Source organism: Haemorhous mexicanus, chromosome 2 (assembly GCF_027477595.1).
Source record: "Haemorhous mexicanus isolate bHaeMex1 chromosome 2, bHaeMex1.pri, whole genome shotgun sequence".
Classification (NCBI taxonomy): domain Eukaryota; kingdom Metazoa; phylum Chordata; class Aves; order Passeriformes; family Fringillidae; genus Haemorhous; species Haemorhous mexicanus.
The window spans coordinates 55571117-55632064 of record NC_082342.1 but is presented as its reverse complement, the minus strand read 5'-3'; the positions used below and the strand labels follow the sequence as shown (position 1 = coordinate 55632064).

Below are 60948 nucleotides of genomic sequence, written 5' to 3'. Positions count from 1 at the left end.
CACTAGAAAGTGCCTTTGGTCAAACAACATGCCTTGTTCTGAATTCTCAGTAGATCTAAGCAATTATAAATCTGTCAGCACAATCTTCTTTACTTTCAAAATTAACTACAATGTTTTGTAATAAATTTCTAAAACTTTTATCAAGAGGTTTTTTTTTCCCTGGAGGTTTTTCTTTGTGTAGCATTGTGCTGCAGGGTCCCTTTTCAATGTACACATTTATCTGGGCATGGTCCTTCCCGATCCTCCCTGGGCCACCAGCCCGTGCAAGAGCAGAAGAAGAGGGACAATATGGCAATGTGGCAGGGAATCTGTGTACTCAATACCCTTTCTGGGGCAGGATGGGACCACAGGATCTCACTTCACCCACTGTGAAGCTCAGACCTGCCCCTCACTTGACATCACCAGGACTGACAGTCTCTTACAACAAACACCATGGAATCTGGACCACCTGGGTCTAACAGAATTGTCTGGCAGATCTAACTCAGCCTTTAACTTGCTGTTAGGAGCTTAGGGTTGCCCTTTTCCCCTGCAGGCACTTGTTGTCATAATGATGGCTGAAATGGCAAATTTAGACATTTCTTCAAGAATATAACATAGGACCATAATCTGAAATAGAGTATTTGCGAGGTTCTCAAGTATAGAAAAGTTAGTGAAGGAAAATTATTCCTGCAGAAATACAGTGGCATGTTCACTCAGAAGTTAACGTCTGAATAAAACCAACCTCAAAGCATGAATGGAAGCCGAAAACCATGGAGCAGATTCTGTTTTAAGGAAATTACTGAAAATGTGCATTACTCGTTTTTCAGACTTCTTACTGCAGAAACTGGGCACACTCCTATGGGTTTTCTAGCAATGTTACAACACCATGCAAAATTAAATGTGAGGAATAGAGGCATTTCTCATTGAAAAGCCCTCTCTGGACATGTAAAGAACAGTTTTTGAAGAGCATCCAGGGAGCAGGAGCAGGATTTTCCCTGAATGAACTACACAGGGAATCTCCATCATAAATGCATCCTTTACACCAATTTCTTACCTGTCAGCAACTGCTGAGCCCAAGCTAAAGAAAAAGCCACACAAATGATTTATGGGTTTTGGCTAATATTCTAAAACAAATGACAAACTGATCCCTATGCTGAAGGAGCAGTGAGGGCACAATTCATTAACTAGAAGCTTAGTCTCCATCTTATATTTAACCAATAATACTCTGTAACAAACAAACAAAAAGAGAGATGTAACTGTACTCTGGGACCAGGTCCATATGACCAGATCAGTATTCAGTGTTAGAAGTACAGCTTCATAAGTAAATATGTGTGGTAAAAATGCCCTGAAAGACACCTAGACATGTTTATTGAGGATAGAAGTATTTGAATAGAGTAATTTTTTGTCCCCTTAAATAGTAGAATGTCTTACCTAGAAAAATCTGTGGGCAAAAATAAATATGTCAGCATAGCTGGCATAAAATGCTCAATTTTTAACAATTCAATCATATAGCCTTTTGCTTTAGAAATAGACATTTTGGCAAAAAATATAAATATACAAGGAAAAATTCTTTGTTTGTAAAAAGCTATATATTAGATTATACGTTTAAAATGTTTAATTTTCTGCTTCTGATTTTTTTTAACTGAAACTGTTTCAAGATATTTATTGTATTAAAACTGCGTCTTTTGGTGTAGTCACTCTGCTGCTGTCTAGAAAGGACAGAAGGTGAAGTGAAACTATGCCAAGGAGCCAGTCCAATTTTCAGAAGGCACCTGGAGATCCTATAAACATTGATATCCTACCAGCCACCAGCCCTTTTAAGACTTTCAGAGGGTGATCAGCTCCCACTGATCTAAACCAAAGAAAACAGAAGTGAAAAATAACTCAACTCACCTGGTCCTTGATGTCACCTGCATGGTGACTGTCATGATTACCCGAATGGGCTTACCTGCCCTTGGAGGGGAATTCACAGGAGGTTGATGCTGCTTTTATCTGCAAAGCACAGTGCTGGGAGGAGCTGGGAGAACACCTGTGTCTGGCACCAGGAAAGTGACCTTGGCCAAGCCCCTTTTGTTCAGTTTGGGTGGTGTGAGCGAGCCAGGAGCTTTGTGGAGCAGAGGTGCGAGCACAGGGCTGTGTCCCGCTGGCACATCAAACTGCCCGGCATCACTGAGGTGTGAAGCAGCTTGAGGGCTGCTCCCGGCAAGAGCAAGCCCACTTTTCTTGGAGAGAAAACAAAAAAGGGCTCCTTCAGGCTACTTTTGCGCCCTGCATTCGGGGCATGTAATTGTCTGCTGTAGCCACAGAGTGGGGCCCTTGTCTTTGGGAGCCTGCGGAGGGCAGGGGAGGCGGAAAGGTCACTGAGCCGGGAGCAGCCGGGCTGGAACTCACTGCGTCTCCTTGGACAGCCGAAGCAGATGCAGCGCAAACAGGACTAGCAAGAAGAATGGGAGATACATGGAGCTCGTACATAATCTTCCCACGCAGGTGTCCTTGCTAGGGATCTCACCGAAAAATAAAAAACGCTGAAGGGAAAAAGATTAAGTACAGCAGGACATGATGCTCCTTGGGAATTTCTGCCTTGCTGGAGTACCAGTTATACAGTGAGAGGAAGGCAAACACACTGCACAGAAGGGGACTAACCCTTGTTCCCAGGGTAAAAGACTTTTGTTGGAAATCCAGACAAGACTTTCAGCTTACAGAGACAATCCTTTCAGGTGAGCTTGCAGAGAAGGGCTGAACACTGAAAATAATTTCAGTGGAATAAACTCTACACAGAGCTGAAGAGTTGCTAAGTGAAAAGCATGGTGTTGTTTCAGGATGGGAATAATGTGGTAATCTTCAGGGAGACAAATATAATGGGTTAACTTGACAGTAGGGCTTAAGGTGACAGTGCAAGAGTGTTTTAGATATAGAGGCTGCTACAGCTTTCAGCAGGTACTCTGATTAAATATGCTTGAATGGGCCATATTTGGTGAACTAAAGCCAAATAATTTTTCTGTGTTTTCCAAACTCCTTCAGTTCTTTCTTCACCTGTATTTTATTCTTTTTTTTTTTTTTTTTCTATAGATTTCCAGGTATACTTTTCAACTACCTGATGCCATGCAGTCTTGGAATCATATCTTAACAAAGTTAATGGCAGTGTTTGAGTTAGAGGGCTCAGTAATAACCGAAAACAGCTCAGGGAAAAAGCTGACTGTGAAATGTGAACCCACACCACAAAAAGGCAGTGGAGAAGCTGGAAAAGTATTTGGCTGCAGGGAGGAGGGGGAGCTGAGCAGCTCTTCAGCAACAAATTATTGAACTAATTACCTCCCATTAAAGATACTGCTTACTCAGCTCCAGGGATGAGAAAACATATCAGGAGGAGGCAGCAAGCCAGAAGACTCTGAGTTTTGCTGCCTGAGGATTGTTTGATCCAGTCCTCTTGCCCAAAGCAGGGTCAGTTGCAAGCAGGTCAACACGAGAAAGTACTGCAGCCTCTCTGGACAAGCTGTGCCTGTGTTTGATTGCCCCCTCAATAATCCATTTTCTTGTGGAATTTCATGTGTTTCAGTTTGGCCTCTTGTTCTGTTGTGGGCACCTGTGTTTCAGTTTGGCCTCTTGTTCTGTTGTGGGCACCACTGGGAAGGCCCAGACTCCCTCTTTTTCCTTCTTCTCATAAGGTATTTATATACATTGATGAGATCCTTCAGAGCCTTCCATAGACTAAACAGTCTCAGCTCTCTCAGCCTCTCCTCCTGTGGGAGATGCTCCAATCCCTTAATCATCTCAGCAGCCCTGAGCTGGGCTCAGTGTGGTATCTCCACATCTCTCTCTCTTCAACTGGGAACGCAGAACTGGACACAGCAAAAAATATCCCTGTAACTCTAGTTGGAACAGAATAGTAGAATATTTACAGCTGGAGGGTATATACAGTGATCATCATACCTGTCTGACCACCCCGGGGCTGACCAAAAGCTAAAGTGTATTAAAAACAGCATTGTCCAAGTGCTTTTTAAACACTGACAGGCTTGGGGTATCCACCACCTCTCTAGGAAGCCTGTTCCAGTGTTCTCAGGTTAACTTGGATTCTCAGGTGGATTTCTTCTTCCTCTTTTCTTTTTTTCTTGAAGAACTGGTACTTAGCAATCCCCAAAAATGCCATTGTGCTTTTCGCCTGTGGCTTCTCCTGATGGTATTTTGTTGGAACCAACTTGTTTCTACTGAAATCTGTCCTGAAGAGAACAGATGCAACTCAGCTGAAATTGTGATGACTATACAGTCCTGTATGTCACTGCTGACTGGAAAAAAAGTTAATAGCATCTAGTAAATTACAAAGCAAAATAAAATGTGTGGTTTCAATTATCTTTGCTATTTTCTGCAGCTGGAAAAATACTTTCTGTTCTGGGGAAGTTTGACAACAGCTCACTGAAGACAGCCGATGGGGCTTCAACAGTTTGTATTTTAATATTAAATGTCTCTATATCTGCAAGTATAAACACACTGCTGGGAGCAAACACCCATCTTGACCTGTGGTCTCATCTCTGGTTTTGATTAAATTCCTCCATTTGCAGCAAAGGAAGCAACAAATTTACAACTTTGTCAGTAAGGGAAGATAGTCAAACAGTTGCTCTGTCTTGATTTACAGCTCATTTATTTCTATCTGCCAGTGAACATACAAATACAGTCTGTAACAGGTTTGGGATTTCAAAGAGCTTTCAGAAGAGAAGTAATGTTTCCTGATCCCTTTTAAACAACTACCTCTTTTTTCAAGGCCAGTTGTCAAATACAGTGAAAAGTGACATACAGAAAACTTTTGTCTAGATGAATAGAATATTCCAAGCTGTAAATATATCCATCAAACCAGTTTGGCTCAGAGAATCTGCAGGTTTACATTCTTTATTAGTCAGCAAGTTCTTTGGCCTCTGTAAGGAACTAACCACCACCATAAGTCATTACCACTTACCATACTGCATGTCTACTTTTAAAATCTGAAAACACCAACTCCAGCATCATCTGTATTGTTTGGCAACAGCAGCTACATTTCTAATGATTATATTTACACCAGACTTTCCAAATTTGTATTTTAAAACCTGTGTAGTTAATGACAGACTCTGTCTTGTTTACAAATGCATGGACAGCTTGGCAAGAGGTATAAATGTGTTTGGGAAGTGTTCCCTAACCCCTCGGCCTGCTGGGCAGCAGTGCCACACGAGGGGAGGGCAGCTGCTCCTACTGAGATAATCCCATCCCCCAGAGTCCCCCAGTGACAATGCCATACCTTTCTTAGGTCTCTCCAGTGACTTGCATCCAGCCACGAGAACAAAATTTGCATGGGCTTGGGTGGCAGGACGGAGCTCTGGTCACACAGTGCAGTAAGCACAAGGCAATTGCACCAGTCTGGTGTTGTAGTTCTAATCACACTTGGCACTTCAAATCATAAATTTGAATGTCTGGCTTGATTTAAAGCCCAGCTGACCATAGGATCCAGTTCACAAAGCTGCTCATTATTTTACTGCAGAAATGGAGTGGCATTGTTACACTTCGAGCAGGAGAAATGATAACCCAGAAAATGACATGCAAAGAGGACTGAGATTGTGAATCCATTTCTTTTCCCCTCTCACTGGCCTTCCCTTATTTTGATGGGGAAAAGTGGCAGAGCCACTGCCATTCATCCTGCCCATCCCTTCCTGCCCTCTGCAGGTACACCTTGCACTACCTGCAGGTCAGAGCTCAGGTCTTCCTGGACATTGTGCAGATCCCTGTGTGCCCCCCTCCACCCAATGCAGATTTCTGAAATCACAGGACAAAGGCTGGCCCAGAAAGCCCTCACAAGTACAAGCAATTTCTGTCCCTGCTGGCCCTGCTCACGTGAGTACAGTCATGTTTCTAAAGGACACTTTAGGAGCTCTTCACTTGCTTCCTGTATTTGGTAGATGCAGGTCTTTCACAAGAAACCACTACTTGGTCCTGGTATCCCGTAAGAATAAGCTGCAGTATCGGTGAAGAATGAAAAGGAGTTGTGTGGTATTTACGATTCAGCAGCAAAAGCTGCCCCCTGGAGGAACATGTTATTAGGCAAATAAGATAATGAGATGCAATGGGGTCCAAAAATACCTCCACACATTCAACCGTGAGCATCGTTATTGTAGTCGCTTTACTAAGTTAACCAAAGAGACTCAAAAACTGAAATACAGACTTTATACAGAACGAGTTAGGAGTACAAATAAACAAAAGCAACATTCTTCAAGAATTAGTTCTGTTTTATAAACATCAATAAACACTGAAAAATATGTGAAAACTAAAAAGAAAAAAAAGGAAACAATATCAACAACTTTAAATTGTCTCAGTATTTATCATTTAAGCAGTTTTTTTGTACTTTCGCAATAGGGATTTCATCCAGAAGTCCTTATATAATTAAAAAAGGAAAATAAAAACAGTCAGCATATTGCAGACACAAGACCAGGGAAGGGGTCACAATTAAAGCAGAAAAATGACACATTCAGTTAGAAGTGTATTACCATTTGGCAGGAATACTCTTAATGAACACTGCCTATGCGTGAGAAAGAGACAGCATCACTATTACAGGCAAGAAATGATGATCAGGTATCATTCATTATCCATTGTCCAAAATTAAAATTAGTTCAAGGGGAAATGAAAACTAGAAAAGGAGAGGGGAAAAAAAATAAGGAAACTTTTAAAAACACCTCTTGATAATAGTCTTCTAAGGCAAATGTTACATGCACTACCTCCCCAAGAAGCTAAACAAAGCTCTTCCATTCCCCATGTGTTTCCTTTCATTTGTTTTCATGAAGAAAGGTTTGAGAGAGCAGAGCGCTGGGAAGAAATACTGCAAACCTCTAAATTAGTAAATGAACTTCCAGCATCACTATTGTACTCAGGGTAGGAGGAACTGGAAGAAATTATGTTTTTCAGCCTCTGAAGTGCAATGATCAGTAGCAAAAGGAGAAAAGCTAAGAGACTAAGGAATATAGAAACATAGACATAGACGTTGGATAAACGGCCAGGCGATGAATCCACTGAAGTTGAAAGGGATGTGGGATACAGCTCCAGAAAAGTCCCATTTTCCATGTTTCCCACAAATCCAGATGAAGGGTCGGGTTCTGACATTACTGAGTTTGTGTTTTAAAAATCACAACAGATCTTGTATTCGAAGGCAGCTTTAGTGGCATAAAAAGGGTTTATTTTAAGCGAACATTTTCCCATCACAACGGTGAGATGACAAGTCAGCCAGTGAATGAATTTATCCTTTACTGCTCAAACCAGGACAATTTAAGATTTTATCCTTCAGAACTGCAAGGGGGAAAAAAAAAAAGAAGCAAGGTTAATTTAGTAGCAGATAATGTGCACCTGATATAATTTAGGTCTTAAGAGTTACATTTCTTAGCTTGAAGATGCAATTCTTAAAGAATTAACTAGCAATTATCTTTATATCTCAATTTTCCAAAATGCAGGGATGAGGAGAAATCCTACTGAATCCTAATGGATTGACTCTTCCCAACCATGAGCTGGGAACAGCAGAACAAAATTGTTCTGCAGAACAGCACAATCAAAATTGTTCTTTACATGGGACAGAGGTACTGGAATCCAATTTATCTTGTGATAAAAAACCTAGTCAAGTAATGAAACTCCCTCTCAAGACTTCAGCTCCTCAACCTAGATAAGCAAAGTCACTAAACATCACAGCTGACAATGAATCCATTAGATACTTACTCCACAGTGTCTTGCCAGGAGTACCTAGAATTAAAAAATCTGCCAGACTTGCTTTCTTGCTGTATTTATGAAATGTTTTGAATGGTTTCAAACATCAAAATGTACTTTGCTGTAATTCTGCCATGGAGATCTCAATGGCAGGCATGTTTCAGTGGAGTGATGCAGTTTCTGACCCCAACAAGGAAAATCCCAAGGAATTTTGGGCAGCCCTGCCAGCCTAGCAAGCATGAAAGGACTATCTAAGGGCTATGGACAAGAGGTTACATACCAGATGTTGTTTTATTGTTTATTTATTGTGTTTGCTGCTTTATAGTGGAGCTTTTGGTGGTCTTAATCAAGCATACCAACAGCCTGCAAGATATGCAGGAGTACTGCATTTGCAAATACCAGATAAAAAGATTCTTACCAGAGTGGTATATAACTCACAGTGATGCATAAAATATACTAAACTAAAACCATTTTCTCACCCTAATAGTATTTAGCCCCATAGGAAACCGTATTTGTTGTACCTCCTGAAATAAGTCACAACAGACTGAGCAAAGAGAGATCCTAATGAGATTATACTCCTTTTGAACTGTCTTTAATGTGGTGATATAAAATTAACTAATGGAACAATATGTGTTCATTTCATGTTCTGGAAATAGTTAAGTGTGTTATAGCTAACTTATCCTTTTTAAAAGATAGGCTTTGATATAGAAGATATTTATTCTTAATTACGTGTCATAATGAAAATTAGATCCATAATTAATTTAATTGCTCTATAATAACTTAAGGAATTACTTCACATGAATTCTTTAACATGGCAGAAGTTGAAAGCCTTTAATTTTTTCTCAAATTTGAAATCTACTACATTCTGCTTTTACTGCTAGCACTTGACCCTGGTACAAGGAATAACTTTGGCTTTTTTGAGGACTTTTTTTGAAGATAGTGGAAAATTTAGAGTATTAAATAGGACTAATCAGAATCTCAGTTAAACAGAGATGTGTTTTGCTAAATCAGAGCTTTTATAGGTCTTACAACATCACCCAGGCTATTTTTATATGAGTACTTTGTAGTGATGTAAACTCTGATTCCAAATGAAGCTATGAGTAGTTTTATTCAGTGCACCACAGCCACCACTTCAGCTCAGGTTCTTGTTTCTACTGGGAGAGGAAGGTAAGTGCCATGAACTGTCTGTCTGTCTCTCTGACCCTGATCCTTCTGAAGAAATAACCCCCAGAGAGTCAGATATCAGCTTCACTTTCTTGTTGGTAATTAGGTTTTTTTTTTTTTTTTTTGTTTTTTTTTTTTTTTTGCAATTCTGAAAGCTATACAACAACATCATAAGATTTAGCCCATACCTAGTCCCCAAAAATGATTTGGAATTTTGCCACTGACATCAAAGCATAATGGCAAAGCTGGTAAACTGCAATAAGCCTGTTGTCTTTCTGAGAGCTGTAAACTGACCCAGGAAATGAACAATGGAGGCAAAGTTTTCACATTCTGTAGTGGTCCCTGCTTTTCCCTCATCTGTTTTTGGAAAGTTGAGTTGGTTTAAGGCAAAGCATGAACTGCAAATATTGTTCCTGAATGACTGCAGATGGAGAACTCTATCTGACAGGAGGCATCTTTCCAATTAACCACTTTTGAAAACTGCTGGGACAGCAGAACTGGCACCCGTCTGCAGGGGACTCAGGTTTTGTGGTGTAGCTGCGTTGTGTTGTGTTAGGTTGTTCTGTTCCCCTCTCAGTTTGTATGTTGGATTGTCCTGTTTCCTCCCCTTAGTTGCAATGGTTCGAGCCTGGTTCACTCTGCCCTCCTCCCCACTGCCTGTCATCCCTGCTCGCCCCCCGCCAGCCTTATATATCCTTCCTTCGATCCCTCCCTGGTGCCCTGTCTGTCACTTGGCACTCCCTCCCTTCCCTCTAGAAACTTCTAGCTGGAGCGTCGAGTGATTGGATCAGGGACCAGAATCCCTCCCTCGATGTATTCCGTTGGTCTGTCCCTAATTTCAATCCCCTGCTTCCCGCTCCCCTCTGGTTTCCCATTCGTCCAGAGGTGGTTTCCTCCCCTGTTTCCCCTGCCCTCTTAAAAGCTGCTGCATTTTTGGGATCGGGGCTCCAAGCGGGAAAATTTATTAGAGGTGCTAAAGCCTGATTATACCCTCGGCTGGAGTCAGCTCTCTTTCTTTCTCTTGGCTGTTGCTGCGAGCCCCGTCCGATGCAGGGAGCTGCCTTCACAATAGCGTGGGGCTGTATCCCTGGGCGCTGTCTCGGGTGAGACCCGAGAGTGCCTCTGCTGCAAGCAGTGTGCTTGGTTGCTTGCCGGGCGAAAGGGGGAGGACAAGCCTCCCCCCGACAGCTTGCTGCTTCATAGCTGGATCTGGATTAGTTTGTCAGAGGCACCTCTGCAATGCCAGGACAGGGCTGTGTGACTTGAGGAGGCTCCCCTTGTCCTCCAGCGCAGCCTCACTGCTGAAAGCCCCAGATTATACTCTGCCTTTCTGACTATGGCTGAGTTCTCTTGCTGCTATTGCTCCTTTGATACACAGCCTTGCTGCTCCAATGGACAATGTGTCTAGAAGATAATACACCTTTCAGTAAGGTCCAAGAAAGCACAGACTCTACCTCCACACTACTCTGGTTTTAGATGTACAAGAGAGCCAAACCTTGTTCTGCCATTCAATTATGGTCCTCAATTATGAGCATTGGCACAAAAGGAAAAGCTCTCCTAGATACATGGTGTCATTTGTACATCCTGGCTTTTCAAACAGAGCCACTATATTTAGCTATATTCTCCCAGCTGTGCATTGTTTTTTTCATTCATGTCCTTGGTATAAATACCTCTCACAGGTGAGGACAATCACTCTTACTCCAGGGGTAGGCCAACTTGGCAGATACTGTAGGCAGGCTCAGTTGGCGTTTTTAAATATTTCTTTTTATCCTGTGGTAAGCAGGAGATGGGCAAGGTGGCATTCACTAGAAGGGCAAACTGAGCAAGTGAGGGATCAGGCAAGGCATCACTGTGTATCACTGTGCAGGTACCAGCAGTTCCATGCCTGAGCAGCCATGCCAAAGCTAGCCACTATTCCATATCTGATGGGACCTGCTAGAAAATCCATTTTGTAAGGAAATGCAAATGTGGTCAGGAGCAGAGGCCTCACGATTAGCATATGCCCTGAGAGCCAAATTATATGTAACATACGTAATTTAATCTTTAGCATTGCTAAGACAGTAGCCATCTCCCAGTTCAGACCAAAGTGAATATTAAATGAGACTGCAACACTTTGTAGGATGGCATGAACAGAGCTTTTTCATGCTTCCAATGTTGTAAATTTTCTTTACTGCCTGTATTGTATTTCTTTATATATCTTGATGCAACAACTCTACTTCTCCAGGCTCAGACAGATAAAATTTAATGGCCTGCACTCACATTACTGAAACCCTAAAAACTGAGGAACAGGCAGCAAAAATAGGTCTGGTAGACTCAATTTCTTGTGAGTTTATCAGCCACAGAAAAGCACTTCATTTTCTTGGCTCTTCCTGTATTTTTGTGACTACAAGCTGAGAAACATCTCGGTTGTTTCAGTGTCTTCAAAGCATTTAAGCAGAGAGACAAACTGACATCAAAGAAAATCAACGTTTGTGTATTACATAAACTAACACTTTTGTCACAATTTCCTACGAACTGTTTCTTTACAGGTAGAAGATATCCTAGAAAGCCCTTATGGTAAACATCTTCTTACAGATGAGATCCTTATTTGCCTTTAGCATAGTTACAACAGAGAGGTCCCTCATGTGGCCAAACTTCAATATGCTCTAACAGGGCAGGAAGAGCAGGAGGAAGATTGTACAGGTTCCCAGTGATATGGTGATGCCAGTTCTAAGATTTACTCATCCCTAAAGATGTGTTGCTCCTCCCCAAGTTCTGCTATCACAGTGATTCATCATAAAAGCTGGCAGCAAGTCTTCACTAGACTGATATATGTAAGAAGGCCAGGGAGCTCCTGGTTTAATTCTTTCATCTTCCCACTCTTGTTTTCTACATTTATCTCCTTCCTAGGTTACCAATATTTCCCTTCCAGCAAACATGTAACACAAAATATTTAATGCCAATAAAAATATGTTTGCATGCTCATACTAAAGGGCCGAATGAATTTTACATCCCAGGAGCCCTTCAGCCTTGAAAGGCAATATGCTCTAGACTGGAAAAGTGTAGCAGTTTAACATCATGCAACTAAATAAGACAGTAGCTCTAGACAGGATAAAAGATGTGAGCAACATTTTATTCCTTTGAAAATGTAGGTAGGAAAGCCAAAGAATGACTTCTAGCTTGCAGTTTAACAAGAATGTGATCCTTAATGCTTCTTCTCGGATATATGCCTTTGGCAATTAAAGACCACAAGTAAGTAGGATGCTTCCTTTTTCCATTACAGATGGACCTTCCAGGAGCAGAGAATCCCTTTTTTCCACTCTGCCTGGGAAACAGGATCAATTGCCAACTGACTCAATAAAATAGAGCACAGAAGGAAAAGAAAAACTATTTCCTGCCACAAGCAAAGTTTTCCTTTTAATTTATTGTCTAATTTCATTTTTTATTATGATTTAATATGATTTAAATTTATGTCTTTGAAAATCTAAGAAGGCAAATGCCCAGATGGCTTGGTTGCAGGTTAAAATCAAGTTATATTTTGTTTGGGGGTTTGTGTGGGGCTGTAAAAAGGAAACCCTCTGAGCCATAAGGACACTTAGATTAATTTAGATAGGCTCCAATGATTCTCTAACTTACATTTCCCATGGATCTGCAGATTATAGAGTCATTTATATCAATGTAAATCAAAAACATTGTGACCTGGGATCAGACCCAGAACCCGTGAGTTTAATCTGGTTTTTAAAAGTAAAAGAAAAATAAGCAAGGAGAAAGAATAAAATACTTACAAGCAGGAAGAAGATATGGAAAAAGAAACTAAATGTCCAATGCAGAGGATGTGGTTGGTGATCACGCCCAAGTCTAAAGGGACTGCATGCTGAGAAAAGCCCCTATAAAAAAGCAAATAAAAGTGGAAGAGTTTAGTAATAACTATAATAATAATAAAATAAATGAAGGACGAGTGCTGAATTTTGACTGCTCTACTGGCAGAAATTTCAGGGAAAAAAGCCCAATCAACTGGAATCCTGGCTTGTGCTTTATTCCTGCTATCAACATCCTTCTGCTGCCCAGTTACAGCACGGCATGTACAGCATCAAAGCCATGATCCTGAACTCTGCTTTACACCTTTGATAACACCTTACTCTTGTTCTGCAGTGTGCTCCAGGACCAGACAGGCATTTGTCCTCTGGCACATTTTTAAGCACTAGAGCACTGTATCTGCTCTCCAATTCATTTCACATTATACCCTGAAGACTCCTGCCAGGAATCAGGTCTTTTGGATTACACACTATTATTTATTCATCCTCTTTATTTCTGACTATCTGCAGTTTAAATTTTCACATACTTGAAATATCCAAACTGAATATGTTATGTGCACAAGAATAGCTAGAAGAATTTTGTGTGCTACATGCATTCAATGGCTAAAATTAAAACATAGCCCCTGAATTGTTTTTAATAAAGTAAATGAAATTTCTTGTGTATGAAGAAATGATAGAGATTAAAGCAAAAGAGGGCCACTCTCAAACAGATTTTCCCCTCTGGGAGACAAAAGACACTTTCACAATCATTGTACATCTTAGAGCTCTGCCCCTTCAGCACATTTGGTTTGACTGTGTTAGAGAAGCAGATCTCTGGGGATGGATGTTGATGCATTGTTGTGCGGCTTTCATCCCTTCAGTCACTGAATCATTTCTGGTTTAAGCCTCTCCAAGTTCAATAAAGAAAATTGTCTAGTGCAGCTGTTAAAAGACAGTATTGTTGAAATCCAAATGTTTTGATAACACTGACTATACTAATGTTCCGTGAAAGGCAGTCAGACAGCTTCCTGACCATCTCTTTGTGAAGGAGAGGTAGGAGGCTGTAGGTGAGCCCCAAAGTCAGCTGCCCCAGAGATAGACCCAGCATATGCACTGGATGTGAGGGTGTGCACCTGTGTCACCTCACCCAGAACTGCTTCTGAGGCTGAGGCAGGTGTGGTACAGGATGGAGAGGGGTACAGCAGCCTCTGTATGAATTTTCTCAGGCAAATACGCCTCACACGGCCAAGAGCTCTACCCTATGCCCCTCAGTTTTGTCTGCTTGTAGCGGAGATCCTTTTCCTCCTCTTTCTTTCTTTCCCGGGGGATAGAGGAATAGATCTCTGCAACAGGGCTGTATCTTCAACCAAAGCAAATAAAAAGTATTTTGCTCATTTTTCTTGGGAGAGTCTGTTAGTCCATCTCCCCGCAGATTCACAGAGCACTGCTTTAGCCCACTCAGCCCCGCATTCAATACAACAGTGCCACAATCTCCAGCAAGGCAAGGGGACCAGAGCCTACCCAGTCTTGGGCTGATTAAACACGAAGTGAAAAACACAAGCGATCCTCGATCCTCGAGGCTTCCTAAGTGCAGGCATTCATATTCAAATGGCAAGTGTGCACAGTGAGGTGGGGAGGGCAGAACTTTTAATTATCTCTGAAGAACAGATAAATACTTGGACCAGAACATCAACAAGCTTATCTTCAGAAGACCCCTGGCCATACACAGTTGTATCCCACAGTCCTTCATCCTCTTGCAGTACTCTAATGCCCCTCACAGCTATTTTTACTATTTCAGCTGTAATAGTAGCCTATAGAAGGATTTGGCCCAAGCAGTGCATTCATTTTCTGTGCCAGTAAGATATGCAAGGAGTAGGGATCTATCTGTTCCCTGTAACTCTCAGGATGTGGAGAGGGGTAATGACTCTCACTGCTGTGCCTCTGAGAACTTAGATAGAGAAATGGGGCCCTACTGGTCTAGCATCCTATGAGAGCATCACCCAAAGGATACAGCCACCAAGGGAATCAGTCTCCTTCCTGTGCTGGTTTGTTAAAAAATATTTATTTCTCTTTTGAAAATTTCCTGTGGAAAAATACGGGTTGCTGAAAAAACCCACACAAAACTCAACAGCCTACTCTTTGCTGACCATAGTGATGGGTCATATTTGATTTCTTGGGGTCCAGTCCCAAATTTATTCCCCTTATTGCCATTCTGAATAACTTTTGTTGCCACTCTCAGCCAAATTCAACCCAGGCAGAAACCTCAAACAGATTTGAGCCCCTGAAGTTTAATGACAGTGGGTGATCAGGAAGAGAAGGCATGAAGGTTCACATAGCCATTTGGTTGCCCATAACAGCTTTAAATCGTAGTAATTGACTTCTACAGTCAAAAACAGCCACTAAGGTGTCACTGTCAAAGTGACAGATCCCAGCTGGAAAAGAGGTCCAGGGCAAGGTTAGCCAGGGAAGAGGAGAAACCAGCAGGTTTCAGGAATCCTTAACCTCTGCATTTTGTGTAATGACTTGTTTGATTTCTTGCAACATATGATTTGGAAGTTTTGTTTGAACCAAAAACTTAGTGTAGTGTGGAATGGCTGCTTAATGAGAAACGAAATTCCATTAAAACCTATTTTCCTCAGTGGAACAAGTATATGAAAGTATTTCAACTGCTTCTGCCTTGTTGCCTTCTTCCATGGTTGAGTTTCCCATTCCTGCTACCCCTTCCTTCCAAAGGCTGTGTGGAGCATCCCACCAACTGATAAGCCTCTCAGGAGACTCCATCCAGAATACACCTGTGTGGCATAGCAGTAACACAGTTAATCTCAGAACAAACTAAAGTTAATTAAGCTTTGCCACTTCACTCTTTACATGGGCTCCCAATAACCACCTCTTTTATTTGACACAGGCAGAGCAGCACTGGACTCCGCAACTGAGACCAAGTGGCCAGTGCAGTGGAGGGCTGTGCACTGTCTTCACCCTTCCTGAAGCCACCACACTTCTCATGGGGCAGTGCTTCAGCTCCTGCACATTGTTTATTCAGACCAAAACCAGATATATCATACCAAATATATCTTACCAGATAAAATACAAGCTCCAGGGCAAGCAGTCCTTGTTATCTAAGCTTGCTTTCATTTTCCAGTCACACTCATGTGTGAAACCAAAACCTTGCAGCGCTTAGACCCTCAGGTTCACCTCCGGGTAGAAGGGGAAAACCTCTCCAAAGTATCATACCCATCACCCTAATCTACAAGGAATGCAGTTTTAGGACAATGTGTGGCTAAATCTGGGACTGAATGGACTTAAGCTCTCTATTGTCTCTGCCAGTGCTGCAGCACATCCTCCTGCCCGATGCCGATGCCGTGGCTGCAGGCACGAGCGTACCTGAGAGCCCTCATCTCCCACACTCCATGTGGTCACATCCACTCCTGTCTCAGGAGAATTCTGGGCAGACTGCAGCAAGGAGCTCTGCTGAACAGTAACTGCCCTTTAACTTTGCTAGTCAATGGGGTTATTGGTCCTTAACTAGCAAAGATGTGACTCAGGAAGTAGAGTCCAGAATGATAGGAAAACACCTTTCTATTGCAAAATTCAGCTGATATGCTGATTTCCATATATTTTATAAAAACAACAGGTATAAATCACACATTTTTATAAATTACAAATTTTATAAATCCGTATCACACCCAAAAATGTCAAGCAGATTTCATTGCAGCCTTCTTAGGAACTTTGTCACAATATAAAGCTAGGACACAATTTTTTACACTGTGTGTAAAATGATGCATTAACAGATATTTCTGTTAATGCATCATTTTCAGATTTTTTTTTTTTTCCTCTCCAAAAAAGTGCAGGTTCAGTATCAACTACACTTAAATGTCTGTACACTTAAATGTCAAGGGAGTTTTAGGCACAAATGTGCTATCACAGTAACTCCATTCACTGTAACTCTGCTTCCTAACTTGGGTACCTTATGCTTTACTAAGAAAAGTAAGAAAACACCCTTCTCTTTTGATTCTCTGTTTCCCCTCACTGTAACAGAAGATCCCTATCCTCACCATTCCTTATTTTACCGACACAGGCTGCATGCATACCCTCCCCTGATGAAGAAGCCATGGCATATTTGTGTGCCTAATATTCACATATAGTCCCTGTTTGCAAAACAGCCTGCAACGACTCAGGCAAAGCGACAACACGATTGCAAAGGGAGCTGCAGTGATGAGCCACGCTGTGCTGTGCAAACATAAGGGGGCAGGGTTGCACCTGAAATGCCAAAAAAGAGCAAGTGAGGATAATGTAGGCTACGGAAGGAGAGTTTCTGCTGGTGCTAGATAGAGTGATCTGTTCAACAACTGCCTCTCAGATGTCCTAGCTTTAGAGGACACTGTCGTGCTCCAGTCCAGAGCAAGTGTAATTACAGTGGCAAGGATGATGACAGACCGGGTGAGGGCTCGTCTTAGCATCTCACCAAACAGCTGCTGAAGGCATCAAACCAAAGCAAATGTGCTGGGACATTTCAAGGAAATTAAAGGAATGATGGACAAAGTGCCTATATGAAGTTACAAGTAAGCACAAGGTGGAGCTGGGAGAAATGCAGAGATGATTGCTTGAGGGAGAAAGATGCTGAGAGCACAGGCTGATCAAAGCCTGGGGGTACATCCTGGGAAAACAGGAGACTTGGTACCTCATGTACAGGGCGACTGTCAAGGACACTTGAAGCCTCAGACTTCCATGTCAGATGCAGGGGGAAAGAGGGAGCAGCAGAAGGACTGACAAAGAGAGGAGATGCAGACAAGGTGGCAGGCTAAGAGGTGGGTTTTGCAGCAGCGCCATGGATCGACTCTGTCGTAACAGGATTTCCTCTGCGCAAGCCAGGAAAAGGAGGCAACCGCAGTCATGAAGACATAGGAGGAGGACTGCTTGCAAAAGAGTTCAGGAGGTAGAGGTGAAAATATACTGACTTTTTAGTATTTAGATTACAAGTCTCAGACCTGTAAGAAACATCAGATTTTTCAGCAACTTCTAAATGTACTCTTGTTGAGATAATTCCTCTTCTGCTTCTGTGTAGATAGGGTGCAAGAAGGAAAGGCTCTGTTGCTTCCTGCCTCTGATGGGGAATTTACAGAATACAATTTACAATTTGCACTGCACCAGTAAAACCCAATTATGAACAAAGACACTTGGCAGAGGCGAGTTATCCCAGTTCAGCCTATTACATCTGAAAAGGTTAGCAAAATGCCCACGACAACAACTTCCTATGCCAAATAAATTCACATATGTACATACATGGTGATAGTACTAGGTTAGACATGGATGCTGAAGTAGCCCAAGACCCCTTCTCCAGCAGTTCCCAGTCCTGCAGCATATATCCTGTTGACAGCAAAGCAGACGTACTGGATATAGCAAGTAGCAGCCTGCAGACAGGCCAGCCTGTGTAGCAGAGCTCAGGAAAGCTGGGGAAACATGAGGGAGGCAGGGGAGACATGCCTGCCTTTTCTTTCCCCACCTTGGGTGATAGGGGTGACCCAGACTGAGGAAGAGGTGGGAAAGGAAGGCAGCTAGTACACAGCTACAACCAGCAACCATCCCTAAGGGGAACAACCCCTTCTAGGCATAACAGTAGAGAGAAGGCAGCTGGTGGTTTCAGGTTGCGTTTTGTTTCGGTCTGTTCAGGCACAGGAAAGTTAGAGTGGGTTCAAAATGACTGTAAAAAGCAAAATCATAAGGAAACAGACACTACATTCCAGCTGGATCCCTTGTCATAATAAAACTGCCAGCACTATATGCATCTTATATAGTCCAGATTTTATACATTTTTCCTATTCATCTTTCTCCCATTCTGCTATAATTAGCTGAGAATTAATTAAATAATAGCTACTATGCATTCCTAATTGTCTTTGCTTATAGAAATGTTAATCAGCATGGCAAATTGTCAGCCCTTTACCACTATTTTCACAATCTTCCTCTAACCGTTTAGCATTTGCAAGGCTATGAAGAGTTTGCGTCACTTGATTTCTGTTCCAAACTTTATTGCATCTAGCAAGATGATGTTGAAATAGCCTGCAGCTTTCAGGCAGCCATAAAATGCTTGCAAAGGGCATATTTTGTGCATCCATCCTGTGTTTTTTCACATGCTGTGCTGTCTAAGCTCAGCTATTCTCCCACTACATTGGATACGCATGTTACAATTTATTTGCAGAGGGAGCAATGCTTTCCCCGTCATCTTTCTGCAAGCATTGTGGAAGAGCACACGGGTGGCAGCCTGTGCTTACGCCCGCTGAACCAAGAATTTGCTTGCACAGTGATGACCCAGTGGTCTGCGCTATCACACCCCTGGGCTGCAGCATCTTTCAGCAAAAGAAACCAGCCCGTGCCTCCCTTCTCTCCGCATCCCTCCTTCCAGAAGCTGTGCAGCCCCGTGCTGTCACGATGCTCCCCGAGAGCGTTCCCCTTTTTTGCCTCCGCCGAAAGCAATTTCTCCAAACCCAAGAAGCGTTCGTTCAATTCAAGCACTCGCCAACCCGCGAAGTGAGTTAGGTTAAATACAGGTTCTTTCCAAAAGACGTTTGTGAACGATCAAGAGCAGGCCACAAAACACATACCTCGGCTAAACGCTTGTGAAAATCAAATGCCCTTGGTTACAGCACAGGACAGGAAAACCGCTAAAGATGCTCCCTCGGAGCAGCAGCACGGGCGAGGCGCGGCGGGAGCTGTTCCGGGGCGCACAGCAGCTTCCCAAACCCGCCGGGGACCCGCCGGGACCCTCCTCAGCCGGCGCGGCACCGCTCGGCGCCGGACAACGGGAGCGAGTGGCCCCGGCGCTGCGGGAACGTGCGAGCAACAGCGCTCGGCCGCCGGGCAGCCGTGCTCGCCGAGGCTCCGCCGGCAGCGAGAGCACGAACAACGCGCGCCGGGTGAGGGCAGAGGCAGGGAAAAACACCCCACACCCGGAGTGTCGACCTCCCTCGAAAAGCAGACGGCTGACGCCGCCGGGATGCTCCGGCTCTGGATGCTCCGGCTCAGGCGCAGCTGGCAGCGCGGCCCCTTCCCGCCCGCAGCCGCCCCGCTGGGGCAGCTCCGCTCCTCGCTCCTCTCTCCCCGCTCCCCTGCGCGGCTCCAGCCCCCGCCCGGCTCCCGCTGCCGTCCCGCGCGGCCGCGGAGGCGGCGCCACCCCCGGCCCGCCCCTCGCCCGTTCCCGCCGCCCCCCGCCCCGCTGCCCCAGCGCCCGGACGGGGCGGGCTGTGCCGGGGCAGGGGCTGGGGCCGGCTGTGCGAGAGCCCGGGCGAGCCGCTGCGCTCAGCTGGAAGTGGGGCGAGCCCCTCACCTCACCGGTGTTAGGGGATGGAAGGCACCGGGCATCGTACAAACCCGCATCGACACATGGCTCTTACCGTCACGGGGCTGTCGCTCAGCATACATCCCTGAAACGAGCCGGGGCTGATCCTTTAAAAAAAAAAAAAAATTCCATATTAAGTCCGTATTCCACCGGGCAGAGCGGTCTGTGGGAAATGAGAGATCCTTCGGAGCAGAGCGTCTGCAGAGGGGGTCAGATCGTGACACCATAACGGGAACTGGACCTAGCGACGGAGTGGGTTAGAAAAGAGGTTTCCTGGAAAGTGAAAACTTGCAGATGACTTTTGAAAATTCTGCCAGGCTTTCGGCTGGCTGCTGAGACCTTCAGGGGTACTTTGACATCATGTACACGGGAGTGAATTAATAGTTGTGCTAAGATCAACTGATATAATAAGGTAGTGTAAATGAGAACAAAACCCGACTTCCCTAGTTCATTTGGAGAATTACTTACCTACAGATATCACATGCTCTGGAATGAAATATTGAGAAAGTGTTGGCTGGATCAGACACATTTCCTTCCATGGACACTGAGGAAGGAAAGGTTCATCTGGCTTCTGGTACACTTGTCTCATCCACGCTTTTTTTGGCCAAATGACTTTACTGTGGGTTAGATATCAGTAATGATGAGCACTGTGAAGAGCAGATGCACCCTCTGCAGCTCAGTCTTGTGTCTGGCTAATGTCCATGTGCAGTTCTGAAAGGATGTTGGAAAAGGTTGTTCTTCATTTTAAATTGCTCTTAGGGAGACGTGCAGTTCATAATGTGCTGTGGAGGCACTTCTGTGAGATGTGCTTTCTTTGATACAGTCTACACAGTTTCAGTAGAAGAGTAACTTGGAATGTCATGAAACAGTTTTTGGAGGAACAAGACATATGAATAGATAGGAAAAAGACAAAACCTAAAGGAAAAATAATTCCCAAGTATGAGCCTTATTTCTCCTTGATAATACCCAGAGAATGCAGTGGCATATAAGAGACGGGTTTGACTCTCAAATGGCAAAAAATGCTCCATATTTCACCTATGAAAAAGTAAATCAATGTTTTTGTGGGCTTTTGTGGTTTTTTGTGGGGTGGTTTGTTGTTTAGTTTTGGCTTTTCAGAATGGAAAGTCACATGCATGGCATATGAACAAAAAAAAGAATACTGTATCAGTTTGTGCTATGATATTCCTAACCTGGAAGCAAACCACTGGCTCACTTCAACTTGCAGCCACTGCAGAAAAGGGCACATTTGACAATGAACTTGCTGATTGCATTAATTTCTGTGGAAATAGCAAACAAAGCCTGTTGGAACTGTGGGGAAAGAAATGTTGTAGACACCTATTGCAGTACTGGCAATGGTTAGATTAGAGGTAGATAATCCTGCTGGAACCATTTAAAACAATGTAGAGAATTTGCTATATCCTTTTTTATTTGTATACTCAGACTAGAGGTAGAGACTTTCTGGTACAAGCCCTGTGTCTGGGATGTCACTGGATATAAACAGAGACAGATGGTGCATTGAAGTTCTCAACATTGATTTTGCATATAGATAAGTTCCCAGGTACAAAATTCTAAGGAGATAAGAGAACCAAAAGTGGTAAAGCAAAATCTTTGAATCTTGAAAATAAAAAAGAAGTCAATGGAAGGGTTTCTGTTAAAGCTCATTTATTCCAGCAGTGGAACTGCAACCTGGGACAGGCAGAAAGAATTTTCCCAAGGTCAAGCAGGAGGATGAATTGAAGGAAAGGCAAATGCAACAGAGCTGAAGTGGCTGCTAAGACAGACATGCCGTTGCTAGGACTGGCCAGAAAAAACCCCAGTGCTTTCTAAAGGAAACAAACTATGATTGCTTGGGCTTGTATTACTTTTGTGGATTTTTGCTCAAAGCCTAATCCACTGAAGAATGAAAAAATTCTCAAGTGCTTCCTACTGATGAATGTTCTTACCCCAGAGCATCAGGCATAGTCACTAGTAATCCTTGGCTTTGGAAGAAACTGAGAAGTCAGATACAGATCTATCCACTGTGTCTCACAATTTCAACACATGCTATGTAGGCTAGGTCATATCATCCTAGCATGTTCAGGTACAAAAAATACGAGTACTTAGGCCACAAGTGAGAATTATTTTTTGCAGCTGTACTCTGATTTTTCATTCTTTTCCTGGATAAAGCACCTCTCAAGGGGAGGTGAACAGCACTGCTAGAAGAGGTTATGATTTGTTCAGCAGAGGAGAGAGAACAGGGCAGAAAGAGGAACGGGGCAGAAAGGCTTTTGTGCTTTTTGGAGGTCACTGCTGTTTCTGTAAGTTTTTTATCCTGGGCTACGTCACTGATGTCCTGCCACTTTTTGTGGCTTGTTAATTTGCTGTGAGCTGCTCAGCGACTTTGGGTAAAGCTGCACCAGAGGAGTTGTCAGTGAGATCAGGCCTCTCTCACCAAGGCTGGTGTCTGCATCGGGACCTCATGCAGAGGCCATGGCAGCAGGAAGCACCATGGCTCCAAAGTAATTAAGTTGCTCTTTTATTGCTCTTCCTCCTTCATGCTCTCTATGCAAACAACACAGTGTGAGTTGGCCCTTCCTCAGGACAGTGTCTTTCATGCAAAATGTGTTTCAAAATGTTTTGCAATTATAAAATATGCCAAGAGTATTAAACAGAGAAATGGGAAGACAGATATTTTCAGAGAAGGTTTGAAAGAAAGATGACAGTAAAGAAGAAAAAAATGCATGGTGAGCATTAAAAAAAAAGTAACAAATAGAGCATTTTCTTTTCTTTTCTTTTCTTTTCTTTTCTTTTCTTTTCTTTTCTTTTCTTTTCTTTTCTTTTCTTTTCTTTTCTTTTCTTTTCTTTTCTTTTCTTTTCTTTTCTTTTCTTTTCTTTTCATGCATTTGCAGTCAGATAGGTACTGACTTTTCTTTGGAGTCAGAGCAACAGGTTGAGGGTCTGGAAGGGTCTGGTTGCCTCTGAGGTTCTGGAAAGAGCACATCAAGGAGATGTAGCTTGACTGATGCTTAGTGTGATTGGACCTCCAGAGCTCAGTGTCATTCCTGCTGCTACTAGGCTGTCTATGAGACAGCATGGCTTTAGTGGATAGTTTTTAATAGCTTTTCTTAGAATACAGAAAAATATGAAAAATTAAATGTTATTATTGTTATTATGACTGATTTGATGGTTCTTGATATTATTTCCTGTTCCTTTTCAGAGTCATTAGGTGGTGGAATAAGCAAACATTGACTTTAAAAACTTCCAGAGGGAGTTCTTATTCATCCAAGTTTGAGTACAGGAATTAGGTGTACATAACCTTCTCTGGTGGCCTTAAAGCAATTTCTCTTCCTCATTTTGACTATCTCAGGAACTTAGGAACTTCCTCAGAAAGGTCTTCTTCATTGCACTCGCAAGATACAGGAACATAGCAGTTAAATGAACTAAATCTCATCCAAGTAAATCAGATCCTCATCTGCTCAGCTGAGCTCTCCACTTTAAACATTTACATCTAGAGAATGCAGCTCTACTGAGACCCAGGTTAAAAATAAAACCTTCTGCTATTTGGACAACCAGTGAATACTGTCTCTCCCCTCATTCTTTACCAAGATCCCAGGAGAAGGCAGTGAATAATAAAGCCTTTCTGAACCTGACATGTCCTCTTAGTGCCTGGATTTGTACTCAGCTTGTAGTGCTGCCTTGAGCACCTGTTTTGTCTTATACTTCTTTGTGAACATGGTGGCTGAAAGTTAATGAGTTTTGAGGGTAACATTTTCCAATACTGAAAAGGCTTTGGCACTATAATTTGCATAAACATTACTATTTAATAATGGCCAACACAGAAAATAGGAGACATCTTTGAGGACTTATTGAGACAATATTTGACTTCTAATTCCTCCATCACATAAAAGCTACTTGTTAATGTAAGGACACGCTAAATGAATTCTAAAGCTCAATTAACTCCATCATTAGATGTTTTTAAAATACTGTTAGACCACTATTAGACTTAGAATTCTCCAGATACCTCTGGTCTTTTTAATTACCTGGAGTCATTATAAAGAGCAGTCACTGGAGTTCATTCATTCTCTCCATGCTTCCTACTAATCCACTTAAAAACTTTGCCATGGAGCAATCTCAGGAGAGGCTATCTTTAATGAGACCCCTATGGAATAATGGGCTATTCATTTCCCTAAATGTCACTTGGATCATATTAATAGATTCACATTCTAGTAAGAGGACAAGTGCCTCATACACTGCTTATCTGTGATATAAAACCTTGGCATGGATGAGCTCTGTCTGTTAGTTGACAGCATTTGTCATAGAATCTTTTTAATTTTTATAAGCTGGCTCTTTGTTTAGGACATATCTGCAGTGATAATGTCCAAGGTCAATTGGACATTAAGACGGATAATGTCCAAGGTCAATTGGTGGTGTCTTCTCATGTCTAGGGACTGCTGCTTCTTCTGGGAATCAGGATTCGTTAACAGCCAACAGCAAATCCTGTATGGAGCCAGATGAGAAAGTTGCACTTGATTTTTAAAGGCAATGAAATTCATATATAACTTATGATGAGTAAATAGTTCTGCAAGTATTGCAACTGCAGAAGTTTTCTTGGAGATTTGTGTCTTGTGGCTAATGACTTCTTGTCTTCTCAAAGACACAAACTCCACTTGAAGTTTTGCTAGGCAGAGCAGTTATAAGGTGGCATGTATGTATATGTAGTTTCTCTGATGGTCTGTCTCACTGTGAGAAGGACCAAGATGTTTCTTGCCCTAAGTTCATAAGGTCTAATTACCCTATTTCAATAAATTAATTCTGGTTTATTTACGTGTTGGTAACATCAGATTATACCTATTAAGCAGGGGCATCTTGCCCACAGATACCATCCATGACATTTTAGATGTCATAGGGTACCAGAGACATTGTGGAGTGCTGGTAGATATGAGCAGGGCCTATAGGAAGCATTCAGATTTCTTACTTGGTAACTGGGATGCAGGCAGGATGCAGGCAGTATGCCCTAGGGCATCTCAAATGGCACTGAGCTGAGCCCCAGTTCTTCAGTATCTGTATTGGAATATTGGGCACTCATCTCCAAATGTAGACATATAATTAAGTATTTTAAGGAAAATCCAACCAGCCAACTCCCACCCTTTTTTTATTTTTTAAATATATAGATACACTTTATTTTATTACTTAAGTGGGGGGGGGGGGGGGGCAGTGACATCTGGAAGGGCTTTTCTGTTCACACAAGTCTCACTGTGGAGCCAGAAAAGCTTTAGGTGCCAAGCCAGGATTTCCAGATTCTAGTGTTGTTCTGTGTGTTTGCCACAGCCCACAAGCTCTCCCAAAAGCACATCACTGCATCAGGCAGTACAACCACTGTTTTCAGTAACATGCCATTTGAAGAATAATTCTGTATTTCATCTGTTCACAGGCACACTCTTGGCTGCTAGTGCACCTGTATTAGATGATCTGCTTAAGAATACTGGATATAGCAAGGCAGAACTACCCTGCTACCCTTACCTGTGACATCTCAATGTTCATGTCATTTTCAAAGATAGTTACATACCTGTCAGTTAATCAAACCATTACAAATCTGATGCCCATGTACTCAGCAATCATCTAATACCATTCTGTCAGAGCAGAACTGCTTTAATGGGGGTACAAATTTGATCTGAGATGATTCTAAAGACCCATTACACTGCCAGAGTGCTCCAAAGTGGCCTAAGTATAATTGAAAATCAGGACCTCCATCACAAAGATAAATGATCCCGCCAAAAGAACAATCTCATCTCCACAAAATAGCAGAAGCAACAACAGTATAGACAAATCTCTTCAGGGGCCTCCTGTTTGAAGTCTACAGAGCCAACTGCAGAGCCCACAGTAAGAAGGGAAAACAAACCCAAAGTGCAAGACAGATCTCACGTGGGGCTGCCTTTTACCCAGGGGATGAAGCACAGCCACTGCAGCTCATCTATTTATGTTGGATGAAATATTCCCAAAGGAGTACTCCCTCTCTTTAGGAGGCATCTTTTTTTTTTTTTTTTTTTTTTTTTTTTTTTTTTTTTTTTAAATACAGTAATAAATTCTGAGCTGAGGAAAAAAAGCAGTGTAAGGAAAGGTTGTTCATTATAATTCTGAGAAATGTGAGGTTTTTTGATAATTTTAACATCTCAAAGGTCAGTGGCTGCTGCTTCTTTGTACCTGAGGTAATATTGCCTTTTTCTGTAGTGTCTATTTTTCATCAAAGTCAGAGAAAATCTATGAACTGTGTGATAACCTTAGGTAATTTTTCAGAGTGGTAGCATAAAGTGCTGTGATATCAGCACTGAGATAGAATAATTTTGATAACATATCAGCTCCTGAGTGCGTCCGCACATACCAGCCCGGGAACATATACACTGAGAAGATCAGCTTTTCATCCCAACCCTATAATAAAATGCCAGTTCTGTCACCAACCAAGAGTGAAGAAATAGCAGCTGTTCCTGCCTCTTTCTGTGATCTATTCACATTTGAAGCACTAGTGAAAAAATAAGTGGATTCCCTGCTGGTTTAGAGTCTTATAATATCAAAGGCAAATAATCACAGGTTATCTGTGGACAGAAATGCCAAAGATACACAAAAGGGACTTCAGTTCTTTTTCTTCTCAAAACTCAGCCATATTAATAGAAAGTGCAATTTTCATAAGCTTTTTAACTGAGACAGTGTTTCAGTAAGTTGGATCTGATTCTGAAGAGTACTAAACATGTGCTTAGCAATACATGAGGAGAGTCCTCTTTGGCACTGATATCAGATCCTTTGCCTTTGGAATCTCTTGACTGCAGTCAAGGATGCTAAAGCATAACGGTGATAGAGAGGCAAATAAATCTTCTCTGAACTTGCTTATCTCCTTGTTGAAAGTAGAGCTTTGCAATTTTCTACGCTCTCACCCTAAAGCAAGCACATAATATATCCTATGTTATGCAGCTGTACTTCAGGCCTCTTACAAACTACAATTCATTTATAACTACCTCCCTAGGTTTTCTCTTTTATAGTCTCCCTTCAAATTTTAAAAATAAAACTCATGACTGGAGTTGTTACACTTTCTCATCCAGTTTCATGTGTACCTAAAAAAAGACAATTCTTTTTTGCTATTCCTTTTTGACTGTGTTTCAGATCAGAGGAAACCTAGCAGACAAGGTCTTCCTGTGCTGTACCTTTGAGGCTTGGAAGCTCAAATCTCTGCTAAGGTGTAAACCAGAGCAGTAAGGTAAGATGCCTGACCCAGCCATTTGTAGGGATGGGCTTGTTTGTGAAAGGCAGATCAACAAGGTCATGTTAGATTTTTGCATTGTGGTCTCCAGCCAAGGCTCACACCAACTACAAACAATTACCCAGGACCAGCCAACACAGGGAGGGTAATGCAACACTTGGACATATGCAGGTTGTGTCATGAATACAATGTCCTGTATTTTGTCAGTCTGATTAATTCTAATGTTAATTGTTTCCTTTTCCTGGTTTTCAGTTTTTGCTAGGTAAGGTTGAAAAATCTTACTTTTCTTTTCAAAAACCACTCAAGGTGTATGAAGGGCCAGGTCTGTAGTGGGAGAGACAGGCAGCATGTGAGGAATAGGACCTGACTTGGTGTGTCTGATGAGCCTTCTTCATGGCTGTCATGGTTTGAGCCTGGCATAATGCCAGTGCCCCCATGAGAATACCTCTTCCCTGGTATCTACTGTGAGATGTGATCAGAGACAGAGCAGAGCAGGCTCCAACTTAAGAATGAAAGAAAAAAAACTTTATTAACCTAAAACTACAAGAGAAACACACAGAGCACAGGATGAAAACCTTCCAAATTTCCTCCTCCTCCCCCCACCAAATTTCCAATTCAGTTACCACCCCTTAGATGACCCACTCTCAGTCCATCACCACCCTTTACATAATCAATTCTCAATTCCTTGAGAAGAGAGGAGTCCCTCTTGCACCACAGACTTCCCCAGGAAACAGTCAAAACCTCTCATGTTTCCGTGTCACGTGTGGCACCGCCCGGAGAACATTTTTGCCATCGTGACCTCTTCCTTCCATGTCCAGTGCTCTCACTACTGCACCTGGACCAGAGCTGCTTCTAGGGTTTTTCCCTTTAAGGATGCTTTGTCCAGTTCTAAAAAAGAGCACAGTCCCTCTCCTTTTGGGACACCTGTCCCCCCCCCCTCAAATTTCACCCTCTGGGACTGAGGGGTCTCTTGAACAGAGATCATCTTCCTCTTCTTCTTCTCTGAAGACGGAGGGCACCACCACCACCCTCCTCACCTGGCGTCTCTGTTCACACACTTTCACATCACTGCACTCTCCTGGCTCTGAGCCCTTGCCTCCCCCTAGAATGCAGTCTCTGTGTGACAGGAACACAAGTGGTTCTGCCATGGCTATACAAGAAAAGTCTAGCCAAAAGCCACTCCATCATCTCATCATCTCCTCCCGCCTAGGATTCTTCTGAGCCTCTCTCAACGCCTTCCACTAACTCCAGGAAGATCAGAATTTGGCAGGTTTCCATCATCCACAAGAAGGGTTAAAAGTCCCAGGCTCTGCCGGTTTGGTTCATGAACTCCCACGGCTGGCTGCCCTGCCGGGCACCCCCTCCGCCCTTCTCCTTCACACCGGCCACACTATCACAGGCACAGGTTCTCTTCCTCTCTCTCCCTCCGCGGGGGGGAAAATGGTGGGGGATGGGGGATGGCTGCCCGAAGCCTCGCAGTGCTCCTCCACCCTTTGAATCTCGCTTCTGTCCAAGGCCTGGCTTACCTCCGGCCGCATGGCCTCCCCCCCCGCCCAGCTTGGAGCTGGGCAGGGGGGAGATCTGTTCTCTTCCAGGACCGGAACCCAAAGAGAATTTCCCCTGGGAGTTCACAGCTTTTAACCCCCTGTGTTCTCAGAGGCGTATCCATGCCCTCAGTGGACAAACCAGGTGCCAATATTAAAATCTGAACACCCATTGATCTGACCACACCATCCCAAAAAAACCTCATTTCCTCTCAAACCACGACAATAACATTTCCCAATGTCCTTTCTTTTGTGATAGGCTATGTAAGAGCTCTTTCAATGGAAGATGCTATAAAAAGATTTTATTTCCTAATGATACGTAATTACCCAATGAAATGGGGCAAGGCTAAACTCATCACTGTTGAAAGCTCAAGGGATGACTGAGAAAGATAGTTTAGCAGTTTCAGGATGGTGGGCTAATAGCTGCATGCTAGGGATGATTCACTTCTCATATTATTTTATGCATGTGCAGTTCCATGGGCAGCAGTGATTCACATGAGTGGCAGAAGAAGGCCCTGTAAGGAGAAGTGTGCCACAAACTGATTGATTTATTCCCATTGCTTAGTGTGGAAGACAAATTTCTTGAGCCAGGTTTTTAATATTGAAATCCATGAAAGTATTCTGTTTGGCAGCTATTTCTGATTGTTGTCAGAAGAGCTGTGTAAAATGAATTTTTGATTTAGTTTATTTATAATCTCTGTTCCAAGTTGTCCTTCATAATTAATTAAAACTGGCTGGTGCCAGTTTTTCCCCCCCTGCCATTACAACAAATTCATCACTGCTTAAAATCTGATTTTTCATGAAATGAAATGAAAAATTCCACCAGCTTTTTCAGATACAACCACTTGTTGCTTTCTCATAATTTACAAATACATATATGAATGCATTTTAGTAAATTGCTGGGTTTCTTGGTCTGTAGTCCTGATTGTCAGAAAAAGGTAAACTCGTCCCTGGTTATGGTCACATGAACTGTGAAGTACTTGACATTTGGAAGCATGAAAACACCAAAGAGTGCTAATTAGTCAACTTTTTAAGTTTTGGACAAACTGTAGTGTAAAGGGTGCAAAATCCTCAGCAAATAACATCACAAATGAAAGAAGGATTTGATTTAGTATTTCTGTTGCCCCTAAACTGAAGGGATTGTTTTTAATAAACACAAAATAATTAACAATAATAAATGAGTTATTACTACGCAGCAGTAATAAATTACCAGACAATAAGTTGAATATAGGAGTTTATTACCTTTTTTCCACCTAGTAAAGAGAAAAGTATCAGAATTAGTTTTAAAAATTTACCAGTTTTCAATGTGAGGCATATATTCGAGCCTTTATCCCAGGGTAATTTACTTCCACTAAGACCCAAGTCAGTAATGACCAAAGTCTTCAGTTCTACCCCTTTCTATTTATTTGCTAGTCTCTCTGAAAGAGGACTGATTGTTTCAAACCATCACCCATGCCAAACTGAACGGATTAGCACAGCTCTTTTCATGTCAAATCACCTCACAAAGGGAACAGTACTGAATGTGTATTATAGCTCTAAATTGTACCAGTGTACTTTCTGTAGGCTTTAGCAATAACCCCATGGAGACTTGGAGCCTATGCTTGTGTTTTATTGCTTTGATATGTTCTTTGTACAAGTACCAGAGACACAAAAAGTCAAAGTTGTCACTTGAATTAAAACAAAGGCATCACACTTTCCCATAAAATAAATTTTTATCAAACTATTGTGCATGTTTTCTATCATGCAAGTTGTGACATTATGCCTCCTGCCTTCCTGTTCATTGAGGTGTACTGAATTATAAGCTGATGGAGGATAATATTTTTTCTTTGCCTTAATAATGCTGTATGTTGATTTATCTCTGAAATATCACCATTGTTCATGATGGAGGGACAGAGGCCTAAAAGCAGGAAAAGCAATATAAGATTCAGGTACAAAAAATTAGCTGTGCTAGTAAAAGACACATTTCAAATTAATTCTGTTACTGCCTTATGGAACAGTCTTTTTTTCCTCTATTTCTCACCCTTCTGTGGGCTGCAGAGATACAGGTGAACATAGAGCCACTGCAGCAGAGACAGCGTGCACATTGCCACAGGTCTCAAGAGGCATTAAAACTGCTTCCACCCTCTGAATTTTTTTTGCTCTTTATATTCTATGGTAGGATTATAAGGCCAGAATTTATGCCTTAAACCTTTACAGGGTATATCAGTTTCTGTAGTAGGTCACTATTCTGAATTTGGGAAATATTTACAGTACTTTAAACTCCCATCTTCATTTAAGACAGTCATCAGCCTGGAGTACACATGTATTTGCTTCTATAGGATGTCAACAGTCATGTGTAAATATGCTTCAGCTCTTCATTTATCCCTCCTAGCTGTCCTATTTGATATGTTAAGAATATTCTTTCATTCATTTAATCTTATTCTGGAAGACACTGAAGCATTTCTAAGAGGTAGCTTAATTTCATTAGCTACAAAAACATAGCATGAACAAACACCTAAGTAGAAAGATTAAATTACTAGATGGAAGTCAGAAGAGGGAGATGCCCCTATACCAGCTTTAAAGGCCGTAGACTATTTCTAAACTCATCACTGTAGTAACTAAAATTATTGCCACGGTCCTGGAGATCAAACTTGCTGCAAGGAGGAACAAGATGGGGTGACTTAATCCTGCTCTGTGTGCGTCAGGACAACAAGGCTATATCTGAAATTGAAAGTTGTCAAAGCAGTCTCATGTGATCCTCTTCTCTTAATCAGATAGTTTTTCTATAATATTGAACATTGTTCCTCTCTGAGCTACATTTTGTCTTTTTTTAGTTAGTCTCTGAAAGCCATAAAGAGAACAGTAATTAATAGCATTTTTAATCTCAGGTGTCACTCTGTAGGCAGAAAGGGATGTAGGATGCAAAAAAGTAAAACAGCTTATGTTGGCTGTAGGCTTTTGTGAGTATTTCCAAGTTTGGAGACAGTAAAAAGCCTGATTGTAGGGTCGCTCAGTGTTATTTTACTTAAGAGTTAAGCGGAATTGTAGCTGATGGTAAAATTACTGGTTATATGGCTGTCAGCCATGAATTTAAAGGGAGTTGAATGGATAAATCCCCACCCATTCAAAGCAAATCAAAGGAAAGATACTCAATTTTACTCAAGTGGTCCAGCTTCCACATTTCAGTTAAAAATTTAATGCAAAAGCATACTGGATTTTTTACCTTCTTCCTAGTTTTTGGGCCAAAGTTATTGTCACTTCTGATCCTCAAAAATTCCAATAAGGGAAGAGTCAGCAGCAATGACAATGGGAACAGCAGTGGTTAAACATGAACTGGCGACAGAATTTCTTCTCTTATAATATGAAATCTAATTAGCATTAATATATTCTTCAAGCTGAATTGCACCCAGTGTTTTGCATACATAAGTGCAGGCAAATATAATTTAATAGCTTGGTAGATCAAAGTGCTCCATGTAAGACCTGGGTACCTGCTACACAAAGAAGCTGCAGCACCAGTTGGGATTTGTGGGCTCTCTTCCAAGTGAGCACCATGATGGCATGGAGGAGGAGGGACTGGGAGGATGGCAGTGGAACCTAAGGATGTGGAAGTGAACCCCAGATGCCTTATGGATCTTCACTTTTTAAAGAGCAGAAATGTCTGAGTCCAGATGCCTCACCCACGTTAATTCTACCTTTGAGGGAAACAGGTAAGCCAAAGAGGCTACAGTTGAGGTTGGCTTTTGAGAGATTTTGTTCAGAATATACACTAAAAATAGAAGAGATGCAGTTCTAACTGTCTTAGAACCATAGCCACAGATTGGTTTGGATTGTAAGAGACCTTAAAAATCACCCAGGTCCAACCCCCCTGCCATGGGTAGGGAGCACCTTCCACTAGACCGGGTTGCTCAAAGCCCCATCCAACCTGGCCTGGAACTCTTCCAGAAATGGGGCATCTACAACTTTTCTGGGCAACCTGTTACAAAGCCTCACTACTGTCAGAGTAAAGAATTTCTTCCTAATTATCTAATTTAAACCCAGCTTCTTCCCATTTGAAGACATTCCCTCTTGTACTATCACTACATGTCCTTGTAAAAAGTCCCTCTCCAACTTTCTTGAAAGCCCCCTTCAGGTACTGAAAGCTGCTATATTGTCTTCCTGGAGCATTCTCTACTCCAGGCTGGACAGCCCCAACTCTCTCAGCCTGTCTTCACAGAAGAGGGCCTCCAGCCCTCTGATCATTTTTGTGGCCTTCCTTGAAGCCACTCCTTTGTGGATGCTTGTTTTCATATTATCCCTATTCTATGTGCCATATTCTAGCTGAAAGAAAAATAGTTTTATCTGTTTGTTGCAAGGAGTTTAATATATACCATATAATTAATATCATGTAATGCTTACAAAGTATTTTGAGAAAAGAATATGAAAGTGCTAAGGGCTGTTCGTGTAATGGATGTCTTAATTTTTTTCATTAAAGTCATGTAGCAGACAGTTTTAAAGCAATATCATGAAAGACTAGGAACACTTATTAGTTTGATTGTATGAAATAAATAATGGATATCCATTCCTGGGAGCTTTTGCTTCTTTGGGTAATACTATTTGTTCCTTAATTTATTACTTCTTTATCCCAAGACACATGTGGCTCTTTGAAAGCCTTAGTGAGATAGATTAGAGCAAGGGGAAGGGAGAAGGGGAAGAGCTGGAAAAAGAGGCTGAAGAGTAGCACCACCACTATTAATATTTAAGTAGTTAAAGATGAAAGTGTCAGCTCTTTACATTAATTTTTAGTGTTTTCCATGTGCAGTTTAGTCCCTGTTCTCGGGAAGGAAACACAAAGCATTGATGCAGAAGGATACCCCATTGGTGGAGTTGTTCCAGGAAGAGAGAAAGAGCAGGTAAGGTGCCAAGTGTGGGCAGGTGGAGTTTTCCATAAATCTTTTCAGGATGTATTAGTAGGAAGAGGTGGGGCTGACATGATTTAGGAGTGTGAGGTTCCTATTTAGAATACAATCAAATCTGAATGAAAACCAAATTTTTTTTTTTTTTTTTTTCTGCTGAGTTCTTCAGGCATTGATTTTCATGAGGGATCCCCATTAGATCATCTGTATAGGAATATTTGGCATCCAGGAAAAAATACATGCTGACCATGAAGAGGGAGAGTAGTTTTCACCCCTGGAGCAGAGAGAGCACTGCCAGAGGGTTGCCATTCTGGGTAAATTGTTCTTGGAGTGGTGTCAAGACCTGAGGAAATGCCCAGAAAAAACAGAGGGCATCTCTCAGGCACTTAACATTGTGCTTCACATCTTGGGGTCAGTCAGAATTGCTGGCAACCTCAGGCTGCAGGCAACTAAAAGTCAAGCTAAAATCTATTGATGACAAATATGAAAATGTTTCTTCCAATTGTTTGGGACCTGTTGTAGGTAAACTGAATTTTAAATCCTTCTAGGGGGTGATTCTTCTATTCTAAAGCGAATCTTTCCCTTTCTTCCCAGTGGTGTTCTTTTTCTGCTATGAAAACTAAAGTATTTTCATTTGAGAGTATGTATGGACCTTTAGAGTAACCCAGTTAAATCAGATATTAGTGTTTAAAATTTTGCAATTTTCCTGCTTTTAAAAGTGTTTAATTATTACTTATCTGATAGAAGGAAATCAGTTGTGAAATAATCCTCAGGTGCAAGTTTACGATGCTTTTAAATTCAAAAAGAAACTATTTCTTCTGTCATTTCCCAGAGCTTGCAATCAATGTCCCACTAATTAACACACTGAGATATACATTAGCTCCTATTCTTGCTGCTATATAGCATACTGACTGATCCACACTTCAGCTTTTCCCTTTCAGCATTCAGCTCTGGGAATCAGGCTGAGGTTTTTAGGTGGTACCACGGGGTACCAATGAGGTGAAAGACCCTCTGTTTTCACTATTTCCAGCTCCATTTGAACAACTGTGGCAAAAACAATCAGTTTGTGCATGGGCCATTTGTTTCTCCCTCTGTTGTGTGGGTTTTCTTGTTTTCTCTTAGGCTAAAAACCAGTCTGTTAGTAGTAGTGTTCTTGGGGTAGGATGGTTTGTGCCATTCTCTGGTTGTAGTTAAGAAAAATTTCAAGTCATAGTCAAAAAGAGTCTGAAAAATCTGAAAAACAGAGATCAGAGAAAAGAAGCAAGGGGGAAGAGGTGTGTCTATGCCCATCCTGCAAGGATGCCAATGCCAGCTAATCCAATATCTGCTTCTTCCAGAGTCTTAATGATCTCATCACCTTTTTGTGGGCACCACATATTCCCCATCTCTTGCAGGTAACCCTATCAGCACCCTCCAGAAATAAATCTGAGGCAGCAGCAGATTGCATGTCAAAGGTGTGTGGTAACCCAGCCCTGCAAAGGTGTCAGATATTACCCAGACATTCAGAAGCACTTAAAGCTCTTTCATCTTTTTCCTGCTGATATACAATGTAGTTTGTAGTTGGACCACTGGGGTGTTCTGTCTTCACCAAAAAAAAAAAAAAAAAAAAAAAAAAAAAAAAAAAAAAAAAAAGGTATCCCTGCTAGTATAATAACATCTGATTTATAAATGTTTGCATTTCTAGGTTCCAGTGTACATACATCACAGGTACACTGAGGTTTGTACATGTGTACATGTGTAGTGCTTAAAGAGCATTATATAGAGAGTTATGAATATATGTGCATAAGTGAATATACCATTCCAGCCTGTACTAACATATTGTACTGTTTTTTGGTTTGGGTTTGTTTTTTTTTTCAATCCAGAAATTAATTCTTTGCAACTAGAAAAGGAGGTTTCATACTGAAAATTTTTTGCATGGCTCCATTTTTATGTACATGCATACACAAAGCAAGTGAAGATTTGTGAAGTGCTGAAGTATTCTTAATATTGAATTATGTGAAAGAAATTCATGTTTATCTTTATTAATGTGTAAAAAGATTCTATTCTTTCATATTTTCTGCTGACTATCTGAGTTTTTTGGTTGATTTTCAATCTCAAGATGGACCCTCTGCTTGTGTTTTCATTCAACTGAATATGGAAAAGTGACATTACATTTGCTGAAATCCAGAACAATTTCATAATGCATCTTGTACATCTTCTTAATGTTGATGGAGGAAATTGTGCCAAAAATTTCAACTAGAGTATGATTTTCTCCAGACCTTCAGCAAATTTTGTTCTCTGAATTCCCTGTAGCCCCAGTGCAGAGCAGCAAACAAGTGTTCTACTTGCTTTTTTGTGTATGCTCTGACAAATCTTCTAACCTGAAACTCTCTTCTTAGCAGAACCTTTTTATAATGTTCCCTCTCCTCTTGACTACAGCAATTTCAGATTATTTTATCTTCAGGCACTTTTTGTTCCCACTTCTAATCCTTATCAAGAGCATGGCTTGGATTCTTTAATTTTACAGATCATTATAACTGGTGATAAAAAGACTAGACTCGACATGGGTAAATGCCAAATCTCGGCATGCATTTGTTGCAAAGATGTAGCTTACATGAAACATGTAGGAACATGATACTAGTTATTTGCCAGTCTGGGGTCTAAAGTGTCAGCATTTTTGTGCCCCAACAGGACAGATACTGGCCCAGTGGCTGCCTCTTTCCTAAACCTTCAGTTCAGGTTTGAATGAGAAAATGAAACAATCACTTTCACATCCATGGTTCCCTGCCCTGTGGGTTCTCCAATGTTTGATAATATGACTGAGGTCAGTGAGCAGGCTTTCCCTCCATCCATTAACTGATTCAAATCTGTTCCCTTCCCTACATTGTTGGTTTGCATTAAATTAGTGGGATTTAGTAATTTTGAGATTTTTTTCACTGAAGTTGGCCAACATTGAAAAGGTCTAAAGAGGCAGGAAATTATATGCAGGTGAGACAGACAAGATTGTGTCAGCTCTACTTCCATAGGAAATCAGGCATGCAATCTCTAAAATTTACCTTCTTGTACTGCAAGAAACATTGCTCCTATAACTCTCAATGTAAGTATTAAAGAACCTTTTTTGTGGCTGGAACAGGACTATATTTCTGTTAAATAATGGGGCAGACTTCTAGTAGGATTATAACTACATACAGGTAGGAAAGGTCTGATGCAAAGAATTTCCAGTTCAGCAAGAAAAATGGTTTCATAAATCAGAAAATTGATGTCACTGTCATTTAATGGTTTTTAGTAACTGCAAAATGGTCCCTATATTACCAGCTGGAGAGAAAATTTGCACATTATTATGAATTTATTCATTTCTTAAAACTATCAGTTCTGTTTATTTGTTTTCATCAGATATTACTTCACAGTCTCACAAATCTCACTCACCTTTTTGTCATCTTTTTTTTGTTCTTAACATCTCAGATTTTAGCAAACTTTCAAAGGACCTTGTGCTAATTCTGCCTCCCAAGGCCTCACAGGAAGCTCCATCTTGTGTCTGCTGGACATCTATGTGCAAGGAACTGAGATCACAAAGTTCAACTATATATTAGTTTCAGAAGTGTAATGCTTAGCATAAAAGACAGGAATCAATGAAGTATAGCTGTGGTTTTGCACTATGGTTTATGTAGAATCTTACCAGGGATTAAATTGCAGAAATACAAGTAAATAGATATTAGAAGTGGAATGTCATTGTTTAAAGACTAAACGCAACATCTCACTGTTTTTATTCACTAGAAATAAATAATGTGAATAGTGAATAAATTATTTGATTCACTAGAAATAAAAACTTTTGTTGGGGTTACCACAATAAACTGTGTACATCATTATTTGAGTTTGCTGTTCTTTCTACATTTACTCTGGCACCTAAGGACTTTGAATTATAAAGTTCAGTTGCATATCTGGATAACACGTTCTTGCCCTTTCTCCATGGTGCAGAAATACAGACTTTCCCTAGTCCTTGTGGTGGTGCAGCTTCAGTGTTTTGGTGTGCAGAGTATTATGGTATGTGAAGAATTCTATCAATAATTTTTGTGCAAATCTTAGAGGCATGTTTCTAAATCAACATCACATACAATATAATTTTGAGGGTTTTTTTTTCTCCTTTGTGCATTGCCTGTTTTACCATCATTGTAATAAAATAATACTGTATGTTTTAAGGCAAGTGGGTTCATATATTATGTCAAAAGCTTACTTATTTATATACCATGTCAACTTCATTCTCACAGTGGGGTTCTTTTTGGATAATGGCTGCACTTCAGAGATTGGAAAAGGCATAATTATAGTTCATCCCACACTGACTCATATATAGGGAGTGAAAATGAAATCTGGAGTAAGGATATTTTAACATAGAAGACCTGTATCTTCTAAAATAACAGCTACTAAGCTACTTTTCCTTTAGTAAAATTCTAATACCTGCAGGGCTGAAGAATAAATTCTAGATAATTAAAGTTCCCTGTTGATTATGTGTTATTTATTTTTAAATACTGTAGTTTTCTTTATAACACCAAGCAAATTTTTGTGTTGCAATTCTCTATATCATCTTGAGCTAATTTAGCCAATTTTTTAGATGCATATCCCAATATCTCTTCCTGTTTAGTGAAACTTGCATCCACCAGTGGAAACTTGCATCCATTATCAAAAATCCTGTTCCCAAAAAACTAATTGCAGGTAGTGCTGTATGAAGAGGATATCCTGATCAGGTATTTGCTGACAGTTCCATTTAGCATCAAACAGCTCATGGCTTCAGTCACAGGATCACAGAGTGGCTTGGGTTGGAAGAGGATGTAAAGGTCATTTAATTCCAACTCCTCTGCCACAGGCAGGGACAACTTCCACTAGACCAGGTTACTCAAAGCCCCATCCAACCTGGCCATCCAACATTTCCAGAGACGTGGCATCACAACTTCTCTGAGAAATCTGCTCCAGTCTCACATTACAAAAATACTTCTCCATTTCTTTAAATGTTACTATTACTTTTGATTCCCTTATTTCTAAAAAAAACCTAGTGCAATTTGCCTAAAATAGAAAATAGGAACTCAGCCTTTCTATTACAGAAATTATGTTTGCAATGCAGAGCACTAGTGAAGAGCTGGTCTCCAATTTTAAATTATTCTGCACAAAATACTAACACACACATTTTTTTGTATAAAAACCTCCATGTATTTCTCTTTAGCAGGTGGTTTCCTCCCCCCAGGTGATGGAGAATTTTTGTTTCTTCACCCTCTTACCACTTTGATGGAAGTGTTATTTGTCACAGTCACTGGCTCTGATTCTCATATGGCTTCAGGGACTTGCACATTTCCAGTCCTTCACATTCACAATAAGAAATCTTTTCAACAAAAACTTGATGGTGCAGATCAGCCTTTCTACTTACTGTGATGATTAAGGAGAGAAAAAGATATTAAACATGTTCTATTTCATGGATTAACTGTTTTCAGTTTTCCTGGAAAATGTGTTCTCTGGTTCAATTTCACTTTGATAGATCAAGTCCCCTGAACCTATTTATCACATGAAAAATGTGAGGCAACTGGATTTTGTATAGAAAAATGACTCTACTTCAACCAACACTTACAACACTGGCTTAGATTTCTGGGGGAAAAAAAAGCCTGTCTTCCGAAGGTAAGGTTTTCTCTGTCCAGAATTTTCTCTCACTTCAGCAAGGAAGATATCACATGTGGCATATTTTAGCTTATTATCATCAAAGTTAGCTCTGTCAGTTCCAGTGGTTAACCATGAGGTGCAGATAAATCTTATAAGCCTCCCGAAATTCATTCTAAAACTTTGGTTTGGATTGTAAGTGTTTTGAAATTCCGTACATTTGCCTAAATTAAATACTGCTTAAATTTATCCAAATAATTATGTGTGCTTTCTCATATGAGGGATATTCTTTAACCAGAACTAAGCTTGGTTGCAAGTGATTTGAAGTCTTCTTAAGCCAACTGGCAGAGCAGACTGTGTTCTGTTGTTTGATGAAATGCAAAAAAGAGCACTACTTTCCTGCTTGTAGGATTAATGAGTGCATACATTCCATTATTTTCACAGGTTTTTCCCCATCCAAACTTGAATAAAAAGCCTTCTGTTTGCAAGAAGCTCTCTTGCCCTGTCCTGCTTTGATTAGCCTGAGAGAGTATTCACACTGCATGCTCAGTTTTACCTAACATGGATATTAGTAAGGTGCTCCTTGTTTGCCTTGTCCTGTTTGTGTGGCTTTTGCATTCATCCTCATTTATGTAGCTTAAGAAAATTCCTCTTCCTTTCTTTCATTTTCCCAATATTTGTGCTAAGATTTGTATGGACCTGAGCTACATTTACTGCATTTAATATTTACTGCAGTTACTAATACTACATTTACTATTATTTGTATTTAATAGTTGTTTGCCTATTCTCTTAATTTAAGTTTCCATGCTACTTCCATGTCCGTGTTCTTTATTTGTGTTCTTTGGATACCAAGAGTTACAAAAGACATCCCTGAGCCAGCCACCACCTTCTCTTTTGTTTCTGATTTTGCCATGCTTAGTGAAGGGTTTGGTAAGACCAAATGGGTTTCCAGGGCTTATTTTTGTTAACTGTGCCCAGTTCTGACTGCTGGTGTCCTGTGGCCACATTAGAAAATGAAGAGCCAGCACATGTCCTTTCTCCGTGTTCCTGTAGCTTGGCCCTTGCTGTGTTGGGGTGGCATTTTACCGATACATTAACACAGAACTATATTAAGTCAATTAGTTATCAAAGCATATTGTTCTAGCTAATATTTTTTCCCTAGCTGTTCAGTGTCCATGGCAGCAAGATTATGTTAGGTATGTGATGTAGGCTGGCTTGCAGCAAGAGTCCTCTCACTACCATTTAGGGTTAGGCTACAATCTCTGTTTTGCAGTGTGGTGAATAGGAGCTCTCAAAGGTGATAATCATATTAGCTGGTTTACCAACTCCTGTAGCTCAAAAATGAGTGGGTTTTATCTCTCAAATAACTAAGTCAAATCAATTATTACTCATTAATATTCAACATCAACATTAAATCTCCATACATTACCTAAAGGGAATTGTGCTTGCAGCACTCACGTCCTCACTTTTTCCAAGAGAATTGCTCCTATTTATATGCCATTTGTTTATGGCACCTGAAACATTTAATTTCCCTGCTGCAGATCTCTCCCACGCCTGCCTTGACTTGATGTTTTAAGTCAGTTGCTGACAAGCTTTCAAAGACCATCATGCTGACTGTACCTTGCATAGGTGCAGTTCTGCTGTGCTTCATCAGCCGCAGCAGAACATGTGTCTCGTACCCGATCACATGCAAACCCAGAAATTACAGCAGTCAGCTGCTAGCTGCCTTCCCCACCAGAGCCTTGTACGAATACAAATGATCCTGAGAGGAGGTTCATGATTAAGTAACTTACCCCGTGTACTGTGCAGTCTGTACATATTTTGTACGAGATGACTGAAAAATGAAATTTGGCCCATGCTTAGAATCCTTTAGGTTGGAAAAGACCTGTAAGATCATCTAGTCCAATATTAAAACCTATCTCTAAAGTCAGATGGACTCCACCTAGTAATATTTAAACAAATCTTGCTCTTGGCATCCTTTCTATGGCCTAGGAATGGATGAAAATCATTCTTATTTGACACACTTTAAAAAAATTTAAACAAACATTTCTCTAGTACAGTCCAAGGATGTCTGATTCTCAGTGTGATGGGATAATAGTCCTTCTGCTTGACATTTCTATAATTCTACTAAAATCCTAAGTCCCAAAATAGACACCAAAACCTGCATTTAAAGGAATCTGTCTTCGCTTGCTCCCCAAAAGCAACGTTTCTGTGTATTATTGCCATTTTTAACAAGAGGAGGAAAACATGTAAGGTTAATGAATTGCCTTGTCGTTCCCTATTATCCATTAAGATACAGGATCTATTTCCTCTCCATTTAGATACCAGTTATTTTAGTACTGTAAGTTAATAAGGACTTAATTTCTGAAATGGGATTTTAATAGGTGTAATAGAAGAGGTTGGAACGTGAATAATTTTACCTTCAGGATGAAAACAAAAGGAGCTTCTTTCTCTTCATTGGATAATAGAGTAACAAACCCTCTGATGTTTACACTAAGGTGCTGAAACAACTTAATTGGTGACAACTGGTAAGGCAGTTAGAAGAGTTTGGTTGTTTCTCCTGACATTCACTGAAAGGTGAGCAGGGGTGACATTATTGCCCATAACAGAAGTGTGATGTGAGTGCAAACAAAACTGTGGTTAGCTAACACCACAGGGTATCCCGATGTGCACTACAGGACTCACATGAGGTGTTAACTGCTACACTAATTAAATAACTCATGGGTTGGTATGTGTGATTGCAGCTCAAGAAGACTGTGGTATACACGATTTGGTTTCAGATTCAGTGATAAAAGTTACTGTGTTAACAAAGAAGCAGCACCTTCCTTGAGATACAAAATCACAACTACTTTATGCCTGCTTTAGATTTTTATCCATTGGGGCACAGTCTTTTTATGTGAGTTGTACTGGAAAAAGAAATTGTCAACAAAAGTTGTTTTTCCAGGTCTAACCTACCACCTAATAATCAGGAACAATCTTCTTTTTTTCCCCCAAATGAAGTTTCTAGCCAATAAGGTGTGCTCAGATACCAATATATAATACAAGCTTTTGTGTAAATTATTAGGGTATATTTTGAAATTAGTTTAAAAACAGGCCATGACAGACCAGTTACCCTGATAAAGGTTGGTGTTGTCAGAGGATGAGCATGGTCCTCAATATACCTGTAGCATTTTTATGTCAATCAATGCAGAGAAACGAAACCACCTCATGAAAAGCCGGGTAGAAGCTTATCTTTCTTCACCATATAGTTATTGGAAGACAGAGAGATAAACTGGTGAATGAGAATTCAGAACAAATTCACTGGATGTTATGCTTTATGGAGACACACAGCTCACTGGCAGGTAGTAGCCAATCTATGATGAGCTATGAGAACTGTGTGTTCAAGGCCAGGTTGGAAGGGGCTTTGAGCAGCCTGGTCTAGTGTGTGTCATCCCTGCCCATGGCAGGGGAGCTGGAACAAGTCAATCTTTAAGCTGCCTTCCAACCCAAACCATTCTATGTGTCAATTATAAAAAAAATAAGTAATTTTGAGTGATTTCCTGAACTGTGGCTCAGGTGATGCTGCTCAGCCAGAGAATGATTCTTGTATCCCAACACAAAATACACCAGACCATGTAAATTGTCATTCTCCTTCCTATTACTAGGGTGTACATATTCATCCAGACCTTTGTCTGGTGTTGACATTTGAGATTAAAGGAGAGGCAACGAGGCTGTTTAGGTTCAACCCAATGTTATGTATAGAATATATATGAAAGATACTCAGGGAAAATGTAATAGAAAGAGCTCACCACAAAAATAGGTAATTTCATGGCCAGTGCACTGCATTAAATTTGTTTCTCTTTTAACTAGCTATATCTACAGTTAAATATGTCTTTTATCAACAGAAATGAGAGATCACAGATGCTCAGGTATTTGTAGATTGTTGGGAACCAACAGCTGTAATTGAAGAGCAAAGAGGAAATTAGCTCAGCATAATAATATGTCTAAGAATAAAGAGAGCCAGCTCCTGTCCCTAGACAGCTGGTTGGTAGCTGTAAAAGAAGGACCCAGATCCCTGACACTGGGTGGGTTAGGAATACACTGCATAACAGAAGTAGGAGAAAGGCTTTTTTAATAGAGAAGAAAATTCCCTTTGCTTAAGTTGTCTGTGCTAATCAGGGGAGAGGGTGATAAAATCATAACTGTTAGGACAGGATGTGCTTAACCTGAACCAATGTGGTTATTTGGGAGCTGGGGTGGTGCATTATATATTTGCGAGTTCACCAGGACCCAAGTAACTTTTTATAGTAGAAATGCCTAAATATAAATAAGTCAATGTTTAATCAGAGAAATGAGGTTCCCCAAATGCACTGTGGAATACATGACAGGAGAGAAATATATATTTAAGTTACATCATCTAGGTTGTAAAAGAATAAGTGCCTGGAGCAATTCTTTGGCATTTCCCCAAATACAATACGTTTAAAATATGACAGATATGTTGCTCTGCTAGGTCAAGAAAATTGCAGATTGAGAAGGGATGACAAGCAGCTGCCTAAGGTTTGCTTTATGAAAGAATTGTTTCAAATGTCAATGATCAAGAGTGCTACTTTTTATCTCCTGGGGTTTTGTGGTAAGTTCAGAGTTAATGGCCAAAACTTGAAACCTTGCAAAACAAAAGTGATAACTGGCTTCCATAATCTCAGTCCAGTCTGAAGCAGACAGGCAAAGTGGTCTGGGCTTTAGTTAAAATCCTAACATGCTTTTTTTTACTACCTGTTTCACAGGTTTTTTCTTAGATAAAATACCTGTAAAAGTCTCTGAGTATGAATAGAGATAATGTTTATTTTTGTAAGAATCACACAGTTCTTAATGTCTAGAACAAGACAAAGGCTGCTGTGTGGGAAGAGTGGGAAGAGCGTGGTACAATAAATGCACTTAATCAGCTGCCAATTATCTAATTAGCCAATGTAAAAATGGAAGGAGAGATTTAGAGAATGTAGGGGCGGTTGCCATTCACCTACCAGCATTTATTTGTGGAAGAAGGTCAAGATGCTCCTGTTTCTTTCCACAATAAATGTCCTTTTGCACTCTCAGATTAAATTATGCATTTCAGAGAAGAACAGGGCAGATGTGAACAGAATGGAGCTGGTGCAGCACTGTGAGTGAGGATCTCTCTTACTTTTAGTCGTCCAAAGACCAGGAGCTGCTTCAGTGGTACAGCAGGAGAAAGGCTCTGCAGGTCCTCCCACCCTTGGCTAAACAGACAAACCAGATTTTGGAGGCACTTGAGTGTCTCCTCTAACTTGAGAAAGTCCAGACAGTTTTCTTTGACTAGAAATAACCTCTTAGAATGCTCAGTTAAATAAGAAAGAAGCCTGCTGATACCCTTTGACAACTCAAGGTGGCTGAGAAAAATCCCATTTTATGTCTATAGAGTTCTTTCTTTTTTTTAGGGTTGTGTAACTATTTGCTACTCTCCTTATCCTTATCTACATATATCTGATATATGCTGAAAACTAGAATTTTGCTTCTACATGTACATAGCTAGAAAACCATTAAGCATTACTCAGTCAATATTGAGCCTGCTGACAGCTGAATTAGCACAGCCAAAAAGCCTTAGAGCTTCCTTCCTCATGTGGATGAACTCCAATGTCCTTACCATAACTCGGAAGAACAACGGGAAAAAAAAATGAAAACCTTAAATACACCCCTATCTAGATTTTTTCTTGCATGGAAAGGTCTGAGTGAAACACACGAGGTCAAAATTTTGACATATTTTAGAAAGACTACAGAAACCATCCTAGAAGCCTGGTGAAGTCAGTAGATATTGACTTAGGTTATTATAATGTTAGATTATTATGATGTTAAATCAATACTTTGTATTTATGCATCAATGTTTTTTGAGTAACATGAACAAGGGATTTATCTTCTTTCTTGAGTATTCATTTCATGTTTTAGCAGAACTTACAGGCTTGAACAGGACAGGACTCATACAAGTATTTATAACTTACTTAAAAAAGTGTAGAAGGACTGCTATTTTCCAATGCATTCTCTCAGACCTTTTTCTGTGTGCATTTTATCCTGAAAGCATTTTGTCTCTTGTTAGCAGAAAGTCTCTGGAAACAAATTTATAACAAAATTTCTCCAGTTCAGTTATCAAAACCTTGAAATAGCTTTCTTTGTTTTACCATCCTGCTCTCCTGGTTTCCAGAAACAAAGTAGTCTTCGATGGCATAAAGAAAGTAATGATTTGTGGAGACTTTCAGAAAAAATGTTAGTGACCCCAAATAATTTCAGTCAATAGTTTATGTGCTTAAGCACTTTGACTGTTGCCTTTTTTGTTTGTTCATTAGTTTGTTTGTTTTCCCTAAATGAATGAAATTCCAGACTAGGTAAGAGTTTCAAAGCTCCCACACCAAAGCTTTTAGTCTTCCTTTTTTACACCACGTTTTCATGTTTGGAGGGAGACATGTTAACTTGTGTTTATATTTCTGCATTTCATATTTCAATATTTTCTTCTAGCACTATTTGAAGATACAAGTTTTTTCCCATTATTTTGAAATGGAGCAGGTATTTACAGCTCTTCACATGTTTAAAAAATTCAGTGCAGTTAAAAAAACAGATGGGAAACTTCCTAAAAAATTAAGGAAAATAAGGAAAGCATGAACCACTCTTAGAGAAAAGGAATAACAGGAGCTGAAGAAGCCAAGGCAGGTAAATATTTGGGGTACTCAGTGCTGCCAGTGTTTTGCTAGGGAAAGGTTCTGATTCTTTATGAACAGGCCCAGGAATGAGTCTTTGCACAGTACACAGTGATGAGGCTGCTGCCCTCCTTGTACCTGAGAAATGAGTAATTGGTGTGCCTGCCTTCCTTGAGAATGATTGTCTTCTCAAAAGCGTCCCTTCTTCTGGGATTGGGCAGGGGTCAGGAGATGTTTGTGCTTGAAAATCCTGCAGTGTGTTCCCACTAAGTTCTCTCTTAACAAGTGATTTTTATTGCTTTTCCCTTTTGGTTCCTCCTCAGTTGCACACCAAACTAGTTTGCCATTTGCCAGCTCTGCTGACCTGCAGGTGCTGTTTTCCAGCACTAAGAGAAACAAAAATGCTTGGTGTCTGCCACTCTGGGTGCTGGAGGCTGCTCAGTTTTTATTTTTGTTTCCTGGCAAGATTTGCCCTAGGAGTCTTTAAGTGGTGGCTGGGCCTCTCATTCTCCTTCCTGATCTAAGCATGCACCTACCCTCATGCAGCTCTTCATCCAATGCTCTGCTCACAGAGGAGCTATGAAAACAAAGAAGCAAAAGGATATTTCATGGGCACTAATTGCACCTGCACACGATCCTTTCCTGCTTTTGTCCTCTGTTGATTGTTAAAATCAACATTCTCTATATTATTATTTCAAAGCAGTGACTACCCCAGGAGGGAGTGTGCTAAAACTTTCACACTCCTAATTCTAATTAAAAGCAAGAGCTCATTTCTTTGCAAGCAAAACAGGTAAGTAATATAGAAAAAGGAATGAAAATACTATAATCTCTTCTCCTAGTTCCCCAAGTCAAGTTTTTGTTTCCATCTGAGCTCTTGACTTTTTCTTGTTTTCAGAAACAAAAAGGCAGAGTTTCAGTCACTTACACCCCTGAAAGAAAGAACTGTCATGTTCCATGGCAGTGACCGGAGCAGCCAAGAGGGGTCTGGTTACCCCAGCAAGGAAGAACCACATTGCAGCAGCTGGGAGGTGACAGGTTTTTTCCTGCTGAAATTCACCCTCATCAGGAGGCTGTCACATCCCCAGCTTTTAAGCTTTATGCAGACCATATTTCTTTGGACAGGGTTTCCTGATATAACATTGATGGCTGGCTGACCATCTCCTGTGCTTTCAGAAAGTCTTATGCAACACAGACACTGCACCTTGAAGGAGAAAAGTTTTTTTCTTTGGTCATTAAGTATAAAAACACTGCTTGGATGTGATAGTGATAAAAGACTTTAGAAAAAACCCAACACAATCTCCCTTGGTGACATTTTGGGATGATTTTTCTGTTGTGTATACTGCTCTAATCCCTATCAAATCGTTCTATCTGGCTTCTTCCAAGCTATTTCATCAGAAATAAGCATAAAAGAAAAAGACAAATGCTGCAGTCAGTTGTTATGGGAAATAGCAATTTTGTGAATTTTAAGAAAAATTGAATGTTTTACACACTAAAGAAGAGTGACATTCAACTCTTTGTTCCTTGAGCAAATATGAGGACGCCACAAAGAAAATATTAATACCACCATAAGTGAAAATACATACATTGATTTTAAATAAAGGAAAAGGTTCTTAAGTGCAAGCCCATTATAAGAAAACACACGTCATGCTGAGGTAAAATGAGACAGTGGATATAAGGAAGAAAGCAGTAGTTGGGAAAACACATAATTTCCTTTTTGTGTTACGTGTGGGAGGTGAAATTGTACCACCTTTCTATGGCAATTGCATCTGCTACTGAACATCTGTTTCCATCCATAGGATTAGTCTCTGAATCCTACTAGCACCTCTCCTTCTCTTTTATACAAAAAAGGAAAGACATATGCAGGTATGTTTGCACTTCTCTTTGGAGTATCTCCACGCTCTGGGGTATTGGGATTGTGCTCCCACCACACTGAGATTCTTGGACACCCTAGCAGTAGCAATCATCCTATGCTGCTTTCTCCCAGACTGATGCTAGCAGTTTTGAATAATATTTTTTCCTACCTGAAGTGGTTGTCTGTGTGTGTGGACAGAACAATAGGATCAGCACAGACAGTCTGGACTGGATGAGGGCTGGGGTGGAGCCAGACACTGATGCTTTCCCCCTGGGGGCTACACTTGACCCTGAACCTTGCAGGGCCCAGAGCCACTGCTATCAAGACTCACAGAAAGGAAGATGAGTGTATGAAGCTGTAAAGCACACCTGGGAAAAAGTGTGTCCTGGAGATATCCAACTGGAAACAATTAGAGAGAGACAGAGAGAGGAAAGAAGCACTAGTGTATTTTAAACAATGTGCGAAATGGTTTAGATGTGCAGCAACACGTCAGTACCACTTTGGCCCCACAGCTGCTCTCTAATTACAGTACTTCCTTATTCCTAGCCTAAGTTTTGCTTATGCTGGGGCTAAATTCATTTACTTCCCCATTGTTTTGCATTTCTCATAAGCATGCATGACTTAAATCCTGGGTATCAGGTTGGAGACAGGAATCACTCCTTCTTTCAGACAGTTTTTTCCATGTGCTATTCTCCCATTCTTTCACCAGATATCTGCTTGGGACACATCCCTCTGCCATGTGCAGACCCCAACATCTCCATTTGGTTCCCTGCTACAATGGCTCCAGGGAGTGTTCCTTGAAGCTGCCCGGAGTACTTGGCATCCTGCAGGATTAGTCATTCTCAATTCACATTTCTTTTGGGAAGTTCAGCCTCCCATTTTTCCTTCCACTAATTAACGTCAGAAATATTTTATTGTCATGCTGTCTTTATCCCAGTGTTCCTCTAATTAGCTCTCTGAGTTATTCAGTGTGCATTTGAGGCTGTGCAGTGTTAATGAGCCTGTCAGTCACAGTCTTCAAAGACTCACAGCTTCAGAAAAGCCAGAGATGGAAGGGAACTATTAAAGATGGTTAGTCCCTGTCTCTCAAAGCCCAGAGTCCTCCAGGCTTAGTTTAGCCACTTGTAAAATGGGCAATGTTTCTTCTCAGCTTTGAGGGTGGCATATGTGTTTTATTCAGCTCAGCAGTTTGACCAAAGCAAACTCTGCATACTGAAATGGAAAGGTACTGCCATGTGTCAAAGGCACATGGAAAGATGATGCCTGATTGACAATTACCCTGCTCTGCATTCTGGTCTTATCTTCACAGCATACCTATGCTGAAACTGCATTTTATGTAAGTAAAATCCTTTCAGAGCTTGCTAAAGTAGGGACACTATAGAAGACAATGACTCAACTAAAATGCACATGGTATTTTTGGAAACCAGCCACAGTGGAGCCAGGATGGTAACCTGGCCTTTTACCAGGACCTGAGCTATCTTTTCAATTTAGATCTATTTCATGCCCATCTCCTGAGCTGGATTCATCCCATATGGCTGCTGCTGCAGACTTTCATTGAGCCATAACTCCTCAGAGCTACCTTTGGCTGGCCCAACAAACCTTTCCCATTTTATTTATCTCAGCATTTTGGAGGCTTTAGCCACTTGAATGGCAGCTGGATGTCAGTTTCTGTGCTCTGATGTCTCTGCTGCAGAAGGGTCTCATTCTGTGCTGCTCCATCCATCCGCAGTGCAGAGATCCAGCCTTTCATGCAGGGAACTGATCTGGCTGTCTGCTAAATAAGTGGCTTCACTGGCTGAGATGATTTGACAAGGCTGAAATTTGATAATCAGAGCAAAAATTTGGCACTAGCACATCACAAAAAGGGCCTATTTCCATGGGGACCCTTGTGTAGCAGTTGATTCAGCTGTATAGATATTTCTGACAAATTGAAAACGTCCATTTGCTTTTCCCATCTCCTGTCTCAGCCTCAGCACCATATTCATGACAAATGAGGAAAGCAGTGGCAAGGTCTTTAGAGAGATTTATACAAGTGTGGTTTTTATTTGGAAGCTGCTCAGAGTCACTGCTGCGATTGAAAAAAAAGCTGCAAAGCTCTGGGGAGTTCAGCAACATCTCAGCTCCAAGCCCCTCTGCCAGGCAGAGGAGCTGTGGGGCACAGGGGGCACAGGGTTCTTGGCTAGAGATGCAGGGCTGGTTGCTTGTGTTGCATTGCCCCAATGATATTGATATTTGCTAATGCTTCCAAGCAGCTGTACCAAAAAACCCTGCAAGACTTTTCAGCTTGTCACTGAAGTTATTAAACACAGCTCATCCTCAAGTGGTTGCAATGCCATCAGGGAGCCTGAAGGTGAAATGCTATCTTTTTCTCATCCAGCCCACCCAAACCCACCCACACTGCTTCCATGGGGCTGTTTGGCTGCAAAGTCTTTTGGACTGCAGTTCTTGCAGAGAATTGGAGGACACAGAGCTGAAAGACGGACAGGGCAGAGGACAGGATCTACCAGCCTGTAAAGGTCCTGACAGCTCTCAGCTTCCTAGGAGCAGTGCAAGCCCATGACTTCCCACCAGCTCACACAAGGAAGAGAACAGCTTCTTTTCCTTTTGGCAGTCACCTCTCTTCAGTCTCATACCTAGACACCAGCCTCCTCTGTGCAGACTAAACAACTCCAATTCTTTCGATCTTTTCTCATCATCCATATCTTTCCCACTTCTCCAATAATTTTATTTGGTGTTTCCAGCACCAAAAATTAGTTACAGGAACCCAGAACTGACCATCCCATAGCTGAGAGAAGCAGACAACTGCTTTCCTTGTTGGTAGGCTATTTTCTTGCTGAGGGCTGATGTTTGTCTGCTTTACTTTTCAAAACCATGCAATTCCTGCCTCATATTCATGGGTGATTGTAGCTCAACCTGTCTTCTAGCAAACTGTCTTGGGACATTTATTCCCAAGTAATCTCAGTAAACCCATTACAGTTGATACATCTGGCTTTCTTCTAAGCACTTCCAGAAAGTTTCTTTTGCTGCTGGATCTTTCTGAAACCTAAAGGCTGGTATTTGCCTGGCTCTTCCCTGACTTCTCACACAGGCTCAGCAGTGTTCCTGCTTTTCCCAGCCCCACAGAAGCTCATCTATTTCATGGCTTCACAGAGCTCTGCCCTCACTGCAGCTGCAATACTCCCTGAGGTGCATCTTGTCCCTGTGTCATAGGTATGAAATGATTAGTCAATTGATTGCAGTTAACCTTTTTTACTAAGGGGAGCAAAAAAAATCATTTAACAGTTGCAAGCAAAAGACTTTAAAGACAGTCCACTTCTATTGATAAGGGATTACACATTTTCTGTTTGTCTCCTCATTACAGCTGTTCCTACAGAAGCTAATAAGAAATTCTATGACCAGAGACAGAGGCATCTCATATCATGTTTTTCTTTTCCCTATTTCCCTGTTTTAGAGTTGCACTCACTAATCTTTTCTCTTGTCTTTGTGCCCCATGATCCTGGGTCAACGATGAACTCAGTAACCAGACACACTCACCTCTTTCTAAACTTTGCATACCTCCTACTCTCTGGGACAGTTGGCAGTTTTGTTTTTTAAGAGCATTTCTTTACAAAAACAGCTGTCTACTCCATTTTCAGTTTAATTGCCTCCCATGAGTTCTTACTGCCAGTTGCCTGAGTCTATCAAAATCTGCTTCCTCAAAGGCCATCTTGCTGCTCTCACTCATGAAGTGAGGCAGTTTCATCCTGCTATGGTCCCTTGCATCCTGTCCTTTTCTTGGCTGAAAACAAAGATGATCTCCCCTCCCACAGCTAGCTTTCATATTTAGACTAAGTGGTGCATGTTCTACTTCTTTTGGGAAACAGTCTGTGCTTTACTCAGTCTCTTTGGGATTGGTTGCATTTTATTTTTTCTTAGCTGGCAGCTCATGGTTTTTGTCCTTGTATACTGGTTTTAACTGGGATAGAATTGTTTTTATTCCTAGATACTATGTTTTGAATTTGTGATGAAAACAGACATACCAATGCTTTAGTTATTGCTAAGCAGTGCTTGCACAGTGTAATGGTCTTTTCTGCTTCCCCCACTGCCCTGCCAGGGAGTGGGCTGGGGGTACACAAGAGGTTGAGAGGAGAAGCAGCTGGAACAGATGACCCCAAATGACCAAAGAGATATTCCAAACTCTATGGTGTCATGCTCAGCAGTAAAATGGGGCACGGAGGAGGCTGTTCAGAGCTGTTATTTCTCCATTTCTTGGGATTTAGCTGAGCAGCCACTGGTTGGTGGTGAGCAACTGGGATTTTTTTTGCATCACTTACTTTTCTTAGTTGCGTTTTGTTTTGTCCCTTTAATTTTTTTGTTGAGTTGCTGGCGTTTCTTTGAGGGGAGAATGGGGGTGGGGGGGGGCGGCTGTGTGCTATGGGTTTGCTGGTTTGTTAGGTTTTTAACTATTATACCATCTTTATCTTGAAGTAAGATTTTTCACACTCTTACCCTTCTAATTCACTCTTCCATCCCACTGGAGATGGGAGTAAGTGGCTGTGTGATATTTAGGTGCCTGCCAGGGTTAAGCCATGACACCTTGCCAACCAAATTCTCATTCATCTCATGCCTTGCTGCTGAACCTTTAGTTTGCTCACGTGTCTAAGTCACACATGATTAGATGTAATTAGTCCTGAAAAATTTATGCTCGAGCAGTGAATTGAATCAGAAGCAGCAGAATGACTGTGATGGAAGTACTTGTTTAATGTATCAAGAGCAAGGTCACAGACAGTCCTAGCTTGTCTGCATAGATAGATACAGACAGGGCCTCTTTGCAGGGTATGTGAATAACCCTTTGCAGGGTTATTGAATCCCTAGAGCTGGCTCACAGCTTGGAAATGTGGAAGGGTGTGCACAAGTCTTTCTGTACCTTTCAGTATCTTCACGCCCTTCATGTAGAGGAGTGTGCCTCTCTGCCTGTTGACCATGAGGTGCAGGGTGCAGCTGTCAAGGAAGAGAATGAGAACAAGGTCTTGTTTTCAGGTCTGCTGAAAGTGTCCAGGTACAACTGCAGTCCCTGCAAACTGTCCTGGCAGACATGAGGGACAAGCCATTTCAGATACCCAGAAGAAGAAAATGGACCTTCGGTGATACCTTTGGCATGGCGGCAACCAGACTGTGCCTCTTGTAGAAGAAAGGCTCAGCCTTGCAGATCCTAAGTAAAAGCCAACTCAACCTTCAGGCTTCTTCCACTGAGAAAGTAGGTGTTAGATGACCAGGTGTTATCAACTATCTGTTCAATGGTGTGGTATCTCCAGATCAGGTTTTAAAATCTGTGTCTGAAGTTCTTCAGTAATTTTAAGAGGACTAGGGATTTCAGAAACAGATGCTTTGTCTTCTTGGTTAGCATATGTTAGCAAGAAGCCTCTTTGCAGAGGGTGCTTTTCAGCTGAGGTGTCATTAAGAGCCTTAAAGTCTATTGAGAACTTTCCTCTGCTACCAGAGGTCATGCCACTGTTTTTTTAGCATGTTGAAATTCCAGCTGTTCATTTTCTGATCCTCTAGCACCAGAGCATGTGTAGTGCTGGTATCCATCTCCAGACAAGTGGTATGGTTTGACTTAATGTGTTCTGTTTAGACAGATGAGCTTCTGTGATGGACCAGTTGAATACCTTGGAAAGGCTTCTGGAGAAAGGAGAATGCAAGAGGAATTTCAGTAGGTCTCACCCATTTTCACCTCTTTCCTGAAGGGAATTAATTTGCACAGTCTGACATGTATATAATGAAAGTGGATGTAAATTAAAATGTGATTACAGGTTTGTAAATGCACAGAATTATTTTCTTCATTAGCTCAAAAAAAATTAATAAACAAAAATATATTTGTCATTTAAGTATTAACTAAAGCTCATCTAGCCAGTAGAATCTTTCTCCAACAGTAATTTGTGGTGAGATACTTCTAATCTTGACTTAAATTGGCAGTGAGTTTCTGCTTGCTGCCGTGGAAATTTATCCAATAGTGCAAGCTGCTGGTGGACAGGATCTGTTCTGTTTTGCCCTAGCATTCTCTCACGAGAGGATACAATCTTAGACATAGCACCCTTAAAATCAATGCACAGTTTTAATAAAAATGGTCTTAACCAAAGATTTTACAATCAATTTTGTAATTTGCTTGCAGAATGATTTGACTTTAGCAATTAGTCCAAGCCTACACTATTCTCGGCTGTAGGAGAATATGACCTAGTAGCTTTGCCACAGCTTTTAATAAAGATGTAAGAAAGAAAAAAAATCAAATTCAGATGCCTATCTGATACACATTAAAACCTTCAAAGTACTATTATAATTGTAAAATGCCAAACAATTTCAAGAACACAGTTGAATTTGCAGTAGAAGGAAACATGAAGTTTAAATTTCTGTCATGAGAGAAATTAGCATGTTAACTCTGAACTAAGTGCTGCTTTTCCAATGGTTGTAGTCTCCCAGGAATAACCTACTTATCTTAGCACTACAGACTTGATTTTGTTGAAAGAATACATACACACAGACACATTACTTTCATGTCAGTCACACAACTCTAAGGTTTTTTTTAGCCTTCCTAAATATTAAAAATACACAGTGAGTTTTGCCTCCATAACTGAAGAGGTTCTACTACTTAACTTATCAAAAAGAAATGCAATCAAGATGAATTCAGTGAGTCTCTGTTTAGCATCATGAAAATGAAACTTTCTGAGTCCTTTTAGCTAGTAAAAATGAATAAACTGAAAAATAAAATTATATTTTCTCCTTCTCTAGGCTGTACCTCCTACATTTATGATGCATATATTTCGATGTAATCACATAATTCTAATCAAGAATAATTAGAAATAATTATACCAATTGTCAACAAGTTCTTTGAATAACTGATTTGACATGTAGGTGGAGTGAGGCCTTCTGCAGAAACAGACTGTAAATCGAATTTTTTACTTTGCTTTATCTGATGAGTGGGGTTTGTTTGTTTTGGTTTGGTTTTTGGGGTTTTTGGGGGTTGGTGGTTTTTTTGTTTAGATTTTTTGTTTGTTTGTTTTGTTGGTTTGGTTTGGTTTGGTTTGGTTTGGTTTAGTTTTGGTTGGTTGGTTGATTTGGTTTGGTTTTGCTTTTTCACTTGTGGTTTTAGGGATTTTTACTAGATCCAGAATTGTGATAACAAAAGATTCAGCAGTATAACACTGTGTGGGAGAAATAGAAGCACAGGAGTAGGAGAAAAAAACCCCATTTTTAATATTTCTCAGTACAAGTTTATCAAATCCCTTTTTTGCTAAAATTAGCCGAAGAAAATTACAAGAAATTTCAGTGCCAAAATCCCTGTTTTCACTATGTGAAAACATGCACACCAGAAATGAAAGCAGTGGTATCAATGCTCCAGAAACAGAATTTTATAGATTTCACCATATTAAGAGCGTCCAAGTTTTGTTCTCAAAAAGACTGAACACTTGCAAGCTTGGTTTCAAGAACCCAGAAATTCTGGAACACAGCTAGATTCTGGGCTGAGATCTCTTGTGTGCCTGTCCCCTCTCTTCAGCTTGCAAACCCTCCCCTCAGGAAGTCCATCACTCCCACCTGGCTTCACCAGCCTTTCCTTGACAAGGATCTGTATGTCTGGTTTGGTGCACCCAATCCAGAAGCCAAACTAGGATTAGCATTTGGATTCCAGCCTGTCTCACTGAGTTTGCACAATTCAGCTTTGCAGTTGGGATTCAAACCCATATGCAATGGGAACTACATTTCTGTTGCAGTGGGTTTGTTTGGGTTGTATTTTGTCAGGGGTGGGGGAGGGGTCATTTTTGGTGGTTTGTGGTGGTTTGGAGGGTGGTTTGTCATTTTTGTTTTGTTGGTTGTTTTGGGGTTTTTTTTAACTTCCAACAGATAGTTCAAAAGACATGACATTTCCCACTGGAATGCATTTCTCAGAGTATGCCTGAAGAGCTGAGTAAAGGCCTTTGAAGAACTTTTCCCAAGAAAATACAACATAATTTTTGTATTTCCAATTTTAGCACACAGTGTAATTAACATGTGGAATTAATTGAAATAGAAGATAAGGTCTTGTCAATGTGGACTGTAAGAACATCTGTAGTTATAGCTAAACAGTCCTCCCCAAAATTATCCTCAATTATATTTTCTATAATTTTGACACTGACTGACAGATATCAGGGAGAAGCTTCCATGGGGTAGAAGAAATTCCAGCAGTGCCACCAAGCTCTGAAGCACCTGGTACACAGCTCTGTGAGAGAGCAGCTACAGGGTTAAATGGATCACTTGGGCAAATGTTAAGTTTAAAAGACTAGGTCCAGTTGAAATTTCCTTGCAAGTGCACATGAGATACCTGCAGCTTTTCCTTACTTCTGCAGCTGTTAGCAAAGATGAGGGTTAGGCAGATTTAGGCTTCAGTGATGTGAAAGGAGACTATTCTACCCCCTCTCCCTTCCCCTGCAGACAAACCCAGAGATTTAAGAAGCTGTTCTTCCAGTATTGCAATATTTTCACATTCACCCTGTGAGACTTTCCTATAAGAGAGGCAACTTTGCAGAGCATTCTTTGTATAAGCCAACGAACTTTAAAAATGGATGTCAGAAGTTAGACCCCTGAACAGGCAGTCTGCATTGCAAACATCTGAGCTCCTACTGCTTCTCTTGCCTTCAGGAGCACTCAAATCCTTTCAAATTTGAATTGTTCAGTGAGATGTGTACTATTGACCTGGTAAGATTACAACAGGTACCTTAGTTTAGAAACCTAGGTTGTTTTCCAACTGATATTCAGCAAATTACTACTAACAAAATTAATTTATATTGTCAGCAATCAGACAGCTCTTTCATTTCTAAGTATAGCATTTTACAATAGCATTATATTTACCAAAGTAGAATTGCACCCACTATATTAAGTAAGATTGCACACATGGTACACAAACTTCTTCCTTATTCCAGTAGCACCTCTATTAATGCTGGCTTGTATCCCAGCTGAGAATTGATGGAATAACAGACTCAGTCTTTGCTTTCCCAACCTACTGTGGAAACTGAAATGTTATGGTTAGTGGATTAAACACTGTCATGAAGGACTTTTTGCCTATTATAGGAAAATTGTATAAAGAAGTTGTGACCACCTAACCCTTCCTGAAGGTACCTCCTGAGCGGAACTTTGGACTGAGTTAAGCTGCCTAAGGGAACTTGAGATAAAATAAAGGTGACACCCTTGTCCAATTTTCTCAGGCTCAGGAAGAAGTAAACAGGGCTGAGGGAGAACCATGTATCCACAAGAAAGGCAAACCCAGCAGCTGTCCTGAAATCAGTTCTGGCCGGGTATGGGGTGGGTAAGGCCATAGCCCACAGAGCCATCTGCTGAGGCCAGGTTTGTGCACACTCCACCCCAAACCAGGGGGAGGAGGAGAGTTTTGGGGCTGTGGTGTAACTGCTGGTCAGAGAGAGTGAACATCCATCCTCCCCCACACAAACTGGCTCAGCTGTAAAACCTGCTACCCTGGGAAGGCCACATCCACAGGATGTTCATGCGAGGGGCAGCTGAAGGGGTGTCATCATCCATCAAAGACCCCTGAAGTGCCCCCCCAGACTGATTCCTGAGGCCTTGCACCACAGAACTGCACAGGATCCAAGTGTTGCAACAGATCCAGAGCCTGTTGCAAGAGACTGTGTCAGACTTGCTGTCTCCCTGGCAGGTACCTGGGCATTCCCACCTGGCCCAAAGGTATATTAACCCATTGTATTCTGTGTTTTGGGGGACCCTCACCACCAAGAAGATGAGAAGAAGAGGATCAATGGGACACCATCAGAATCCAGAGTGGTGATATTTTCTACCTTATCTGTCTCCCTGCCACTCACTTTCTCTCCCTCTATTTCTTTTTCTCTCTTTCCCTCCCTCACATTGACTGCTGAACAAAACCCATGCTAGTGACTTCAGCATATGGTCTCATTTCCACCTTAACTTGGGCAGAGGCACCTCTCTAACAATTTTAATGACTGGATCATAACACCTACTCTATAGGAGTTTACTAGACCTGATCTTTTGCTACCTGCAAAGTGTAGGCTTTTTATCATGAAGCTGTCTCAGTTTGAGTCAAGAGACTTATAAAAATAATCCTTCTTAAAAAAAAACCCAATGCAGTAAATTGATGACTAATAAAATTTCTGAACTTCAGATTTAAAGTAAATTTAAACTAAAGTAAGAGTAATGATCAACCTCAACAAATATGACTTGAAAGAAGCTCTTCAAGATATTTATTAGTAACTTTTTTGTCTTTCCTTTATTAAATTCTGTTACAAGTTCTCTTATCATACTCATCAGCAACAATTAAAAGAAGATGTATTTTCATCAGAATTCTGTTCCACCTTAAATCCATTGTTTAGAAACAGCGTTTGCATCCTCGCTGAATTCCTGCTGAGGAAAAGTAACCCACAATCAATACTTGTACCACACTGGCTTTCATCATGAAGAGTTGAGCTCTTCAGGTTCTCAGTTTCCAGTTCTACCACTAAACTGCAATGATTATTGCTGCAGTGGTCTGAATGCAAAATACCAAATATTTCTGAAGGTTAAAACTGACATTCTCATCTCACAGTTTGTTCCCTTAAACTTTCTCTCCCTTGAGAGGTGCTAAGAAAAAAGCCTCTAAAAGTACATGCTGTAGCAACTACTTGAACCTCACTCTGGGAACGCAGTTGAAGGTGAATGCTGGTATAATAATAAAGAACTACGAACAGAAGCTTGGTTAGGAACTCTGGCAAGAGCTGTGATAAATAGACTGCCTTTTTTTTTTTCCAAAGTTTGTGCCTGCAGGGAGTAATTTCATTAAAATGCCTCCAAAATTCATCCCAGTTCAGCTACCTTTAGTAGTAATGGCAACACTTATTGGAAGACTGCCAACTTCGTCCACCACAAGCAGAGTTGAAATTTAGGTCACATGTCCTGATTTTCTCCCCTTCACCCTACTTCATTTAAAAATAGATTGTGACAGTTAAATAAGAGAATTAGTTGAAGTTCATTAATTGGACTGAGGTGCTAAAACAGAAGTAACAAAAGCATCTGAGGTGTTTTTAAATGCTTTTGGCTGTGCAGTGCTCCCTTAAGGCAGGAGTCTGTCATGACGGAGGAGTCACATATCTCTCACAGAAGAAAACTATCTGTCATCTTGGAGCATCTATAGTTCAAGAAGGTTGCATTTATAGAAGACTGTTGTGGATTGTAAGATGCAAGCACCTGAAAAGTGGTTCTAGAGAAGGCTAAAGCACACTCAGGCACTTTTCATTGGGATTCTGAAGTCCAGTTCAGTATTACTAAGTATTACTGCAAAATGAAAAGCAGAAGGAAGTTCAGCACTACAGCTTGATTTTTCAAACATGGCAAGCCGAGAAGAATCTGGTCACTGCATTAACATGGACTTATTTTCAGGACTGCTGCTGATTTTGATGTCTTAGAATGGGTTTAACAATCTGCTTTAAGCTTAAGATTTCAATTCCCCTAAAGACAAATAGGGCCAAACTAAAACAAATGCTGATTTCCTTTTTTCATCAAATGTGGGGAGGCTGATCCTCCCCATGATGGGCTGGAGCACTGGAGGGTCATCACTAGCAGTGGAAGGAGCTGTTGTGTTGTGAGACATCATATAGCATATTATTAAATACCAAGAAAAGAAGACTCTCGGGAGCCAAAAGGCTGCTGCATGGTCCCTGGGTCTTGCATCTCCTGACGTAAATCTCACAGAAGAAAAAGGGCAAAAGGAAATCTCCTGCTGTGGTTCCCTGTGTGGTGGTATTTGCCTCCCTGCAGGATGAGGGACAGATAATTCCATAAACTCTGTGGGCCACCAGGAGCTCATAAGAGACCTGAAAATCTGGAGACAATAGTTACATTAAAACTGCTAATGAGAACGAATCAGGAACAAAGCTTGAACAGCCCGCTTTGGCTGGGCACAGTTTTAAGTAACAGTTCATTTCCTGCTGGGCTTTGGATGACTTCACCCAGTTTTCTCCTGGGCAAAACTTTACTCCAGGAAGAGCCCAAAACCATTATGGATGAGACTCCAGCAGGTTTGATTCCCTGTGCCCCACACAGCCCTATGATGCCATCCCAGCTGCCTATACTCCCTCCAACACTCTTGTTTGTCCTTCTGCCCCATGCAAAGCTATGCAACACGTCCTCAGTTTCAGGTTTTAGAAACAGCCTTCTGGTGACCTACAACAACAATATAAGGTACTTTGAACAGAAAAAAAAGTAAAAAAGAGTGTACTCAGGTATTAAACCCACGAGACATTGCATAGGATGTAGGAAACACTTTGAGACAAAGGCTTATAGATATAGCCAACTCTGTTCTGCTCTGCTCTGCTCTGCACTGCACTGCACTTGTGTGAGCCCCAAGCCAGGTAGGCAAGAGCCAGCTGATGCTCCTTGACCTCAAGACCATGTGCTTCCTCTCTGGCTATCTTCCACTTGGTAGTGTAGACATAGATTGTGAAACCTAGAACTTCCTGAAAGGAGCCATCATGTCAGCTCCACTGACCGGCCAGTTTTCACAAGACTCTGTACTCCAAAATAGCAGGGATTGTCTTACTTTCCTATTTGTGGGTCTACCTGAAAAAAATAAAAGCTTTCCCTAGTTAAATTCACAAGCTGGAAGAGGTAGCAAATGTCACCAGCCATTTTCCTCTCACGTGAAACCAAGAAGCTTTTGAGCCAGAGTCCAGACTTTCCTGACTGTATTTCCTATGACACCAAAATGGCACCTGTAGTAAATACCAGTGCAGAATTCTGTTATAGAAGAAATTCTTAGATATCCATAACAAAATTACAGTGGGTAACACCTCACCAACATTATGTCAGCAGAATGGATTACATGCAGAAATTGTGGAGCAAATATTACACTGAGGTTCATAACTTCTTTTTAAAGGTTTGTTTATGGTGACGGTGAGGAAATAGGGTTCCTATGGAGAAGACACTATGTTCTTTACAACCCCTCCATTTGCAGTCTCTTTCCTCCAGGAGATCACTGAACCTCATTCCCAGAAAGCAGTCTATGTCATTTTTATCCATACCTCTCCAGAGAAGTAAAGCAAAAAAATGGAAGGTAGAATTTCTTCTTTGTTTTTCAAGAAATTTTATTTTTGCTTTTTAACTCTTTATGGTATTCTTAACCATGTCTGACCAGCTTCATGGGAATAACACCCATTGCATGGGGGACAGGCACAACATGGGG

The 60948-nt window shown here is 41.1% G+C and overlaps 1 protein-coding gene across 1 annotated transcript; it reads right to left on the bottom strand.

Moving 5' to 3' along the window:
• Positions 1-4598: 4598 nt before the first annotated feature.
• On the bottom strand, positions 4599-19720 carry SERTM1 (serine rich and transmembrane domain containing 1). The gene is made up of 3 exons (XM_059838876.1): positions 19217-19720; positions 12612-12713; positions 4599-7275 (listed from the first exon to the last, which is right to left on the bottom strand). The coding sequence occupies exon 3, from the start codon at positions 7090-7092 to the stop codon at positions 6769-6771; it is 324 nt and encodes a 107-aa protein (XP_059694859.1). The 5' UTR covers positions 7093-7275; positions 12612-12713; positions 19217-19720; the 3' UTR covers positions 4599-6768.
• Between the last annotated feature and the right edge of the window lie 41228 nt (positions 19721-60948).

Bases quoted from the DNA above. Each gene is read 5' to 3' on its own strand.
- SERTM1 (XM_059838876.1), bottom strand. From the start codon at position 7,092: ATGTCAGAACCCGACCCTTCATCTGGATTTGTGGGAAACATGGAAAAT.